This window comes from Poromitra crassiceps, assembly GCF_964638095.1.
Source record: "Poromitra crassiceps genome assembly, chromosome: 17".
NCBI lineage: Eukaryota > Metazoa > Chordata > Actinopteri > Beryciformes > Melamphaidae > Poromitra > Poromitra crassiceps.
The window spans coordinates 28,766,166-28,833,485 of record NC_139635.1 but is presented as its reverse complement, the minus strand read 5'-3'; the positions used below and the strand labels follow the sequence as shown (position 1 = coordinate 28,833,485).

Sequence of the window (67,320 nt, the reverse complement as noted above, 5' to 3'; positions counted from 1 at the left end):
CCGCGTGCCAGAACCGGCCCCTCACGATGGTTCTGCCGGGCCAAGGAGGTCAAAGACAAACCACACAATTTGACTTGTGACGGCAGAAAAATCAAACGAGTTGACCTAAATTGGTTGTTTGGAGTTATTTTCGACTTAATAAATGCTGAAGAATAAGTGCACAGTATGTTTTCTAGAATTTAATCTAGTGATAAAATTTTAGGTTGTGGTAAGACAACATTTTTTGGGCCCCCGGCGACAATCTGGGTTTCTCATGTGGCCCCCCCAGGAAAAATAATTCCCCACCACCCCTGTGTTAGATGGAGCAGAGCCCATGAATTATTACGTCTCACTCCCTACGTCAGACAGTTCAGTACACACTGGGTACTGAACTGTCTGGTATACGGATCCAGTCTTCAGAACGTAGCTAAACATAACACGGTAGCATTAATACTTAAGTGCTCGTCTGCAGCTGCGTTCTTCGAGGTGTAACAAATGAAAAAGACACACTGTGAACTTTGCACTAATATTGACCTTCCATTAAGTGAGACTTACAGCCTCTGTCCTGCTGCAGCGTTAAGACCAGTCTGCAACACGCTGGTTTGAACAACCCCGGTTACAACAACAAGGTGGCGAGCGCTATAGTGCGGGAAAGAGCCAGATTCTGCTCTAAGTGGACCTGCTCAACATCAGCGGGAACTAACCATAAACCACTGTTAACATTATGGTTATTTATATCATGTCAACATTACAGTGTATTAGCCTACAATATACTTATTTGCAGTGTGATAATCAAGGGGATTAGCTACAAATCTGTCTGTCATTCCACATGAATAGTGCTCTTGTGTGAGAGGCTATTTGTGTTGTTTCAGCCAATCCAGTCTAAGTCCTGACTTATGACATTGTTATACCAAATTGGAGGAGTAATGCGGACAGAGAGTGATTGAAATGGGCAAATGTCTGTTGACCTCTTCCCAGGCCATAAAGATTTAGTTTGACATCCAAAACAGGAAAACCTATAGGAGAAAAACTATATACTAAAATGTATGATACAAAAATCATCCAATTTATTGATTATTCAGTGGAGAAAACAATATTGCAGCAAACAGTTCATAATGTGTTACTATCATGAGATGTTGGTCAAGGCCTCATTTGAGTGACACGTGTGTGTGTGTGTGTGTGTGCGTGTGTGTGTGTGTGTGTGTGCGTGCGTGTGTGTGTATGTGCGTGTGTGTGTGTGTGTGTGTGTGTGTGCGTGTGTGTGTGTGTGTGTGTGTGTGTGTTTACATTGTGGTCATGCAGCTCAGCCTGGAGGCAGAGGAGGGCTCCCGAGCCCTCAGTTTATACTGTGTGTTTCCTGTGTGGCTGTTTGAGAAGAGACACTGCAGTCACAGACCAGACCAATCAAACACAAACACCCAACAATGGAGAACAGGGTGAGGAGGATTTCTGCTGCCGTGTGTCCATGTCAGCGCGTCCAGACTGGACACGTCATCATGTCAAATCGTTCAACTCTCTACTCTTTCCTCAGACTTTGCTTAATACGTACATGAAGCGTGATTTATAGTCATTGTTGTAGAATGGAATTTAATCAGCATTCTTCTCCCGCATAAGCAACACCTCTATTGCCGAGAGTGTGAAGGTGGGCAGCTTTGAGAGAAAAAACATTTGAGATCAAAATAATACATGAAGCCTGGAGTCAGGATGTGTCTTATGAAAAATGTATTTAATAAATACATTTTATAAATAAATGTATACCTATATCTTTGCACAAGAGCAACTCATGATAGAAAAACAGAAATATAGAAATTCATAGTAGCAGGGTTCATGAGGACAGTAAAGATTTAACAGTTGTTCAAACATCTTATACGAGGGATCAGCCGAGCAGCATTTTAGTAAACAAACCACGTTACTGGGTGGAAACGGCATTGGGACCCTATGGAGCGTGAGCTTGAGTGTCTGACTCTAGCCGGCTGACCATGTTTACATTTTAAAAACTGCGACAGTTCACACAACTTTAACCACGACATGCATAATATTATACATCAAACTCTTGAGCTAATTCTGCTCTCACTCAGAATGTCAAAACATAGGCGATGTGATGTATAGTTTTTGAGATATTAACGTTTGTTTGGCACAACTCATACTAGTGAACTGCCGCGGGGTTCGACATTTCTGGGTGGTTGTGACATCACGCCGATTCGTCCTATAGCTGCACAGCATGTTTTGACTAGGAGGAGAGGACATGTGACCCTGTGGGGAAGAGAGGAAGGGAGCCGAGGACACATCTGTGTGAGGATATAGCCTGTCACTGCCCTGCTCAGGGCCAGGACAACAGATAGACTGTTTGTCTGTGTGATGTGTTAGCATTTATGAACTATGTGTATCTGTCTGTCTGTCTGTCTGTCTAGATCAGAATTCATTTATGTGTATGCAATTATATCTAGTAATAACTAATACCAATAACCATGTGTATCTTCTTTATGGCTATTGATTATGAAATAAGGCCAATGGAACTAAAATTGTCTATATCAGTCATTAAAGGAGAAGTTCGCCCCAAAATGAAAATGCAGACACTATCTACTCCCCCCCATGACGATGGAAAGACGGTGAAGTTTTTTCTTTTCTTTTCTTTTTTTTAATCCACAAAACATTCGTGGAGTTTCACAGCAAAACATTGTTGGGAAAAAAAAGCCTCCATACTGCTCACCCAGCATAATCCAAGTCTCCAGAAGCCCCGAGATGCCAAGTTGATTTGAGAAGACATGAAAACACATATGGTGTAAACACACACACACACACACACACACACACACACACACACACACACGCACACACACGCACGCGCACACACACACACACACACACACACACACACACACACACACACACACACACACACACACACACACACACACACACACACACACATACACACACACACACACACCACATCTTTTCAAGTCAACTTGGCATCTCGGGACTTCTGGAGGTTTGGATTACGCCAGGTGAGCAGTATGGATTTTTGTTTGTTTGTTTGTTTTACAGTTGAAAGTAGGTCCCCATCCACTTCAATTGTTTAGGAGAATGCTGCAACAGTGTTTTGCTGTGTAACTCCACAAATGTTTTAAAACTTCACCCGTCCATCAGCATGAGGGTGAGTAGATAATGATCTAAAATGAAAATAAAGACATTATCATAATGTCTGCATTTTCATTTTTGGGTGAACTTATATATCTGAAGTGAAAGTGACTTTCATGACAGAGCTCTTTGACTCTCTGGGGTAATTAGGCTAAGTTGTGTGTTGATGTTAACTAATAGGCCCCATGATGCTTGCCTCTCCACCACATGAGGCAGGGACCACGAGGCACATTAGCTGGAGCGGCTGAGTGCCAGGCAAGTCTATCAGGCTTTGATCCAGCGGCTATCAGGCTAACCTCGCTACACCATTAAAGCACTATCTCTCCCTGGAGAGGGCTTGTCTTCCCTATCAAAACAAGGACCTCTCCCTCTGCCTCACACAAGCGGACCCCGGCTCCTGGGTGGTCTCCGAGCTCAGCTGGGTAATAGTGGTGCCGTGCGGTTCCCAGAACTAGTGCAATACAGTGAGAATGCCTCATTTCAAGCAGATCGCAACAGCCTGATAACCTCTAGATGGCAGCGATAAAGGCGAGCTGGTGGAATGATGTCGATGAAATGTCTGCAAGGAAGAAACATGTGAACAAGCTTCCAATGAAATCCTCTGCATTACCAAAGTAATCAAGTCGTAGAATCACACAAGTGTTTTAAGTCTCTTCAAGCCCACGACAGGATTTTTTTTTACTCAAAGAGAATGATGATTGTTTAATCAGTTTTATAATTGTTTTGTTTTACCCAGTACATGTCTGGGTAGTGTAGAGGTAAAAGCACTCACCTACTATACGGCAGAGACCGGGGTTCAATTCCCGGCAGCGGTACTTCTGGCTTGGTCAGATGTTCCTACAGACACAATTGACCGTGTCTGTGGGTGGGAAGCCATGGTGGGGGTATGAGTCCTGGTCGCTGCACTATAGTGCCTCCTCTCGGTCGGTGCGCCTGTTAGGTGGGGAGGGGAATTGGGAGGGGGGATAGCGTGATCCTCCCACGCACTACGTGCTGCCGGTGAAACTCCTCACTGTCAGGTGAAAAGAAGCGGCTGGGGATTGTACATGTATCGGAGGAAGCATCCACAACTCTCCCCAGATCGACAAAGCGGGTGGAGCAATGGCCGGGGGTAGCAGGGGGAATTGGCCAAGTACAATTGGGGAGAAAATGGTTGATAAAAAAGGTTGATGTCACGATGCAAAAGGAAGCGTGTGTGAATCCATTAGAGTTCCATATTTTAGTATTGAGGTGTGTGGAGAGGAGGGGCATCGAGTGGGGTTGGCAGGGAGGTAATGAGGTTTGAGGGGGGCAAAGGGCCAAGAGTAGGGTCTTTCCTGCCCCTGTCCCATGTCCCTGACCCGGACCCTTTTCTGCAAGGCTGGGGGATAGACAAGGGGGTGTGGCCTGTTCTTCTCTACCCCATTTCCTGCCTTCCACACCAGCTAATTGGAAATTTGGGTGGCCCTGTTTATTTACATGGTTGAAATGCGCCGAGGTTGTATTTATATTTTCATGGCGCGTTCTCAGCAGTGCTACATTACATAGTCTTCCCCTGAGATCGCTGTGGGAGAGGGAGCGGGGTGGAGACTATGGTCGAGTGTGTGTGTGTGTGTGTGTGTGTGTGTGTGTGTGTGTGTGTGTGTGTGCGTGCGTGTGTGTGTGTGTAGGTGTGCAAGGGGGAAGGGCTTGTATGAGAGTAATTTATTTATTTAATTATTTATGTTTTCCCCCCCTTTTTTACGAATCTGTATAATGATCTTAAGGTGAAACGTTTTAATTCTCTGTTTCCTCTGTTGTTTCCATTGGCTTTGTGTGCAGGCTAAATAGTGAGGAATAGGATACTGGCAAAAACAAAACTCAAATGGCATATGATATTATTACGCTGAAAAAATAAGCTTCATGCTAAATTGAGCTGTCTACATTTTGAATATCGGATTTCCCAAAAGAATGAGAATACATTGATTACACAATATTCCAAGTCCCTGTCAGGCACAAAATGTAATGAACATCTAATTGATATTAAGCAAAGATGAACGAAAATGAAAATGTGGTTCACTGTCAAATGATGCCAATATAGGCGCATATTAAAGGGTAAGTAACTTGTCCTTTAATAGGGTGTAAATTGTCATGTTTGGGTGAACTTACCTTAAGTTCACCGTAGCGGCTAAAAACAGGGTGTAAATGATGTCTTTTCAACTCAACTTAACATCTCAGGGCTTGTGGAGACTTGGATTAAGCAGCTGAGCAGTATGGAGGCTTTTTTCCTTCTTTCTTTTATTTATTTATTTATTTATTTATTTATTTATTTATTTATTCATTCATTTATTTACATTTGAAAGTTGGTCACCATCCACTTCAATTGTTTAGGAGAATTCTGCAACAAACAGTGTTTTGCTGTGAAACTCCACAAATGTTTTGTGGACTACAAAACTTCAACCGTCCTTCCATCGGCATGGGGGTGAGGAGATCATGAGTGGGTTTTGATTTTTGGGGGAACTTATCCTTGAATTAATTGTGTTAATTTATATTACAGTCCTGTTATGAAAAGCTATGAAGGTCTTGATAAGGCCATAGCTTCAGAAAAGACATAATGGCTTAAGGCCTCAGCCTAAAGGTCCCTTAGGTTCCATAAGTATACATGGCTAAAGTGATCCTTAGATGAGCCATGTCAGCCTGGTGACAGTGTGTGTTTGTCTTGCAGAGCGGAGCTGCTGAGTGGCGGAAGGCAGGGCTTTCTAGTCGAGCCATGGCTACAGCTAGAGCCTGCCCCTGACTCTGGATAAAGTAAACACATGAGCGCCCGCGCACGCGCACACACACGCACACACACACACACATATACACACAGGGCTCTCCCCTGCCTGTCAGGGGACCACACAGCCAGACCACACAGAGTCACTCTCACGCAACATGGCCTACGAGCTGTCACTCTGACCTCCATACAGCATAGTACTGTGATACTTTGTGTGGCAATAGCCTACTATCATATCACACGAATGCCAAGTATCATATTTTATTATATAAATTGTCAGGTGCATGTCTGTCTGCTTGACAATCCCAGTTTGCTGCAATAACAAATGATTGAAGTGAGATGAATAGACTGGGAACTTTATGTTATTTGGGGCCATAATTGGCAGTTGAAAGAAGGCAATAAATCACAATATATCACAATATTTTTTAAATTGCAACAATATTGTATCATGACTTAAAGAAACACAGAGTTTCAACCTGTATCATTACAAAATCAGTAGTGTATCAGAAAACCGTAAACAATTTTCCAGTCATTAATTTAGTTTGACAGTTATTGAGAGTTGATTTGAGTCAAGTTGTGGAGCAGTGATGTCATTCATGCACAAATGACATCACTGATTTTGTAATGATTCAAACAAAGCATGGTTGAAAATCGGTGGAGTCTTCCTTTAAGTATCGTGATAATATTGTATCGTATAAGACTCTGGTGATTCCCACCCCGTTCCTCCATCTCTCAGCATGGTCCTGCATGCCCATGTGTGTATGTGTCTACATTATGGTTATTTTTGTGAGGGAGATTCATATTCTCACTCTCTCCAGCTCCACACAGACAGTGACCAACTAATGATACATCGCTCTCTGCTGGTGGTTTATTGTACTGCATCAATGCACAGTGGCTTTTTCCTAGTTGGCTGATAATATAGAACTCTTGTCTCTTTAGATAGAAGTTTAGGTGAAAATGCAGCATGTCCTACTTGTCACCCAACCCTGACGATGTTTTAGCCAAACATCCTCCAGCTCCAAACACCCCCATAAGTTCCATCCAGCCAAACTAAACAGTCAGGCAGTCCAGGCCTTGCACCACTGCCAGGTAGCCCACCACCATATTGCTCTGCTTATCAAATCCATCTGTTTACACTCATGTCCCAAATCATCCGCGTGTTTTCCATTAGTTTGCTGTTCCCTTATCATCCCACAACTGTTATTACTTTCCTGCCATCGCAATGTATTGGTTCAAGTACATGGTGATGTGAAGACTCTCAAATATAAACACAGATGTCTACAAAACAATTCAAGCTGATTAATTGTGTCGATAAAGTTTTTATTTGCCGGTGATGGGGAGCAATTCTCATGCCTCTTGATTATCTCAGAATTATTATTAGTGGGTAGGCTAATGGAGAATAAGTGTAAGTGTATGAGGACTTACACCAACAGCCAGTTGTATTGCCAAATGTGCAACAATTACCCAAACACCTAGAGTTGATTTTACGTCGTTATCTGAACTTTCTTTTTTTGTGGTTGCTCCCATCAGCCACTGCTTCGTGACAGCACAGCATCAGCGACGGGCTAGCGAGTGATGATTGGTGGATTAGCTTGAGGGGTCAAAGGTTGTGAAAAGGAAAATGAGGTCAACGCCCTCCGAACCCTCGGGTCAACCAGCGGGATCAGCCGGACTGGAACGGGGTTGAACAGGACTGTCAGCAAATCCTGGGCAGGGGTCTCACCTCTCGCTGACCCTAAACACACTGGGGTCATTGACTCTGAGTCCATAGTGTAGAATTACCACAGATATCAACTCAGGTTTTCACAAATAAAAGGCATTCAGGAATTTATTAGATTTGCAAACTGATTAACACTTATATTCTGTATTTGATTCTGATGGTATTTCTTTCTTCTACCATTTCTACAGTATATTGCTTTTTTATACTTTTTCTTATTGGTTTATTGGTTTTTAACAAAGTACACAAGCAGCCCCTATTAAATTAATACATGCAAATATACTTGGCCAATAAAACTATTCTGATTCACAAAGGACAGGAACTATATTTTTGTCGTACAGATTTACAATGGAGCTATAGCAAGATATGTTTTGATGCCTCTGCCCCTTCCCCCCCTTCAAATAATCTGTACAGACAGTTTGACAGCCTTCACCCAGCAGGGGGACCAGAGTTGTTTCCCTGCCAGTTGCCCGCCCACCCCCTCACTCACTTTATGCTCCAGCACCATATGGCAGCAGCTGGTTACAAAGTATCCCATGCCTGCAATTTACCAAGTGTATCAATGCTGCTGTGACTGACCACCCATGTATGAAACTGATACTTTGACCACATACGGCACATATAGGTAACGATTATTATTATTGTTGTTGTTGTTGTTGTTACTGTTGTTACTGTTATCAATATTTTAATTATTAATTGTATTAACATTATTGTTGATGTTATTAGCCTATACACACATACGATCTGAAAGAGCTTGTTTTATTTTTAAATTGCTCTAACATTCAACCTTAAATTTCTTCATAGGTTTGAAGGACCAGCAGATGTCAGCAAAACATCATTGAGGTTTAGGCACTAGCCCGTTTTTTGTTTTTGTTTTTGTGCCTCATATGTAATTTAAAAAAATATATATCAGTGTTCTTAAGACTTCTGATTATGGTGCTCAGATTCGTGATGATAGATTAATATCAGAAAATCTCAGTTTAACCAGGAAACAAAGTGACAAGACGGTGTCAAGTTTAATGAACATTAATAACACTGTAAGAGAGAAAAGAGAAAAATCGTGAATGTGTGAAGGGCAGTAAGGGGCAAAATACCAGCAACAGGAAATGCAACTGCAAGATGATTCTGTTGTGATGTATTAAGACACATTTTGATTATTTTCTGTGGAATTGTAGAGAGATTTTAATGTATTGTATCTCAGTAGAATAATATAACATTTTAATGAGGGATCAGATTGTGTTGTTTCTATTAGCTCAACAGACTAATTCAAGATGGAAACCTCAGAAACACTTTCCCTTGACACTCTTAATAGTGATAGTTTCATTTCTCTGTAAAGTCGGTGTTTTGGTTAAGTTTGAGGCAGCATTTGACTGAACTGTCCGCTACACGGCCTTGCCTGCTGGGCTGCGGATGATTTGACTCGAGGTAACGGCTCACATGGGCGGAAAAACTCAAGCCTGACTACAAATAATGTGGCTTCCTGCAGAGGGGGAAACACCATGGTGAATGGTTTTTAGTCCTTTTTCTTTGCAAATATGACTCTCTTTCAAATCTGACTCACAAAGAGTTGTAATAGATCAAACAGCACAGCCTATAGGATATTAACTGCTGATTGTAACTCATTCATTTGTATGTATTTCAATCATATTTCAATGTTGTCCTTGTCATATTATTGAGATATTTTATACAAAAACTATGATTGATTGCATGATTGATTGAGCTCTTTTCTTCACGTTCACTTACAAGTTACTTTGTGTCCCTCTGTAGCACGCTACGAATGGAGCCGTTTTACTGTCATGATAAAATGGGATTTGAAGTGGTTGTGAGTCACTGACATAACCGGGTTATCAGATGTGGTACAGTAGGTGGGGGAGTCACATGTTTTATCCTGATTCCATAAATGTCAAGTCCCTATAACAGTAATAGTGCAACCGTGTGACAGTCACACACACGCACGCACGCACGCACACACACACACACATACAGTACATACATACAGAGAGTCCAGAAGTCGATACTCATTGACACCGAGCATACACACCATTGACACCTGGCGTTAACATGCATTTTCTGCAATCTGACTGCAATCAGATTGCAGAAATGGTTGTCCTCTCAATCCGCATACAGTTGCTGTATCCAGATTGAGAGGACACATTGCATTTACACTTGTGTTCAATGTGTACACAATGCATCCCTGACCACCTCCGGAGGTGGTTTGGCCGATCAGATTGCAATCCTTCTTCAATGCGTTTTGGGCGTGTTTACACCTGTACTTTCAAGTGATAAAACACAATCTGATTGCAATCTGATCACAGAAAAGAAAACACATGTTAACGCCAGGTGTAAATGGCCTCTATGATGATTATAGGGGGGGATCCTGGGTTCGATTTTGGTCAAGACCATTGAAGCCATTGTGAAAGTAATGTGGTTTAGGTGTGAAGGAAGTAAATGCAGAGATCGAAACTCTGGACCACAGAAGAAAAACAAAACAGAGCCTCCATCCCTTCTCCCAGAACACTGTCATCATAGCATAACAGTCGAGACCTAAGAATAAGAATAATCGTATTGTAGTAGCATTGTAATATTGTATACAATTTCCTGTGGTGTTTACAGCAATAGAAAATGTCCTCCACCCTGATATTTTGTTGGGGTCTTGCGACAGGTTTGGTGTGGACGTTACATGCCGTGCGTGAGCCTCTCTCAGGCTTGGGAACCATGAGAGCTCCTCCCTGACTGGAGACCACATAGGTAGTTTTCCTTCCCATTTGTAAGGCCACTGGTTTCAGCTCAAGCGGAACAGGTTGGTTTCCCTGCATGTTACGGGATGAGTATGACTTTTCAATTCCACTTACTGTCCTCCAGGCAGTCACCCTGTGCAGACAGTAAACACTTACTGTCCTCCAGGCAGTAACCCTGTGCAGACAGTAATGTTTACTGTCCAGGCAGTCACCCTGTGCAGACAGTAAATACTTACTGTCCAGGCAGTCACCCTGTGCAAACAGTAAACACTTACTGTCCAGGGAGTCACCCTTTGCAGACAGTAAATACTTACTGACCAGGCAGCCTGTGCAAACAGTAAACACTTACTGTCCAGGCAGTCACCCTGTGCAGAGAGTAAATACTTACTGACCAGGCAGTCACCCTGTGCAGACAGTAAATACTTACTGTCCAGGCAGTCACCATGTGCAACCAGTAAACACTTACTGTCCAGGCAGTCACCCTGTGCAACCAGTAAACACTTACTGTCCAGGCAGTCACCCTGTGCAAACAGTAAACACTTACTGTCCAGGCAGTCACCCTGTGCAAACAGTAAACACTTACTGTCCAGGCAGTCACCCTGTGCAACCAGTAAACACTTACTGTCCAGGCAGTCACCCTGTGCAAACAGTAAACACTTACTGTCCAGGCAGTCACCCTGTGTATACAGTAAATACTTACTGACCAGGCAGTCACCCTGTGCAAACAGTAAATACTTACTGACCAGGCAGTCACCCTGTGTATACAGTAAATACTTACTGTCCAGGCAGTCACCCTGTGCAAACAGTAAACACTTACTGTTCAGGCAGTCACCCTGTGCAGACAGTAAATACTTACTGTCCAGGCAGTCACCCTGTGCAAACAGTAAACACTTACTGTCCAGGCAGTCACCCTGTGTATACAGTAAATACTTACTGACCAGGCAGTCACCCTGTGCAAACAGTAAATACTTACTGACCAGGCAGTCACCCTGTGCAGACAGTAAATACTTACTGTCCAGGGAGTCACCCTGTGCAGACAGTAAATACTTACTGTCCAGGCAGTCACCATGTGCAACCAGTAAACACTTACTGTCCAGGCAGTCACCCTGTGCAACCAGTAAACACTTACTGTCCAGGCAGTCACCCTGTGCAAACAGTAAACACTTACTGTCCAGGCAGTCACCCTGTGTATACAGTAAATACTTACTGACCAGGCAGTCACCCTGTGCAAACAGTAAATACTTACTGACCAGGCAGTCACCCTGTGTATACAGTAAATACTTACTGTCCAGGCAGTCACCCTGTGCAACCAATAAACACTTACTGACCAGGCAGTCACCCTGTGTATACAGTAAATACTTACTGACCAGGCAGTCACCCTGTGCAAACATTTTTTATCCCATTTTTATCCCCCTTTAGTGCTAATTTAATTTATTTATCCTGGTTGCTACTCCACCCTCTGCCGATCTGGGGAGAGCCGAGACTGGCTCCATGCTTCCTCCGAGACATGGGCAGTTAGCCAGCCGCTTCTTTTCACCTGACAGGGGAAGCTTCACCGGTAGGACATAGTGTAACGGCGTTGTGTAGGTGGTACTTGCAGCAACCCATGTTAAGGGCTTGTCCAGGGGTGGATTCGAACTGCCGACCCTCGGCTTGGGAGTCCAGCATGTTAACCGCAACACCAAGAGAGCTAGCTCCCTTGGCGGAGCTGGTTAACATGCCTTTATACCTGGGGAGTGAGTTTAACCAATCCACTCGCTACCACTCGGGACTCACGAGGAATCCGCGCTGATTCAACTCGGTTACACTCACCCCCTTAAACTCACTCCACACCCACTGGACATCCGGGTCACGGCACCAATGTAACGGCGTTGTGTAGGTGGTACTTGCAGCAACCCATGTTAAGGGCTTGTCCAGGGGTGGATTCGAACTGCCGACCCTCGGCTTGGGAGTCCAGCATGTTAACCGCAACACCAAGAGAGCTAGCTCCCTTGGCGGAGCTGGTTAACATGCCTTTATACCTGGGGAGTGAGTTTAACCAATCCACTCGCTACCACTCGGGACTCACGAGGAATCCGCGCTGATTCAACTCGGTTACACTAGCACGTGGGAGGTTCACGCTATTCCAACCAGTTCCCCTCCCTCCGAACAGGCGCCCTTAACGACCAGAGGAGGAACCACATTAGCAACCAGGATATTGCATGTTTTGGTGAAGGGGGTTCCTATATGAAGGAAACCCCCGGGAGGCACGGGGAGAAATGCAAACTCCACACAGAAAGGCCCTTTTGACGACCCCACCCGGGCGGTGGGCACTCGAGGACATGTGGACGGGCACGCATTCACTCACAGCGTCCCAGGTGGGAATCGAACCCAGCTAGGACCTTCGAGCTGTGAGGCGACAGCGCTTACCACTGCACCACCGTACCCCCCCCCCCCCAAAAAAAAACAAACAAAAAAACAGTAAACACTTACTGTCCAGGGAGTCACCCTGTGCAGACAGTAAATACTTACTGTCCAGGCAGTCACCCTTTGCAAACAGTAAACACTTACTGTCCAGGCAGTCACCCTGTGCAGATAGCAGACAGGGCCCATTGTGGCTTGTGTGAAAAAAGGCCTCAAGCCCCAAAGCTGCCCTGAGGTTCTGCATTGTAGGCAATCCTTTTGTATGTACGTTTAGTTTAGCTCATACGTCTATGATGTTTAGTGTGTGTGTGTGTGTGTGTGTGTGTGTGTGTGTGAGAGAGAGAGAGAGAGAGAGAGAGAGAGAGAGAGAGAGAGAATGTGCAGGTTACTGAAAGACCCTCAGTTATGTAAACCACTCCACATACTCCATGAAACAGGTTTAATCTAATCACCATGTAAACAAACCACACTGCAGTTATAATTTTGGTCTTTAAGTCAACATGTGTTGCCATCAAAATAGTTGATTTATTATTTTGCCAATACGAGCTAATGTTTCATTTTGTTTTCATGTTTGATATAATATAAAGGAATCTTGAGGGATTTTGTTGTAATTATGTTGAGGTCAAAGCCGGCCCGAGTTAGGAATATATTTTCATAGATGCGGCCGGCAATACAGTAGCTACATAGGCTACAGCAGCTAACGGCCTGCAATGCATTAGCTACATACTGTAGGCTACAGCAGCAATACATTAGCTACATAGGCTACAGCAGCTAACTGCCTGCAATACAGTAGCTACATAGGCTACAGCAGCTTATGGCCTGCAATACAGTAGCTACATAGGCTACAGCAGCTAAGGGGGAAACAATTGGTGACAACAGCTTCCTCCATTGCGCCACCAGACCAGCGATAACATCGATTTCTCTCACATTCCAGCTGTGAATTACAATGGTCTTTACGGGTACTGAAACCCAGAATCAAAGTAGTGGACTAGTAGGTGTTGAAATAGTCGACTGTTCTCTGGATAGCCAAAGCTTACATGATCATTTGGCACATTTTGAGATTTTGAACCACAAATGGAATTGCTTCACGTTTGGAGTTTCATCTTAAGTGGAAGAGTTCAATGTTTGTCTCTAGTGTCACATTTTCAGTGTCTATATATTGTTTTCATTGCTAAGTGTGTGTGCAAATGATATACGGTCGGACGCTATTTATATTCCTTCACCATATCTGATCCCTTTGGCGTATCCGTGTTTCTCTAAGGGGCCATTCTTCCTGTGCACCTGTGCTAGTACTTCCTGTCCCTGTCACCCTCTGCTCCCCTCACACCCCCACCCCTCCCCCCACACTACCCCCAAACCGCATCCTCCACACACTGTCACAATACGACAGGCAGATAGAAACATATATCACTATACGCCACAGTCGCAGAGACACAAAGACTCAGACACATGGCTGAGTGTGTGAGTGTAAAGAGCAGGGTCTTCCCCTGGCTCCCCCCTCAGCACGACGGCAGATCCAGCCCACACAGCCAGCTCACGCCTTGTGGATTCTCACCTGTGGGCTTTGAGTGATTTCCCATCGGCAGCCACAGATGTTACAGGAACAAGAAAAAACACGTAGACGAGGTAAAGATGGCCGAACCTCCAAAGAAGTAAAGCAGTTCGATCTCATCATATCAACCTTAGTAAAAAAAAAAATTAAAAATCCAAACAATTGTGCATTTTGTGATAAAAGCATATCATTTGGTACACTTATAGCCAAAGGCATTCCAAAAATAAGTTATTTTATTTATTTATTTTGCTATTATTATTTTTTCCTGATATGGATGATCTTGGAGTCAAATCATAAAAAATAAAAAAATACGACAAGGAATTCAAATTTGGAACTTTAGAATTGCTCAGAAGCTTCCTTCTATCTCACAATTCCAGAGGTTAGGTTTGGGCAATTATGGCAATCCCTTATTTTGGGTCTTGAACTCTGAGGTCCCCAGATGATCCCCCGATATCCAATTGTTTTTGGAATGCCTCCGGCTATAAGTGTACCAAATGATATGCTTTTATTGCAAAATGCACAATTGTTATGCTTAACTGCCCCACTATTTTATATGCATGAAGCAATAATCACATTATAAATAAAAGGCATCTCACTATATCTCACTATATCTATAAACACAGACACACCTCTATTGATTAGAAACTGGATATAAAGCCCAGATCTTTTCATTCTTTATTTGGAAAACATAATTTGGAGAACATTGTCTACAAAAAATATATGCAATACTATACATACAAAATACAGTGGGACTGTTATTGGCTTCTGATTTAAAAGAGCAATGGAAGAAAAGTAGAGAGAATAATGTTTTGAAGTCCAGCAAATGACTGACATAGATTCTGTTTTGCGGTGACGACCTGATAAAAAACCCAATAGTCTACAATGTAGACTATTGGATTTTAATGTAGACTCTACATTAAAATCCATGTCGTGTGTGTGTGTGTATGTGTGTCACTCCTAAATGTGCTGTAGGGGTCTCTGGGCATGATAGTTGACTGTTGCAGTGGTTTCCTGTTCCTGGATGTGATCATAACCCCGCAGGTAGTGGCCACTGTTCTGCTGGTAATAATACACCAGCTTCCTGGCAAACACTGGCTCCACCTGAAAGGAAAGGATCCCTATGTATGAATGTCGACTCACATTCTGAGGTCTCTCATCCTATCTTATTAACCCTATAATAAAATTGGCTAGGCGGGCAGTGTGTGTCTGTCTTTCAGTCAATCACAATTCGCGTCACAAATGTGACATTGGGCTGGGCCCTAAACCTTCCAAATAAAAGCCCAGAACCTTCCAAATAAAAGCTCCAAACCTTCAAAATAAAAGCCCCAAACCTTCAAAATAAAAGCCCGTCCCTCAAGCATGTCATGTAGCCTTCTGGCTTGCTAGCTTGTGATAGCATAGCATCCTATTTAACATTGGTTAATGAGAGCTTTGTGAGTCTTATGGCAGTGAGCTGATTTGAGCTGTTTTTCCCACCATTATCACAGGTTATAGGCATCCATTGGTACCAACCATGGCATGGCGTGCTAGTTTGTCGAGAAGGGGCTAGAGATAATGTTCCTTTCGGGTTCTATGGGTACTCAAGAGTCTTCCCTTAACATATAAGGTAGCACATCACTGAGTTTCGATGGCCCTTACGAATCCGATCTGGAGTGGGGTGGGTTGGGGGCAGGGTGCATTTGCCGATACCCCAAAAAAGCTCCCTCTTTTTCACAGCCTAATGTTGGTAGGTGTGCATTCAGTTACTAGGTAATTTGAGGAAGTTTAGGTGTACCTGTGCTGTGATCATCTTCCTTTGGCGCTGTGGGTCGGGATACTCATCTCCGAAACACAGCACCACCTGGTGGGTGGGTACGCGTCGGCCAAGATGGACAAAATCCTGAAGCTCTGCAGAGAGAAAGAGAGCAAGGAAAGAGAGGGGATGCCGTGAGACAATCACGTTAGCCACAACAACAGTACTAAAATCCCCTAACTTAGCTCATACTTGTGATATTCTTCCTAATCGTGCTTAGAGGAGCATCTATGATATGGTAAATTTGTCTGGAAATTACTGGTGAAGATGATGGAAATTACTGTGTGAAAATGGCACAGACAAACAGCAGTGTGGACTAGCTTGTCAGACTTCACTGTGTGGTGGACCACAGGAGGTGGGTGGGGACTCCACACACACTGGCCCCCTGCTGAGAAAGTGACAGCTTTCTTATCCATGGTTTATATGTGAGGTCACCTCAACACTGAGAGGGACTTGCCCAGCTAAAGCACCTGCGCCCTCCCCTTCATCAACATCAGCATCATCACCACATCAGCAAACATGGTGTATTCATGATGGCTTTGTACTGTAATCATTGAAGATCATTTAGACATCATGAAAGACAGTAAAAGACCTAGATCCCGATTCAAAGTGAAGGTTATCTGCACCACAGTCACAGGATGCAAAATCATGGGGTTGTTGCATGGTTGGACTGAAGAGGCAGTCAATGAGAATGTTCTAAAGGCTTGTGCTTAAAGGGACACTCCGCTGATTTTCAACCAGCTTTGTATCATGACAAAATCAGTCGTATATCTGAAAACTGTAAACAGTTATTGAGAGTGTCGATTTGAGTTATGTTGCGGACCGATGATGTAATTTGTCCATGAATGATATCACTGTTTCTTAGACAAATATAACCAGTGAAGTTGATGCCTTTGTATGAAAGTCTTCATCAAGGCAAAAGGTGGCTACTTTAAAGAATCTGAAATACTAGTGCAGTGCCCATTTGCCCCACTGCTGCACAGAGCGCTGTTCGCCCCGCCCACTGCTGCACAGAGCGCTGTTTGCCCCGCCCACTGCTGCACAGAGCGCTGTTTGCCCCGCCCACTGCTGCACAGAGCCCTGTTCGCCCTGCCCACTGCTGCACATGCAGACCGCTGTTCGCCCTGCCCACTGCTGCACAGAGCGCTGTTTGCCCCACCCACTGCTGCACAGAGCCCTGTTCGCCCTGCCCACTGCTGCACAGAGCGCTGTTCGCCCCGCCCACTGCTGCACAGAGCGCTGTTCGCCCCGCCCACTGCTGCACAGAGCGCTGTTCGCCCCGCCCACTGCTGCACATGCAGAGCACTGTTCGCCCCGCCCACTGCTGCACAGAGCGCTGTTTGCCCCGCCCACTGCTGCACATGCAGAGCGCTGTTTGCCCCGCCCACTGCTGCACATGCAGAGCGCTGTTTGCCCCGCCCACTGCTGCACAGAGCCCTGTTCGCCCCGCCCACTGCTGCACATGCAGAGCGCTGTTTGCCCCGCCCACTGCTGCACATGCAGAGCGCTGTTTGCCCCGCCCACTGCTGCACATGCAGAGCGCTGTTTGCCCCGCCCACTGCTGCACATGCAGAGCGCTGTTTGCGTCTTTATTCAACATTTATTAATATTGAACGTGTCCAAATTGCATCAAATCCGACACTGCCCTCCCCAGCAACACACCCGCCAAGTGAGAAGTAAATCGGTTCTCGAGGTACAGTAGGCAAAGGACACACACACCCTCACACACACTCTCTCTCTCTCTCTCTCACACACACACACCCCCCACACACACACACACACACACACACACACACAGACAGACACACTAAAGATTTATTGCTATATCGCGCCTTTGTTTGCGTCACAGATTATTGTGTCTACGGTCAATCCCAAAGAAATCTGTAGAACATTATTTTGCAAGAGAGAAATTGCTGGTGATAATAAATCTATAAAAGAGAGTTACAAGGAACACAATCTACATCCGGAACGTATTAATTGGATTTATTTCTTTATAACACAGCACTAAAACAAGTGTTGTAAATATGAAACATTTCAGTAGCCAATCTAAGACAGCATAAAGCATGACAGCTATAAATATGAATAGAATATTAGCCACTGAGAGAGAGAATTGATCTCATTGTCTCTGATAAGCTTTAGTACATCACATTTGTTTATCTATACAAGGTCAACAGTCACATTGCAGTAATAGTAGGATGCTTCTTCTTCATCACAGGTCAAACTTTGTATAATTCTGTCGCCTATTTGTAGCGATTTGTTAGATTGGCAGTTCTAAATTTCAAATACATTCTTGAAATGTGTGGAAAAATCTAGATTCCTGTGTAGTATTTTTGCGGTCACCATCTTCCTGAACTTGTCTTTGTTGACAAGGGGTCACCTCCGCGTGATTTCTATTCGCACATAGGATAAGCAATAACCACGCCCTGTGGCGCCGGGATTGGCCAGGAGCAAGTCTTTTGTCTTCTTCTTTTGACAGCTGGAATCTCCCACACCACAAACACTGGAGGGCAATCACGCGTCACCTCCGGTCTCTTTGGAAATCGGAGACATCTTTTACTACTGCCATGCCATATCCCCGGATAAGGTTACATCATACGGGCCCGTAAAGGGGATATTCAATGTCTTCAAGCGGGGACTCTTAACAAACATGTGAGGTTTGGGGCAGATTCGACCATGTACAGTCGAGTTACAACCACTTTTGGTGTTGCCAGTAGGTGGCGCTATGACTATATCTCAACATTGGCATGTAGATGTCTCAGGCCAGAACTCTCATCCAACATGTGAAGTTTGGTGCAAATTTGACCATGTAGCCTACAGCTGAGTTACAAACCCCTTCCTGTGTTGCCATTAGGTGGCACTATGACTATGCGCGTGTCCAAATTGCACCAAATTCGGCACTCCACTTCCTCTGATTCCCAGCAACACACTCGCCAAGTGTGAGCGCGATTGGCCAAGCGGTTGTTGAGATAAACCACTTCTTGTGTTGTCAGTAGGTGGCGCTAGGACTATCGAATTGAACGAAATTCGGCACTGCACTCCATCAGGTTCCCAGCAGCACACTCGCCATGAGTCGCCAAGTTTGAAGTCAATCGGACCAATGGTTTTCTCCATATGCGAAGGGAACATACATAGAGATAGACATACAGATGGCCATGGAATTATTAGGTAGATCAGATAGTTTTGATTTGTTTAACACTTTTTTTGATCGCTGGTATTTCACTGTCTTGACTATTCGCAAAAAACGTGTGTGTCCAAATGTTTGACTGGTAGTGTACTGTTGTCCTAATGTTGCACTCACATCACTCTGAACACTATGGCAGCATATCAGTGCCCTGTCCTGTGTCATTTTCTTCACAGCTGTGGTATATTCATATACTTTTTTTACTACTACCACAATTTCAAAGTAGTAGAGACCACCTTGTAATAGTTACATCACACTTTCTTCTTAAATATTACATTTCATTATGACGTTTATACCTGATAACCCTAGTTTATGTGATATTCAAGTTGTTCTGAAAACTTCCATTATATTACTTGTCCTTTGAGACAATTACTTATTACTTACTTATTTTGATATTGCCAGTTGCTATTTGATTATTGTGTATACTGGTCGAACAAGTGCACTGTATGTTTAACTCTTCTATGTATCACATGATGTGTCAGGTGACCCCTGCGAGGGTACTTAAGGGGTGTGTGTGTCCCTACACTTCATTCATGTCTGAGGAAGGGCTTTGCCCCGAAACGTCACTTTTTTTGCCGCCAGTGTGCGGACTCTATTTTTATTACTTACTTGCACTTCGGTCCTGCACCTGGTTTTAACCCCTCACTGGATGTGCCTGCCTTTTTGTACCTTTTAGCATATCAGTGCTCACCTATGAGGAACTGCTGAGTGTCAAACAGTTTGATGGTCTGCTCCTTCTCCAGCTTGTTGGGTTTATCCAAGTACGGCGCCAGAGGGCCTTCCCAGTACACTCGTCCCTGGCACAGGCGCTTAGCGTACAGGCCGTCGTGGGCCATCCACAGCAGCACCCCCCTCTCCAGTATGTTGGGCAGCATGTCGGCGCCCTGCCTCTGGGACTCTGGGTAGGGTAAGGGGAAGAGGATGGTTTCCACCCCGCTGTACGGCCTGTCCTCCGGACCGGGGGAGGAGGAGGAGGAGGAGGAGGAGGAAGGTGAGGAGGAGGGAGAGGAGGTGATCCGACAACCTTCTGGACTGCTGGTGGTGACCTCCTTCACCAAAGACTCTCTGTAGAACAGGGACACGCGCAGGCTGAAGTCTGGAAGAAAGACAAGAGCCTTCAGCAGTAATATCATAGAGGGTGATTTCATCAAAATTATCAATAGATCATATATTTATCTTTGTAGCAATCTAAGCATGCAAATTTCCAGAGGTGATTATCCTCAATTACAAGTAGTCTATTTGAGTAGTTTTTTTTAAATTTGTACTTTTTAAGTATTCTTATAATGCTGTACTTTTAATGTACTCTTACTTGAGTAACTTTAATATAGATATGCTACTCAAGTGCTTTTAAATGTACACTGAGTAAATGAGTAAATTTAGATTTTTGTTTTGCACACCGCACTATGAAAACAGCACAGTAGCATTGGGACTGCTTGCTAACAGGTCGTCAGAATCACTCGCATTTAGGGCGCCCAAACTGGCGCCTAAAGCAAGGCACCCATAAGCTCTATATGTGAACATGTGCTTATCTGGCAAAAGGACTCATTACTAAAGGCTTGCAGCCAATTAAATTAGGCATAGTTTGGTTGCTTAGAAATTGACATATGTCCGTTTGCAAGATGTGCGTCTATATTTCTCATTCTCTCCCCACCTCCTCCCTCCCCCTGCTCTCTTCTCCCCCACACCCCTCCCCCTTCCCCTCTCCTGCTCTCTCCTCTTGCTCCTTCCCCACCTCCTATACCCTCCAACATCTCCCATTCCCTCCCCACCCCATCACTCTCTCACATTCCCCCTGCTCTTCCCCCTTCTCCTGCTCTCTCCTCTGCTCTCTCTTCATTTCTATATTTTCTATATTATCAATTGTTCAAATGTTATCTTTATTCTGTATATTCTTGTTACTGTGTGTTAGCTAGAATCAGCTAGACATACTTTCTGTGAAGCCCTCTGAGACATGCTTGTGAATTAGGGCTATATAAATAAACTTGACTTGACTTGGTTCGCCCTCAAGACTGGTCAATTGAACTAGACAAGTGTAGTAGACGATCAAATTGTAATGATCCCCATCCCCCATCCCCATTAGTTCAGAAATCTCAGTTTCATTTGACACTGCTGATAGACATACTGTAGCTAAATGGACGTATCTGATTGTGATATTGCTGCTAGCAGCTCTAGCTAGCTCGTCTGGCAAAGCAGAGAATCACTAAACTGAGCATCCCTGGCCACATGTGAATTCAGTATGAAAGACAAGACAGACAATGACAGCGACAGCTTAGCTAACTCTGGTAACATGTGCTGGATGTGTGGAATGTATTAGGGTAAATAATTAAAATATATACATATTTTTTTAAGTAACGCAAATGTACTTTTACTTGAGTACTTTTAAATAGGCTACTTTTTTACTCTTACTTGATTAATTTCCTGGACTAGTACTTTTGCTTGTACTTGAGTTAATTTTCACCCAAGTAACAATACTTGTACTTGAGTAGGATTTGTCAGTACTCTTTCCACCTCTGATTTCTCATTATTCAGTTCTCTTATCTTTTCAAGCACCTTTTAAAACTCCCCTGATCATGTGATGGATCAACCAAAAAAAAAAAACACTATTTCCTACCATGGCCTTCTGCTCTGAGTTTGAGAAGAGGGAAGTAAGTCATGCAAACATTTGAAACCAAGAGTGTAACATTATGTCTGTGTTTGATGATTCTTTACCAGATATGGCGCTGTTGTGGTCCACTGTAAACACTGCTGGTTGGGACTCTGAGGGGTAGGTACAGAAGGGCCTGGTGACCTGGAAACCTGCATGCGTAGAATCAATCAAATCAAATCAATCAAAGGACTATTGATCATAATGACATCAGTATTACCATTTGTTTATTTGGTTGTCACTTATTAGTTTAATTAACTAGACAATGAGCCACTAATCATAGCTGATTAGGCACAGGACTGCAATAACTCACAATGGCTTATATCATCTTACTAAGCGGCCGAGCTGCGTCTACAAGCCCGCAAAGCGAGCGAGACCTCGAGGGAAAACCAACGAGGCACGGTAGAAATTAGCGCTGCTGAGGAGGACGAGGACAATGACGAGGAGAAGGAGGAGCACGAGGAGGAGGAGACGGAGGAGGAGGAGGAGCACGAGGAGGAGGAGGAGGAGCACGAGGGGGAGGAGGAGCACGACGAGGAGCACGACGAGGAAGGAATGAGCACTGCCAGTTTCAGCGGGCGAGGCAGCAAGGGACGCTAGAAGGGAGCGCGCTCTATATGAATAATTGCCATCTCATGTCTCTTTGTACCTCAGGGGGAGCCAAAGTCTTAATTGATAATTGATGCTTAGTCATCACTAAAGGACCTCTGCAGGATGAGTGTGTGTGTGTGTGTGTGTGTGTGTGTGTGTGTGTGTGTGTGTGTGTGTGTGTGTGTGTGTGTGTGTGTGTGTGTGTGTGTGTGTGTGTGTGTGTGTGTGTGTGTGTGTGTGTGTGTGTGTGTGTGTGTGTGCAAATTCTGAGAAAGCTGTTGAACACATGGCCATCAGTCTGGTGTGGCTTAGTTGAGTTCAGATTATAATCTAAAACAAACTGACATCAGTGGAGTCGGCAATGTTTCCTCTATAAACTGTGTGTGTCTGTGCAAGGCTAGTTTGATGATCTACATCTAAGAATTCATCCCATTGACTAAATAATAATAATAATAACAACAACAACAACAACAACAACAACAACAACAACAACAACAACAACAACAACAACAACAACAACCACCACAACAACAAGAACAACAACAATAATAATAATAATAATAATAATAATAATAATATAATAATAATAATAATAATAATATCTTGTCAGTCAGCAGATGTCGTTTTGGTGTCACAGTGATATCAGATGCAGGAACTTTGCTGTTCCTTAGGATGTAGTGAATTGAGGCCACAGTCATATCTGGTCCAACACACCCTGGCCTGTACGGGGTATTCATACTGTACACTGAAGTCTAGCTCAGCTTGTTTTGTTTTTTTGTAAATCAGAAGATTAAATGAATGCTTTCATTCTACAGTTAAGGAATAATGTGTAACTGCTGGATTATCATATTACTTTCAAGTTATTTGTTTGTAAATTACACAGTAACAGATGGTGTGTAAAATTACTAAATAGTTTGAATGGAATTAACAAGTAATATGGTAAGCATAAGTAAGGCATTTAATAATGCTTATTTGATCTTTTAATTACTTAATTAAATATTGTTCATACCAGTCCAGCACACAATCAGCTTTTCCATAGATGCTGTATAAACATCCAATTAATATAATATAACATTTAATATTCCTGCAATGATTAACTTCTTATATTTCATTTGAGTCTACTTCCACTTCCACTCGATGCTTCCCTATTGCCTTGTCAGTTAGTGTTGAATCTGAAGTGAAGCGGCAGGTTTTCTCTGGGTTTCATACACACAGCGAGAGGGGGAACGCCATTCCTCCTCTGGTTCCCCCTCTTGCAATGCAGTGGAGAGCAGAGCAGTGGAGAGCAGAGCAGTGGAGAGCAGAGCAGTGGAGAGGGGGCAGCATGAAAGCAGCAGAGAATAGAGGATGTATTTGGAAGCTGAATAAGCAGTGTCAATGTCAATGTGTCATCAAGTCTGACATGAATAAAATCAAGGGGAAATAAACAGTAGATCTAGGCAATCTTATTTAAGTAACTTCTGTAAGGGATTTTTAGTAGCTCTAATGGTAACGAGTAAAATCAATAATAAAAAAGTGTCAAGCATTGAGCTCTTTGATTTTAACAGAAGGAATACCCTATGCCTCCCTGCGGGGGGTGGGGGGTGGACTGGACCGTATCCTGGGGCAGGTACATTGTATATTATAGACTTCCCACAGTGAAACCTGAGCATTTCCACCACTGGTTATTTCTACTCTATTATAAAGATCTAATGATCAAAGTATAGTATCTCCAAAATGCCAACTTTTCACAAACTCAGAAAATAGTTTTAGCTTGACCACCATGCATTTTTTAGTTAATTGGTTATAAAAAGGTTTCATAAGCCCCAAGGGTTGTAGCACTTGCTCAACCTAGAGGATAGAGGAGCATGTGAGCCTGCAATTGGAGTTAAAACCTGACAATCATCAAAAAATACAAAAAAGATATATTTTCACCCGACAGTGACCATGCATAATAGCAAACCTGAGCAGCTCTTAATATGGTGCCCATTATGTGTAAGGCTGCCCTACCATTGTCAGTGTGTGGCCCAGGCCAGGGCCGGCTGAGCAGAGAGGGGTAGTGCCCGTACTGCAGCTCTGCATGGTGAAGCCTACCGTTGTCAGTGTGTGGCCCAGGCCAGGGCCGGCCGAGCGGGGAGGGGTAGTGCCCGTACTGCAGCTCTGCATGGTGAAGCCTACCGTTGTCAGTGTGTGGCCCAGGCCAGGGCCGGCCGAGCGGGGAGGGGTAGTGCCCGTACTGCAGCTCTGCATGGTGAAGCCTACCGTTGTCAGTGTGTGGCCCAGGCCAGGGCCGGCTGAGCAGAGAGGGGTAGTGCCCGTACTGCAGCTCTGCATGGTGAAGCCTACCGTTGTCAGTGTGTGGCCCAGGCCAGGGCCGGCCGAGCGGGGAGGGGTAGTGCCCGTACTGCAGCTCTGCATGGTGAAGCCTACCGTTGTCAGTGTGTGGCCCAGGCCAGGGCCGGCTGAGCAGAGAGGGGTAGTGCCCGTACTGCAGCTCTGCATGGTGAAGCCTACCGTTGTCAGTGTGTGGCCCAGGCCAGGGCCGGCCGAGCGGGGAGGGGTAGTGCCCGTACTGCAGCTCTGCGTGGTGATGGAGAGGAGGAAGTAATGGCTGTTCTGCTGCCGTGTAGTCCCTCCAGTCCCTCCTCTCCTGAGACACCAGATAGCTGGGTGCCTGGCAAACAGGCAAAGGGACGGTCATTTTTGAGGAAATGGATCATAATAATTGTTAACTGTTGTAACAGTGCTGCAGTATTTATTTATTTTTTAAGTTATACAGTCTGTTTTTTAAAATGTTAAATAGCCAATCTTCTGACCTGGTTGTGTAGAGATGTATATTGAGGAATGTAGCCAAGAGCATTCACATGTGATGATGTCTCCTCTGTAGTACTCATCTTGACTCCTGTAATGTACAATACAGAGTCAAATGTGCTATTAATGATAAGACCAGATAAAAGACAGGCCCAGCAATACATTTTTCTAGCTCATTTCAATTGTCAGATTACTCACACCAATTACTATGTTTTGATGTGGAAAGAAAGTTTCAACAATAAAACTCCTCATCCCCAAAAGGTGAATGAATGGAGCAAACAGCTACCACATAATCCAGGATTATATTTGAGTTCTATTGTACAGATTAGTAGAAACTGAAGGTGTGTGAGGAGGAACACTATTCTGTGAACCTTCTGTTTTGTAGCATCTTAGAAAGTAACTTGGACAGACTGTTCAAAGTGTGCCACTGTGTCAAAGTTAGGTGTGCAGCTTGTAAGTGCTATTTTCATCCGCGTGACGGGGTGAACTGCTATTTTCATCCTTGTGACGGGGTGAATTGCAATTATGTTAATGATGCTCGAGGCAATAAGTGTCAATCTACACGCCGCTGCAGCTTTCTAGAATGATCAGAGAACCCCAATTTAAAGTGCTGTTTTTGGTGTGAGACACATGTTTTACACCGTGGTAGAGTCTTGGCTCTGCAAGGCTGGAGGTGGTCTGGTTGTGTTGTGTGCACCCTGCACTTGGTAACCGAAGCCGTCTAAAAAAAGCTCTCAGGCCTTCTTGGTATATGCATTGGCTTCCTTTGCGCTTCCTGCCTCGTCAGACTCAAGTGCACAGTTGCCTATGCATGTGTAGGTATTGCCGATAGTTTAGAAACCACGTGAGTGCACGGTTCAATTGCGAAATGCAGCAGCTGGTCTGTATAAAGCATTGCTAAGATGTAGCCTAGCTTTAGATTTCACTAAGATCCTACTACAATCAACCCATCAATTCTTAAATATTTTTCCATCTAACAACCCATGTTGTTTCCATCTTCTAATACAGTGGTTCTCAAACTTTTCAGGTCAAAAAACTGACACAAATTAGCCCACAGACCCCCATTTGATAAGCTTTTGTCCCAGGACCCTCATAAGACTTTTGCTTTTAGATGTTTTATTACAGAAAGTGTATGAAACCCATGATGACCAAAATAGTCATACATTATATCACTGTGTTACTTATACATGGAATTATATTGAAAATAAATGATCAGTCAAGGAGCCCTCCCTGGACCCCACTTTGAGAACCACTTACAGTATCTAAGGAGTAGCTGATGTGAAAACAGTCCTCTCAGAGTTGTTCGCTTTCTCAACTCCAGTTTTTGACTAAATTTGCAACTTTTTTTTGAAATGCACGTACCTTTTTTCGCTGACTCTGGAATGATTCTGTAGACTTTGTAGGGCTCTGAGATGTCCAGTTGGCTTTTCTCCACCACCTCATCAAAGTCATTGCTTTTATTCAGAGCACATCGCAGTCTGGTTTTCCATGTAGGGGGATCTGGCTTGTCCACACCTTCCTTGAATTTCCCCTTGAAAAGTGCCCATGCCTGAAACATCATTGAATATATAGATCAATTTAATTCCTCATTATTAACTTCAATGTAATCATTTATAAAGATTATGATTTTGAAGAATAGGACTAAGGTGAGCATTTCTATCCGTCACCTTTGATCAACAAGTCTTGTCAACTCATAACATTAGAAATGAAAACAAAGCATAACAACTTATTTTGCTTGTCAACTTCATTCCTTTTTTTTATTAGTCTACAATATTCAAAATGATATGTAGGCATAGAGGACCAGCCGATGCAACAAGAGTCCAGTGCTTCAGGACAGACAGTGGCAGTCTGACAGATGGGAGAGATGGGAGGTTCTGACCTTGAAGAGTGCAGCATCCTCATCTCTGTTGTAGTCCTGTTTGCCCGCATGTTTCCACGGAATCCTAAAAATGGATTTCTCCTCATTTTCCCAGACCAGTCCGGCGTACCCGCTGCTGTTAATCTGATCGATCAGCCACTGGCGAAGTTTGCCGTTGCCGCAACTGGCTGACAAGTTGCTGCTGTCCAGCTCCAAGTTCATCTCTGCCAAAAGAAGAAGGGGGGGGGGGGGGGGATGCATGCCGCAGAAGGGCGGGCACGACAGTCACAAGGTTATGCGAGTTACATGTTGAGATTAAACATTATTTCCTGATTGGCATGACTGGGTCTACTGTAACTGATATTAAAAGTCATAAATTAAAAGTGACACTGAAAGGAGCTTTTTTGGCATGATGCTGAAAATGTCATGCAAACATGCATATAGGCTTTTAAAGTGCAGCTAGCTGCCTTACCTTTGATCATGTGAGGTCCTCCGATGAAATCTGCCTTGAAACCTTCGATGTCCTATTCTTAAATGTTGTCACATCTTGATTTGTTAGAGATGGGAGGAGCTTGTGAGGAACCCAGCCCATTGAAGTTCAACAGACGCAGCTCATTTCTGTGAAACTCGGCGGTCTGCCCACACAGCGTGCGGTGGGGAATCCCTCTAGTGACACCCGCCACTGTACAGACAGCCGCTTTGGAATGGAACACTTACCTGTGCTACACGCGTCATATTCCTCAAGAACATTTCTCAAGAACAAGTTCTACACCTATATTTTGCCATGACCTGGCCATGTTTACTGCTATAGTCTTGGTTCTGAGATGTTCTGTTTGAAACACTTGCCTTGGTCTGGCTGATGGCTGCTATGGCATGCGGGGAACCATTTCAGAGAGGGAGATTATGATTTCATTCAAACTACATTTTACTTTGATTGTATGACTGCCCTCCAGTGGCTATTGATGCACACACCCAACTTTCTACAGTGTTCAGTAGCCCATCTAAGCCAGGTACATTTTATGGAAATGTTGGAGACCTATATGAAGAAATCAATCAGAAAGATAAATTATAGGCTAAAGAGCATAAGACGATGATAAAAGGATATGATCTTTCTGTTCTTGATGCTGTCATGCAAGACCTCCCTTGCACACCAGAAACACAGGAAGAGAAGCAGGAAACAGAGGTACAGTAAACAGCAGAGAATGTCTTTCATCACCTTGAATCCGACAGCCCACCTACGACTGACAACTTCATCACCCTGACTCTAACCCACCTACTACTGACAGCTTCATCACCCTGAATCTAACCCACCTACTACTGACAACTACATCACCCTGAATCTGACAACCCACCTACTACTGACAGCTTCATCACCCTGAATCTGACAACCCACCTACTACTGACAACTTCATCACCCTGAATCTGACAACCCACCTACTACTGACAACTTCATCACCCTGAATCTGACAACCCACCTACTACTGACAGCTTCATCACCCTGAATCTGACAACCCACCTAGTACTGACTTCATCACCCTGAATCTGACAACTCACCTATACTGACAACTTCATCACCCTGAATCTGACAACCCACCTACTACTGACTTCATCACCCTGAATCTGACAACTCACCTATACTGACAACTTCATCACCCTGAATCTGACAACCCACCTACTACTGACTTCATCACCCTGAATCTGACAACTCACCTATACTGACAACTTCATCACCCTGAATCTGATAACCCACCTACTACTGACGACTTCATCACCCTGAATCTGACAACCCACCTGTAACTGACAACTTCATCACCCTGAATCTGACAACCCACCTGTAACTGACAACTTCATCACCCTGAATCTGACAACCCACCTACTACTGACTTCATCACCCTGAATCTGACAGCCCACCTACGACTGACAACTTCATCACCCTGAATCTGACAGCCCACCTACGACTGACAACTTCATCACCCTGAATCGGACAGCCCACCTACTACTGACAACTTCATCACCCTGAATCTGACAACCCACCTACGACTGACAACTTCATCACGCTGAATCTGACAACCCACCTACGACTGACAACTTCATCACCCTGAATCTGACAACCCACCTATGACTGACAACTTCATCACCCTGAATCTGACAACCCATCACCCTGAATCGGACAGCCCACCTACTACTGACAACTTCATCACCCTGAATCTGACAACCCACCTACGACTGACGAACTTCATCACGCTGAATCTGACAGCCCACCTACGACTGACAACTTCATCACCCTGAATCTGACAACCCACCTACGACTGACAATTTCATCACCCTGAATCTGACAACCCACCTATACGACTGACAACTTCATCACCCTGAATCTGACAACCCACCTACTACTGACAACTTCATCACCCTGAATTTGACAACCCACCTACTACTGACAACTTCATCACCCTGAATCTGACAGCCCACCTACGACTGACAACTTCATCAAACACTTCACTTTACTCTTTTTATTATTATTTCACAAACTGCAGTGATAGAGTATAAAAACAACAACACTGTATATGACATTCATAAATTAGAGAAAACAGTACCAGAAATGAATCAATCGCTATAAAGTAGGGCTGGATGATGTCATTCAATGTCATGTGTTTATCATCTTTCAGTGGAATTATATTGTGATGATATGAATATATTTTAATATGGGTAGTGCAGCGGTAGATTGCCTGTCTACCAACATGAGGGTCGTAGGTTCGAGCCCCTGTGTTACCTCCGGCTTGGTTGGGCGTCCATACAGGCACAATTGGCCGTGTCTGCATGTGGGAAGCCGGAGGGGTATGTGTCCCGGTCGCTGCACTAGCGCCTCCTCTGGTCGCTCAGTCCGGTTCAGGGGGGGAGGGGAACTGGGGGAATAGGGTATTCTTCCCATGCGCTACATCCTGCCAGTGAAATGCCTCGCTGTCAGGTGAAAAGAAGTGGCTGGCGACTGCACATGTATTGGAGGAAGCATGCGCTACTCTACTTACAACTCTCCCCAGATCAGCAGAAGGGGTGGAGCAACGACCGGGACAGGGTGGCATGGGAAATTGTACAATTGGGAGGAAACGGGGGTATTTTAAGTTTAGTTTGACATCACACCTATTACCACTCAGTTCAATGAGATTAAAATGTATTACTATTTAATGTGATTTTGCATTATGAACCATATTGTGATATATATATATATTGATAAAAATCCTTATGATTATCATAATATTGATTTCCACCATATCGTCCAGCCCTACTATAAAGACTCATGTACATATCACTTGTCTCCAGTGTTCATGTCCGTGATCATTACACTCGTTCCAGCAGAGACGAACGTCACGACAGCAATCTGCTCCGGAGCAGAGCAGGCGGAGACCTCCCAATACGACCGGAACTGCATCGTCCGTCCGGCAGCACAAACCTCCAGGCCGAGCTGTGCGGGGACCTCAGGTACCTCCAGGTGGGGTCAACGCCTGTTTCTCCACCACCTCACCGCCGGCTTTAGCGGCCCTGGCCAGCAAGATGCGGATATCAGCCTCGTCATTGAAGGGGTTGTCTTTGTACTCCTTCCGCAGCCACTCTCTGAACTACAGGAAAAGGAAAAGCAGCTTGTCTTTTGATGCCAGTGTGAAGAATTTGAAGAAGAAGAAAAAGGGGGGGGGGGGGGGGGGGGGTAAATATATATATAAATTTATATATATATATATAAATTATATATATAAAATATATAAATATATAAAATATATAAATTATATATATAAATTTATATATATATATAAATGTATATACATTTGCGGGAGGATATCCAAAGTCTAATGCAGTGGCGTCTTTGGCTCCCTTCCTCCACCCCATCGTCTCTGTGCTCAGCTCTCAGTACTGACCTGATCAGCCTGGGTAGCCTCGAACTCCTGGAGCTGCCGCTGGAAGCCCAGGTTGGGGCCAGCGCAGGGCCGGGCCACCTTCACCGCAGCCAGCACCTCCTGCCAGCCCAGTCCCGTCACTGTCATGATGTAAGCCACCACCAGGGTGACACTACGGGACACACCGGCCAGACTACAGAGAGAGCGGGATGGACAGAGAGCGTGATACAGGAATGGCATTGTAGAAAGGAACGACGAGATGAGAACTGGGAATTGAAGCAAACATGAGTTGTGAGCTTTACTTCCTCGATTTGATGTCCCTCTATTTACTATAGAGCCAAAGTCACACCCACTTCCTGCTTCAGCGCACGAACCCGCGGCAGAAAAAATATGAATGGTGGTGAACAGCAAGAGACAATCATTTTTTGATCCCCCTTTGAATTGTGTTGTCAAGTACACATATGTTTGTCAATTTAAAAGATAGCTTTGCAAGTCAAGAAAGTCGCAGTTTGTTTTGTATGAAACCGCTCATTGATTCAACTACAGTACATCTCTCGTCTCGTACAAAATACTTCATCTGAAAGGTATGGCGTCACTTACGCGACTGGTTGTCTGTAGTCTTTCTAATTTCTAAGTTATAGTGCAGTTTTAAACTGTAAACTGCAACTTTCTTGACTTGCAAGATTATCTTTTAAATTGAAAACATGTGTACTTCATGGCACAATTCAAACGGGATCACAAAGAAATTGTCTCTCGCCGTTCTCCACCACTCACATTTTTTCCGACGCTGGTTCGTATAGGGGCATACCGGAAGGGACGTGACGTTGGCTCTCTATTGAAACAGATGATGTCGGGCAGGATATAACGCAGTGAGGTATCATTCAAAAGTGTAAACCAAATCCTTTTATTGGATGGATTTTTTTATTTAGTGCAGCACGAGGTCACCATTAATGATACCACTCCATTTTCCAGGATTCCCAGTAATGGCAGTTCCTTTCATGGAGACTTTGAAAGGTTAGACCACATGATCAGCGTCATTTTGCCCCAAGCTTTGCCTAGGCCCTAGATCATTCCTCCAAATAATGTGACGTGCGCGGAGATACACGATACAGTCTAGTCAATAAGATCTAACCTGCCAGGACTGGAGACCTTGCAGAAATAATTCACTGATTAGTAATAAACATCAGTTATCAAGGTGACACTATGGGACGCGCCTGCCAGACGACAGAAAGATACAGTAGGGATGGACAGAGAGTGTCACACAGAATTTAAAAAACTAAACTTTATAATAATTGAACTTTACAAGAAGATTCCTGAGGAGACCCTCTGCCTCATCAGATACGGCCGACCCCAGTAAGTGTACGGTCAGCTTCGCACTACACACAAAGACCATGATGTTTTGGGAGGTTCAACAATAGTCTGCTAATACCCCGTTCAAGACAACTCGGACCGCCGGAAAAAATGGGTTCCGACCTGTAAAAAGTGAATTGAATGGTCGTTCAGGCCAGAATTACAGCTCGGAAATTCGGGTATCATTCAGAGCTCCGGTTTCTCCGAGTTGACGTCACAGCCACATCACAATGGCAACTTGCATCGTTAATCATAATCACAAAATGATTATAAAGACGTTTGTTGATGTTTTACCACACAATTTGAGGTCTTAATGATGTAATGTTAACGTTTCATATGTGTTTGTGTCATCTGTGTTTCGCTCTGTGTGAAATTCAACATTCAGCATGTTCGGTTAGCATTGTTCACTAGTAGGTAGCTACCATGCTAACATGGGTTGCTATAGCAACAGTTTGGGTTTCCCCCCCGAGCGGGAGGTGCAGCGTGAACGCAAATCTGTCCGGGCCGGAGGTTCCGTGTTGAAACTTACAGCGGTCCGAGTTGTCTTGAATACGGTATTAGTATCTAATCTCCTCTGTGTAGCAGCGTTACAAATGGCTTCACTTGTGTGCCCTCGGCTGAGCAGCTGGACATCAACTGTAGCCTATTTTCTTCAACATTTCTCTGGGTGTATAGAGAGAGCCAAAGTGAACGCCACTTCCTTCTTCAGCATGGTACCAGAGATTTTCATCCAGTTCCATTTATTTTCCCATAGACATTTCGTAAAATGCTTATAAAAAATAGTTTTACTTGATCAAACCAAACAGTGCAGGTATATTTAGAAACAGGAGAGACCACAGAACATTTCACTCAGACCAAAACATTAAAAAAATTGCGGATTCAAAGAAAATATTTTTTCAATGTTGTTTTTTTTACGGTTTGGTACGAGTGAAATCTTCTGTGTTCTCTGCTATTTCTAAATATAGCTGAACCGTTTGGTTTGAACAAGTAAAACTATTTGTAATAACCATTTTACGAAATGTCTATGGGAAAATAAATGGCGGATGCAAATCTTTGGTACCATGCTGAAGCAGGAAGTGACGTTCACTTTGGCTCCCTATAGTAAAAGGGATGGAGGAAATTTGTTGAGATCAGTTAGCATTTCTGCTCAGGTATCAATAGCCTGTGGGAGTGGACCTCAATTCTAGCAATGGGGTAGAGATCAGGCAGGATGAGGATTGGGGGAAGTCGAGAATGTAGGGAAACAGTGGATGGATAAATCCAGAAGGAGGCGGTAACGCAACATAAAACACCACAGAAGAAGAAGAGATCAGGCAGTCTTGTCTCTTACCAGTGAACGAGGCAGCCTTCTCCTTTCAGCCGGGACTCGTGCATGAACATGATGCTTTGTTTAAAGTGCTGAGTCCTGCAGAGCATATTGAAGACTTGTTATCATAGTGCTGAGTCCTGCAGAGCATATTGAAGACTTGTTATCATAGTGCTGAGTCCTGCAGAGCATATTGAAGACTTGTTATCATAGTGCTGAGTCCTGCAGAGCATATTGAAGGCTTGTTATCATAGTGCTGAGTCCTGCAGAGCATATTGAAGACTTGTTATCATAGTGCTGAGTCCTGCAGAGCATATTGAAGACTTGTTATCATAGTGCTGAGTCCTGCAGAGCATATTGAAGACTTGTTATCATAGTGCTGAGTCCTGCAGAGCATATTGAAGACTTGTTATCATAGTGCTGAGTCCTGCAGAGCATATTGAAGGCTTGTTATCATAGTGCTGAGTCCTGCAGAGCATATTGAAGACTTGTTATCATAGGTCTTGGCCAGAATGCACCATCGTGAGACGGCAGTGAGTGCTACTAAATACACTGTGACTGTGTGCAGATATTCTGCCATGTGTCATCAGTCATCACTGACACCCACTTCTCATGTGACTCTCAAGTGGAGCATTAGGTTAGGGGTGTGTGTGTGTGCATGCGTGCGTGCATGCGCAACTGCGCACACACACGTGCACGTGCAGACGGATGTGTGTATTTAATTTATACTTGACTCGTCAAACGCATCCACAGCTTATCCTGGCAGGACCAGAATGAGGGTGTGTTTATCTCAGGTTTCACATTTCACATGCAGGTTCAAGAGGCATGGGGCAACCGGGGTGATGAGGGTGACAGTGGCATCTCTGTGTACGTGTGTGTGTGGGGGGTGGAGGGGGGAGTCTGTAAAAATAGAGGCACAGCACCAACCATCATGCTAAAACTGCAGAGCTGCGAGACTTCCTTCCTGCTCAGAGGCGAGACCGCCTGCAATATGAATTTGGCCACAAAAGACTTTTGTGTTCTCTGCGTGTATAGCGGTGTGTGACTGTGTGTTTGTGCTCGCGCTCGCAGGCGTGTGCAGCAGGAGATCCCAGAGTTGGCACTTGGCACATGTAAAATGCATTGCCTCTGTGAGTAGGGATGCTAAAGGGAGAGTTGATTTTTCTCCCCTCATCTCCCCTGTAAAAGAAAACATGGATTTGCATTGTGTACGTGTTTGTGCATGTATACAAGTTTCATATCTAAAACCAAACATGGGTCAAGAGCTGAATGCCACAGTCTACTGTTATCTATCCAGTAATTGGGTTCACACAGTAAAACAGTGAGCCTGTGAGAGCATCATTTTCACATTAGCAAGAAGAAAATGAGCCTCAGACGCCCACACAGCGCAGCCTCAAACCATCTGGTACTCTCTCTGTTCAGCCTTTCATTGTTCTGCTCTGTGCTGCAGATCTGGGCACTTACAGGTTTTGTGTGGGCAGGTCAGCTGCTGAAATGCACAGATAGGTCATCTCCTATGGGACAAAGTCAAGTAGTTACCTGTTGGCAATGGCAGGCAGGCATTGATGATACCTATCACACACAACCACTGTTACGCATAACATAGGCAGCTACTGTAAATGAAAACAATTGCATATCCCCACACATATAGTTTTACAATGTTGTCAAAAGGCATGCATGTGTTTGCCAATGGTGAAGATACATGTATAGAGTAGACCATGGTATGTGGAGCAGCAATGGAAATTATGAGCTGATTTGTGATCAGATTTGTTTGTGTCACATTTTTGGCAGCACGTGTGTTACTGATGACATCACTGATGACGTCATTTGTCCTCAGGGTTGTGAGTCGCCTTCAGACAGCGCCAGATTTAGGCCAGCAGCCAGCAGGCAAAAACATTCGCAGTCCACAGTGACCATAGCAAGAGCAACGGCCTACTGTACTCCCAAACCCACACGAGAACACAATCCCACACACTGTGCATACCAACTGTTGTTGATAGACATTTTTCATGGTATATTAGAAAAACACAGGAATAGGACCTCTCTCTGTTTCTTGTGTCCTCATTCAGGAACTGTTTGCTCAAGAAGTGGCTTGTTTCAGTTGTTTAGCAAACAGGCAGCTAGCTCTCCCTGAATTACCAGACAGACTGGTCCAAGGACTTTATCAGAGCGGATGTGTGCTGCACTACTACACTTACAGCGTCTGACACAATCGGATGCTACTATACTCTGTTAGAACAGTTCTTCTTTGCATGTGATAGAGTCATTTAAAAAAAGTTGTACACTGCATCTAGGCAGGGCCGCTGGAAGTCATTTTAAGCAGGGGGTGCTGGAAGGAAGGGACTCTCTGTGGGGCCCGCAAGGGCCCCGCCGAAAAAAATTTGGACGTTTTTTTTTTACATTTTTTTGCCATATTTAGAGGAATATCTCATTTTAAATTAACATTAGGATACTGTTGTGATGTAATTATTCAGTATTTTCTCCTTTTCTCACTCATTCAGAGCAAAGAGGGAGATATATAGCATGATGACAATGCTCTATATCTCCCTATTTGCTCTGAATACACCAGTTAACATGACACAGACTTAACATGATAGAAATATTATCAGCAAACTTAATGACTAGACTAATTATTCTGATCTGAATGGCATATATCAATAAACATTGACTCCTCTCTTTGCTGTATAGTGGGAGGTGCATTTTTGAGTAGGCTATTAAAATAGCATGTCAAGTTCACATTTCTTTATTGCCAGATTAAACAATTCGTATTGGTTGTTGGTTGGTTCAACACAACATGTGCGCGCATGCGCGCTTCTTCTTCTTCTCTAGCCTACAAGCATGTAACTTCCTTGATTGTTATTGTTGATAATTCTATTTAAATAGGCTAAATTTTCATTTCCCGAAACATTCTTAAACAAGAAAGGAACATAGTGCACTGCAAAATATTTTTAATTACATTTGTAAAAAAAAAAAAAAAAAAAAATGGGAAAAAATCTAGGGGGTGCTGCAGCACCTGCAGCACCCCTACTTCCCGCGGCGCTGCATCTAGGGCAAAGATGTCGGGTATGACACGAGGACACAGACAGCTTCTTACCTGGAGAATAGGAGCCGCGCTGTCGTGAATGGACAGGATGTGTGTGATGTTGTTTCTTGCCAACTGCTCTCGATCTCGTGCATCTGACATCCAAAAAGCACAACGAGCGTGAATACTTGCATCCATAAGGACCCAGAAGAACCAAATCGAATTGATGAAGAAAGAAACATATAGACCCACCTTTGAAATTCCCCAAGTATAAGTCAGGCAGGACCTATTGGTGCACACAGAGACACGACTGAGAGGAAATAATGCAACACACATGGACCCAGAGACATGGACAAAGCATCCTTGCTGAAATAGCGGAGTGGTATATTTAGCAGGGCAGCGCATACAACAGCTGAGAGAGCTCAGACAACTGACTCAAGCTGTCACGCTGAAAATATAGAGCGATAAGAAGACATCACAATGGTTCCATTCTGATAGCTAGGGCTCATGTGCCTTCACTTAGTGTGTGTGTGTGTGTGTGTGTGTGTGTGTGTGTGTGTGTGTGTGTGTGTGTGTGTGTGTGTGTGTGTGTGTGTGTCCACTTAAAGCTGAGCATCTTTTTTTAACTAGGTTTTGTGGCCGCCATAGTTTAAAGATGCTTTAGCTATATTATGACTACTATATGCTGCTAATAGATAGCAATAATTTGGTAAGTTGAGGTTAACTATTCACGACTTGAACCACTTTTAATTTTCATAGTTTTGGCCATAGCCTATACTGAAACATGTAGCTAACGCTACTTTTTATTTTGATGAACAATACAAAGGTGATGTTAGCCTGACTAGGTATCCTTTGCTAAACCCGCTAGTTTACACCCAAAACACCGAGGACCACCCGCGTATGTGGACTTGACTTTTGAAGACCCTAAAAAGCGCGTACATAAAGTGATGAAAACCGTACCTTATTGATACCATTACCCATGCTGACCGCTGTCGCCGAAGGCTATGAAATACAGTGAAGTCCCACGTTGTTAAAAATGATTATCCAGCGGCTTGACGGCTTTCCAACCTGCTGTCGCCAGGCGCAGCTCCGCGTCCGACCGCAGCTGAGCTCTGCCAAAGCTCCCAGTGTTGCATGTTGGGAATTGTAGTTCGCCCATGTAAGGACTCGCGCTTTCAGAGATCTCAAAGCAGCGCGCACACAGGTGTCCTGCACCTCTCAAGCGCAGAGAACACGGATTCGTTCTATTGTAGCTCTTATTCATTAGGAATAGGTGAGGTTAAATGTCAATCAACTGCGTTGTTTATTAAATATGGGGAAATGCTTTTATTTCGGGGGAAACTAGACTAGCCTACACCATGGGAATTGTCTATATATAGAGAGAGTGCATGTACATACAGTACATGTATATACAGTGTTGGGGGTAACTCATTACAAAAGTAACATATTACATATATTACTTTTAGCAGTAACTCAGTAATATAACTTATTACTTATAGGATTTCAGTAATATTATACCAGTTACTTTGTCAAGTAACTCAAGTTACACATTTATTTATTTTTTTAAATCAAAGCACATATTTAAAAAAGATACAATCATTGCCTAATTAAACTGTGTGTTTTTATGCAAATAACCACTATAGATGACAATACCAAAGGAAAATAATAACATTTAGAATTTTGGATTGTTTACAGTGACTTCAAAGCGGTTGAAATTTTTCGGGATGGTTCCAGGGTGGCGATGTCATTCTGTTGCTGCTGTTGTTTTGGTAAAAGTAATGCAAAAATAGTGTAATAAGTAATGAGTTACTCTAGACAGACAGTAATATTGTAAAGTAAGTTATTACTTTTAATATGTAGTATATTACATTTTGAAAGTAACTTGCCCAATACTGCATATGTGTACTGTATGTATATATATATAAATATATATATATATGTGTGTGTGTGTGTGTGTGTGTGTGTGTGTATATATATACACACACACATTATATATATACTGTATATATATATATATATATATATATATATATATATATATATATACACACACACATATACATACATACATACATACATATAACACATAACAGCCTATAACAACACAGTTGTTGTTTTTTTAGCTATATGAGCTCAATGAATTACTGTCAGCATGGAGAGTTTAAAGAAATAACCTAAAGATTACTAGAACAAGCGAACTGGCAAAACAATATGACAGGTAACGTTAATGATGATATTGCTTTGTTGTGGCTTTTTAGTCTGTGGGAAGATTTGTCTAAGTGTGGGCGTTCACCGATAGGCTGCCCAAAATGTAGGTCTAAGCCTACATGTCAGTATCACCCACACTGTTGGAGGCTACAATTCAGGTGGTTTCCCGTTCTAGTTTCACAGAAAGACTTGTTTTTATCAATGGATATATACCGTTAGGCCTATTTGTTAATTTATTCAGTTATTTTAGCTGTACTGCTCTTCCAGTGAAACTGCTGCTGTACAGGCCTACACACAGAGATGGGAAAAGCACACACAGAAGTACAGTTATTTGTGTAAAACAAGAAGTAGAAGTACTGATTCAACTTGTTTACTCAAGTAAAAGTAAAAACGTTACAGGCTCTGAAATGTAATAAAGTATCAAAGTGAAAAAGTATTTTTACCGGCTGTTTCTGTGCAAGCCCTAAAAAATGCCAACTCATGGGTTTGTCATAGTTGAGTTCTGCTTAATAGTTCTATTCGGGAAGATACCCAAAAATCTTTAGTAGTGATGAAAAAGCAAGACACTGTACCTCCAACTTCATAAACATTTAATCATTAATTTACATGAAATTGAACAAGACTTTCAGTGAGAGACTGACATTTTTTTAAATGCTGCAAACAAACAAGAGTGAGGAGTTTGAACAAAACCCCTTAAGCTGAAAAAGAACCAAATAATCTTATGTTCCCAATGTGTCTGCACCCCCCCCCCCCCCCCTCCGGTAATTGACAAGCAATACTGTGAGATGAAAATATGTCATAACCTTGGGACTAAGACATACGATAGAAATATCCATACCCAAAATGTGATGAACCACAAATGAACAGGAGCAGACAATACATTCATATATTATGTACTGTATCTAGTGCAACACGAGGACACATCAGCACCTTTTCCCAGCTCCCTGCCTGTTATCTTACATCATCATGGACTGCATGGACTGCAGAGATTTGCGTACTGTAGCCATCTCTTGCTGTTGCTGTGAATTGCAAGTGTGAAAGGAAATTGAAAATCTTACATCTTCAAACTGGATAAAGCAGTATTACAATGACGCTACAGCAGTACTAAATTACACTAAAATCCAAATATTGATTTTATAAATTGCTATAAGGGCCTAAGCTCTCTCTTAATGGCAAACATCTACTTACTGTCTCCATGAGCAACTTCTTCTGAAACACTGCCATCTCCTGGCGCAAGTCACTCTGCACAGTTTCTTGCTGACCAACATGAGTCTTCTCCACAGTTTCAAGGCTCTACAGACACATATACGGTAATATTTTGGTGTGATAAAATCACAAAAATCCAGTAGACTGGATTGAAATAGTGAGATGTTTCAGGTACCTGGATGTACTGCTCTAAGAGCTGCTTCGGTCTTTATAGTAATATAGTAATAGTAAGATGTTTCAGGTACCTGGATGTACTGCTCTTTGAGCTGATTCAGTCTTTATAGTAATATAGTAATAGTAAGATATTTCAGGTACCTGGATGTACTGCTCTAAGAGCTGCTTCAGACTTTATAGTAATATAGTAATAGTAAGATATTTCAGGTACCTGGATGTACTGCTCTAAGAGCTGATTCAGTCTTTATAGTAATATAGTAATAGTAAGATGTTTCAGGTACCTGGACGTACTGCTCTAAGAGCTGCTTCAGTCTTTATAGTAATATAGTAATAAGTAAGATGTTTCAGGTACCTGGATGTACTGCTCTTTGAGCTGCTTCAGTCTTTATAGTAATATAGTACGGTAATAGTAAGATGTTTCAGGTACCTGGATGTACTGCTCTAAGAGCTGCTTCAGTCTTTATAGTAATATAGTAATAGTAAGATGTTTCAGGTACCTGGATGTACTGCTCTAAGAGCTGCTTCAGTCTTTATAGTAATATAGTAATAAGTAAGATGTTTCAGGTACCTGGATGTACTGCTCTAAGAGCTGCTTCAGACTTTATAGTAATATAGTAATAAGTAAGATGTTAACAGTTTCAGGTACCTGGATGTACTGCTCTTTGAGCTTCTTCAGACTTTATAGTAATATAGTAATAAGTAAGATGTTTCAGGTACCTGGATGCACTGCTCTAAGAGCTGCTTCAGTCTTTATAGTAATATAGTAATAGTAAGATGTTTCAGGTACCTGGATGTACTGCTCTAAGAGCTGCTTCAGTCTTTATAGTAATATAGTAATAAGTAAGATGTTTCAGGTACCTGGATGCACTGCTCTAAGAGCTGCTTCAGACTTTATAGTAATATAGTAATAAGTAAGATGTTAACAGTTTCAGGTACCTGGATGTACTGCTCTTTGAGCTGCTTCAGACTTTATAGTAATATAGTAATAAGTAAGATGTTTCAGGTACCTGGATGCACTGCTCTAAGAGCTGCTTCAGTCTTTATAGTAATATAGTAATAAGTAAGATGTTTCAGGTACCTGGATGTACTGCTCTTTGAGCTGCTTCAGACTTTATAGTAATATAGTAATAAGTAAGATGTTTCAGGTACCTGGATGTACTGCTCTTTGAGCTGCTTCAGACTTCCACTCCTCTGGCTCAGTGAGGCCCGCATCTGCTGAAGCGTCTTCTGCTGCTGCAGGAATGTGCTCTGGAAAAGATGGGCATATACTGATACTGCTGATAAATGGAAAACGGAGAATTTTCTTCCTATACTGTAATATGGTCGATGGAGGAAAGGTGTTAATTACAGTACTATTACAGCTTTGTCGGATACTCAATTCTGATTGACCATATTGTTTTGTCTTAGTTTTTAGATTGTGCTTTTCTTCATGTTTCTTTTTCTTTTCTTTTCTTTCATTTTCTTTTATTCTTATTTTTTTGTGTTCTGTTTTTGCATTTTGTTTTATTCTTGGTCTCTCATGTAATGTGTATTGTTGCCTTGGACCCCAGGAAGACTAGCGGTTATCTAGGCGTCAGCTAATGGGGATCCTTTTAAATAAACAAATAAAAACAAACCAGCTGGCAGTGGTCTTCAACCAGTGGTCCCCTAAGGGGTCCGCAGAGGTACTGCAGGTACCTCATTTTAATATAGGTGACTGAAGAATAACTTGTTTCAGACGTCCTCATGCTTGAAGGTAGCATCGCACGTGACAGGTCGCACTGGTGCTGCTTCCATTGAATAGACAGATTTTTTTCTGACCAAGCTTGATCAAGTTGAATCCCAAAGCATTTGGCAATAAATGATGGCTGTTTTCTCTAACGCTACTTACTTTAAATGATAATCCTAACGTTTTGTTAGCTGTCTTTACGCTTTTAATTTGAAGGCAGAAAAGGAAAATGGTGTGTGAAGTGATAGAATTGACAGACCAGTGCAGTAGAGCTCGACAGTCACCTGACTTTCTGTGACGTTTCCTGCCCCGGGAAGTGAGTTCCACATTTATTTTCTCCATAGACAGAAATAGTGGATGTGATAGATACAATGATTACATTCCCTCAAATAAGTCGTGAAACGAGTGTATTTATTGTGACAAGCAACTTTTTAGTTTTAATGAGGAAATGCGCAAGCTGCAACAATCAGTCATGTTCTGAACCGGACCTTGCACCCATAATTATTTTACAGCGGGGCATTCAAAAATAAGGTGGATGCAGGCCCGCCGCACCCCATTACGCAGAGTACGCAGACTGCGTAGGGCATCATGTGACTGAGGGCACCAAAAAAAAAAAAAAAAAAGCCCTCAGTCAGGCCACTCACTGAACAGCAGGCCAGGCGCCGCCTACTGGTTTACTAGTGTTTTTATTACTTTATTCAGGGTTAAAGTGGGTGCATCTCATTGTAAAATTGGACTCGGCCCAAATTGGGCTTCAAACGGCCCAAATCTGTCTTCAACCGGCCCAAATCTGGCTTCAACTGGCCCAAATCTGGCTTCAAACGACCCAAATCGGGCTTCAAACGGCCCAAATCTGGCTTCAAACGGCCCAAATCTGGCTTCAAACGGTCCAAATTGGGCTTCAAACAGCCCAAATTTTTCGCCGCCGCCCTTCGGACCCCGGCACGCACGTCGGCCCGTATCGGCCTGGCCTGCTTGGTATCTAATGCCCGGCCTGAATTATGGTCCCAGTCCGCCCCTGCTTGCATGTACAGTTTAACAATCGCTTGTTTGCTGACATGTACAGTAATTCTAACAATTGTTTGTTTGCCACATGTAATGTAATGTGAGATACACTAGTATCGTTCATAATTAATGAATTTGCAGTCTTTCGTTTGACAGTTATTGAAAGTTTTGCGGGGGGGGGGGGCACCACAAAACAATTACGCTTAGGGCACCCAAATGGCCAGCAGCGGCCCTGGGTGGATGTAACGAGTTTTAAGGCTGGAACAAAGCCAACCTGTGACCTACTGAATTGTGAGTGACCATAAAACATTTCAGTTGGAGCAAAAACAAAAAATAAGATGGGGGGGGGGCGGGATCTGAAATTCGATCCCTCTCCCATATAGCCAAAAACAGTGTAAATTCTTAAACCTTTCCCAAACACACTGTTAATTCCAAACCTCCAGGCCCGGAAAACAGTTTTTCCATAACTTTTCCAGGAATTTGATGACTGTGGGAACCCTGTATATTAAATCAGAAGCTTGTAGTAAAATCATTTCAAATCAGCATTTCCTGAGAAATGCCTTTAAAATAGCTGTGTAATATGCAGTTGTAGTAAGGCAGCTAGCTGTTCAGTGAGCCTACACTTTGCATAGGGGGTTTCGATTCGATTCACATTGTCTGTATATTTTGTAATAATGACCGGCTTGCTGTAGGCTACATTATCCCTTACATTGTGCAGAATCTGAAATAAAAGATCCAGTGTATCCAGTCTGTGTGACAGCATTACCATTAGTTTCTCCTCTTGATCCTTGTACTTTGTCATATCCATGTCCCATTGCTTCAATACTGCATCGAACTGACAGGAGTAGTCATCTGCCACTTTACTTCTGCAGTTGATAGAGTAATAGAAAAAAGATGTGTACAGTAGTTCTAGTAATACTTGCAGGAGTGGGGGGGGGGGAACACAAACGTGCAGTTTTGTTAATGCAGAGTTAGTATGCCTGCCTGTCGGTCAGCTGAGTTTTCCACAGATGTTCTATTTTCTGTTGGCTGATCTTCACTGAGGATTTAGTGAATTTCTCCAGACGCTTCTGTTTAGTGAGGAAGGCTTTATTCATGTCAGCTAAAGCCAGAGAGACAAAACACATAAAAATGACATCAACATAACCATGCGTCTATGGGTCATTTGAATGTGCAATATTGAAAACATAGGAACTTCACCTCCAAATCTGCCAAACATTGTCATCATATCCCCTCTGTCAATAAAGACAAAAAAAACATGCATGTCAGGCAAAATATAATGGGGTTTTTTGAGGATCTGGCTCAAAGATGAGCTAACCTCATTGCAGCTAGAGTTTTTTTTTATTATTTTTTATTTTTTACCCTGTCTCAGTAAGAAGAACATCCTCATCATCATCTGGCAGAGGGCGTTTCCTTGCCTTCACTGGCTTGCCTTCCACTGATTTTGAAAGCAAGATTTAAATTAGATGACAAGAAAGCTGTTTTCATTGAAGCTAGTCATGTCCTGCAAACAAACAAACAAACCAGCTCACACTAACTTACCTTGGTAAGGTAAGGTATCATCAGAATCTTCTTTGAAAGTCTCACAAAAGTCCTCCACAGGTTTGTGAGACACCTTGCCTCTCCCTTTAGCTTTTTCACCTTGTCCCCTGTGAGCTGCCATGTCCTGGAAACATCCAAGTTGATTTCTGCATGGCTTATCTAAAGATATAATCGACCAGCCTAGCCTCTCTACCTGCACAGGCATTAGCATTCATGTTAAAGACACTTGCTACAGTGAAAGCGTAAGCCAATATTAGCGTAGCTAGTTAGCTAACATGCTATAGCAACAGGAATGTTTTCTCTGGAAAATGGATCGAACTGCATCTAACAGTTGAGTGTCTTGTAGCTTTGTAGCTAGTCTATACTGTACCCATATTTTAGGAATATTGTTTGTAGGCCTAAACTAAAGTGATGAAACTTACGACTTCTATTGTAGTGGCGCTGGTCTGGATGGAAGCTTCTAGGCGGCGTCAGTGTGGTAAGAGAAGACTGCGCGAGACTGACCCGGAGTACGTCTTATATATGGCGCCAAAATGTCCTCCCGTCGCCAAAGAGTTTAAACGACAAAGAAGCGAAAACTTAATGCTAAATTGTTTAGCATCTCCGCCATTTTGGCCTGAAGGAGACCACCTCTGATTGGCTGTCATGGTTCTGTGCTGTTGTCCCATTGGCGCAAGCCAAAGAACATAACACTAAACACAATGAATTTGTTCATACACTTTCTAAAACATCGCAGTAGGCTAGGTTCCTACTGTAAATACGGGTCCGTGGTCTTCTATTGTGTAGGGGTCCATGAACAAATGTGAGAACCTGACTGCCCCAAGGTGAGCAGCCCTGTAGTTTGTTTCCAAATGGTAAACAGTCTCACAGACGATGCTGGGGACTGTGTGTTGAACCTCCCAGTAACCATACAGTGTGACACAGACAGCCTCTATGCAACTGTCCAAACTACTTTATTGATATAGCCTCCACAGGATTGAAAGAACATAGCGTAGCCTACAAGACATTCACATGGCAAGTCCCATCAACAACAGTTCTCAGTCACTGCAGTCTGCAGGAAACACCTCAAAACGCTATATTGCATTGGAATGCTGACATTCCATATAAAAGATCACAAATGCAATACAAATGTCTGGAGCAGTCACATAAAATTAGATGCTTTTTTGAATATTATAATGGTAAATGGTAAATGAAATATTATATATGAAATATTATAGCCTAATGTTTTCCAATGGAAGGCTGAACTCTTGGTTGATATTCTCAACATTGACAGCTATAGCCTACATGCTATTCGTGTCTGTCAAATTGTAATGTTAATGTAAAGCATTTATTCAATTAAACACAACAATCAGCCATTAATGACTAACCAATTCAGACTATTGGGCACTTTTTCTCCCCCAGACTCCTGACAAGCCTACTAAGGCTACATTTTCTAGACATTTTAAAATAGGCTACCCGAGGTCCATTTCAATGCTGTATTTTGAAACAAGTTGAAAAAGCATATTGACAGAAAAATATTTGAACAGATTTATATTTGGGGAAAAGGCCTACTCCCAGTCTTGGTATATTTCTGAATATAACATGCTCTAATACGGTCTTCAGACATGTATTTAAACATTGATCTGAGGCACATTACAAGAAGAAGAAGAAGAAGAAGAAGAAGAAGAAGAAGAAGAAGAAGAAGAAGAAGAAGAAGAAGAAGAAGAAGAAGAAGAAGAAGAAGAAGAAGAAGAAGAAGAAGAAGAAGAAGAAGCTTCAACTGTGTTCAATCTATTATATAGTCCATCCGCTAGTTCTGATCGGCAATCGACTTGTAGGGACTTGTAGTTTTCTGGTCCGCTAGTTCTAATCGGCAATCGACTTGTTGGGACTTGTAGATTTCTGTTTTCACTTTCCGACGCGTGATTTCGAATCGCACATAGGTTACGCAAAAACCACGCCCTGTGCCCGCCTACGCAGCAGTCAAGCGCCGGGATTGACCAAGAGCAAGTCTTTTGTCTAGTGTCCTCTAGTAAGAGAGTGGCGTCAGCGGAGGACCAAAATGCGAGACTCATTAGCTAATGAACAGGCAGGAATGGGTCTCGCGCTACTTTTGCATGCTAAAATAAAGCCGATAATGTACAATTTGATTCATTTCAAGGGATGAAAAAACCCTTTCAGAGTACAACACTGTCTATTTTGCTGCAACTCGACAGTGCTGCTTTTTTTACTCAAGAGTTCCACTTTCTACTTCCTGGAAAAAAAACTGGTCCATTGCAGTGAATGGAGATGTCGGAACTCTTCTATTATAATGCTCTGCTTTTGTCTTCTTTTGACAGCTGGAATCTCCCACACCGCAACCAGCCCAGCCATTTCATGAATCAACTGAATTGCTCTTGATAGCGGACATTGAAATTAATTATTAGTGTAATGAAAACATAACAAACAAGCTTTTAACACATTTCCCACACACCACAAAAACTGTGCCCAGCCCAGCGATTTTATTAACCAAATGGTAACACTTTACAATAACGTACACAAATACTATAGTAGTTACTAGTAAACTAACCATTAACTAATAGCCAGTTAATGAGTAGCTAATGAAAAATTTGGCATTAGTCAATCACTAGTTAATCATAGTTAATGAGTAGGTAGTCATTAGTTAATGATTAGTATCTAATTTCCTGAGTAGAGTAGTTAATCATTACCTAATGATTACTAAATGTCAGCTGTGTGTTTATTTGATAAGGATATCTTTCACTTTATATTAGGGTGCGAAAAGAGTAACTAATGGACAGGTAATGGTTCAGTATTCATAAACTACTGAGTATGATGCACCACTTTACAATAGGGTAGGGTGAATGGAGGTATTATGGGACATAGCGTATTATGGGACACTTAAGCTATAGAGGCTATATTTTCTTGCCTGATGAGTGAAAATAAAAACTTTTTTTTCTGAGCCCTACCTGTGAAACTACACAATCAAAATCGCATGCCCTCATTGGTGTGACATCACATATGTGGGCGGGGCAAGCTTCAAACAGGAGGTTGACCCTGCAGGGCATGAGGTGAGGAAAATGACATAAGCTTTAGCTAGTTTTCATCATAAGGTCATAAAATTCTCATAGCTAATATATTGCACAAACTTTTGATGGAACATGAATATGATGCATGTTTGCAACCAAAAACAAAACAAAAACAAAACAAAACAAAGTTTTATTTTTGGAATTAGGTTGTTTTCATTTTGTCCCATAATACGAAACACGGTTTCGTATTATGGGACAGTATGTTTTCATATTATGGGACAGTGCTAAAAGGCTTTGCTAATGAACAAAATTATCAACCTTGCAATAGAGAACCATTGTTTATTCTCTAGAATAGATTAGTGGTTACCAACAAATAGGCAGGCAAAAAAAAGCTGACCACTTCAATTGGTTAATATTAATAGACTCTGAATCATCCTAGCCCTAACCCCAACCCTAAACATAATCATCCCAGCCTGACCTTCAACTTAATCATCCTAACCTTAACCCCAACCCTCAACTTAATCATCCTAACCCTAACCCCAACCCTCAATTTAATCATCCTAACCCCAACCCTCAACTTCATCATCCTAACCCCAACCCTCAACTTCATCATCCTAACCCCAAACCTCAACTTAATCACCCCAGCCCCAACCCTCAACTTAAGCATCCTAACCCTAACCCCAACCACCAACATACTCATCCTAACCCTAACCCTCAACTTAATCATCCTAACCATAACCCCACCACTCAATTTAATCATCCTAAACCTAACCCCAACCATCAACATACTCATCCGAACCCTAACCCTCAACTTAATCATCCTAACCCAAACCCCACCCCTCAACTTAATCATTCTAACCCCAACCCTCAACTTAACCATCATAACCCAATGCCTCAACTTAATCATCCTAACCCTAACCCCACCCCCCAACTTAATCATCCTAACCCTAACCCCACCACCCAACTTAATCATCCTAACCCTAACCCTCAACTTAACCATCCTAACCATAACCCCACCCCTCAACTTAATCATTCTAACCCTAACCCTCAACTTAATCATCCTAACCCTAACCCCACCCCTCAACTTAATCATCCTAAACCTAACCTACTGTTAACTCAACAACTAAGGGGGTTGTTGTGACAGTGAGGGCAGGCCGATTGTTGTTTGAATTGTTTACAGAGTTTTAAACATTAAATAAAACAGTTTAAATGAACATGGAGTGTTAATTTATAAAGATGAATAGGAAAAGTAAGATGTGCATGTCAGATTATATCAAAGTATGAATTAAATTGTGTAGTAAATGCTTACACTAGCCTAAATTCATCATAAGGCATCTGTCCCATAATACGAAACATTTTGTCCCATAATACGAAACGTTACAGAAAAAAGGGATTTTGGGTCAGTTCACACAAAAGAGGATGCCACGCCTCCTTGGAATATAATGTAACCTTCATTCCACCTCAGAAGGTTAGGTAACATCTTGACTATTACAGAAATGTATCATGTGTTGGGCTATTTTTTTTAATTGATGGCAAAAAAGCTTCCACAAGGCGAAAAGTCAAAAAGTGTCCCATAATACCTCCATTCACCCTACACAAAAAGATTAACTAATGATTAACTAATACATTCACGCACTGACATTTTGGAATCATTAAATAATGATTAACTACTCTATTCACGAGCTGACATTTAGTAATCATTAGGTAATGATTAACTACTCTACTCAGGAAATTAGATACTAATCATTAACTAATGACTACCTACTCATTAACTATGATTAACTAGTGATTGACTAATGCCAAATTTTTCATTAGCTACTCATTAACTGGCTATTAGTTAATGGTTAGTTTACTAGTAACTACTATAGTATTTGTGTACGTTATTGTAAAGTGTTACCAACCAAATTGCTCTTGATAGCGGACATTGAAAATAAATTACTGTAATAACGCCAATGAAAACGTTAGCCTACAGCTTTTAACACACAATCAATTTTTAAACATGTATTTCAAAACATCATTGTAAAATTCAGGGGCTGGTTGCACAAAGCACCTTAAATTAAGATTTTCCTTAGAGTCCAAGTTAAGGTGTTCATAAAATAAAATCGGTTGCAAAAAACACCCTTAAATCTTCTCCTTAAGGTTAAACATCTTAAGGAAAACATAAGCACAAGATTTAAGGGTGTTTTGTGCAGCCAATTCTATTTGATGGACACCTTAACTCGGACCCTAAAGCAAAATCTTAACTTAAGGTGCTTTGTGCAACCGGCCCCAGGCCTTTAGCCAAAGCTTCAATAACAGAGCTCAGCTGACAGTTTAACCTGCAAATGAAAAATATAAAAAATATAAAATTAAAAATACAATAGGCTACAGCACATAGGCCTAGCCCCCCCCCCCCCCCCCCCCAGGCCAGCCGTTTGTTCCAGGCCAGTGAAGTCCCAACAATCTACAAAAACATGCAATAATATAAAATCATAGATAAAAAGTTGAATCATACACAATAAATAAAACCAAAAGTAAAGGGTTAGCCTTCCCAATGGCCAAGGGCAGTATCTGTTATTCTGGCTGAGGCGGGTGGTCAGAAAGTCAAATAACATTCAAATACATTGTATGCTTTGCTTTGGTGCGATGTAGGATTTTGTCTTTCAATATCCTCGCTGCAGCCTCGCTTGGTGTTGTTGCTTCTCATGTGTCCCTGTAGTAACGGAGCCCAACCTGAGCCCAACATGAGCATGAGCGCCTGGCCAATCCCGGCGCTTGACTGCTGCGTAGGCGGGCACAGGGCGTGGTTTTTGCGTAACCTATGTGCGATTCGAAATCACGCCTTTCCGACGGCGTCGGCGAGGAAATTCCCGGAACTACCGAAGTGCCCGTGCCTCTGCTGTGGAGATGACATGATTGTTTATCGCACTATTTGGTAACATTTGTACTCCAATTGTGTTGATACTGATAGCAGAGTAGCCTTTATACAATGTTGCGTTTCGTATTGGGCGTGTCGACGTTTAAGAAGCGAGTTTACTTTTACTTTTTGTTGCTGGAAGTGGAAGTTATGGGACAACAATTTGATAGTCTGACTGTCGAACTAACGTTAGCTAGGAATGTTTGGCATTGTCACTGAATCACACGCAGTCACAGATTGTCATCCACGTTACTTTTAGGTTTATGGAGGTTCTGTATTCGGCAGCATACTGGTTTTGTGTTATGGCTTTGTTGAAAGTGTTGTCTTGTCTCGTCCAGACCAGGGCTTCAGGGCAGGATGGCTACCGCGCCGCAGTCATGTATTATGAGGTCCACCGACCTGATCAAAAGGACTACTCTGGACTACGGAGGGTTCGGTGAAGTGTTCCTGTGCTACCATAAAACCCTGGGCCAGGTGGTGCTGAAGAGGGTCTACACAGGCCCTCTCCGCAACGAGTGAGTCTGTCTGCTCAGTGTGCAGCAACCTGGGTTTTCCCCTTTTCATATGGGTGGCACGACACGAGACATGCTTACACTACTTGAAACATTACTAACGCTAGATGACAACCTGACATTTTTGAGCTATATATAAATATAAATATAAATATATATATATATATATATATATATATATATATATATATATATATATATATATATACACTGTAGCCTATATATGTATGTATGTATGTATGTATGTATGTATTGTATTGTATTGTATTGTATTGTATGATTTTAGTCATGAATATTTAACACATTCATTTCATATACCTATATAGCCATGACTTTTGAGGAGAGAAAGAAATCACCTCAAAGATAACTAAATGAGGCCCAAATTGGATTCCTTTTAATGCTCATCAAGCTCTGAGTTTGACTGCATATGGACAGTGGGACATTAAGAATGTCCACTTTGAAAAGTTACTTTTTGAAGGTTTTGGCAAAATATGACGTGTATGTTTGCATTTGAATGACAATGTGTGAATCACATCAAACACACAATCAAAGGTTGGGCTGCTCACTTTGAAAAAGCGTGTACGGCTTAGTCAGTAAGCAACACTTCCTTGTTAGAGACGCAGTAGAGATAAAATGCGGATGTTGGTTGTGCAGAATCATTTCCCACTGATGTCTATTTGAGCACTGATTGAGCTCCTCTCTTACCATGCAGCCATGTTAACAGCCTTTCCAGAAAGCATGCATTTTCATCTTATTTCATCTTTTACCTGCTGTCTAAATATGCAAATAGAGCTGATGGAGTTGAAAGTCAAGAGTTTATTGTCTCCCATAAGTGCCCTGTCCCTTAATGCCACTATAGATGCTTTTAATTTGACAACATAAAGATTCTAAAATGCCCCTTAGCTTACTTCCTGTTGCAATGTTTGCTAATACAATAGCTGACAGGAAATAAGCTAGGGTTCAAACTGTTCCCATAGCAACCCAATTCTGTGAAAACCGTCTATAGGCTCTAACATCATGCAGGATTTTAATGTACAGTATTATGCTATTCACCTTATGTTACAACACAGGGGTCAGCCAGTTACTTCCTATTGTGTTTACACTTCCTGTGACAGTACAGTACTAGTGAGCAGGTAAAACAGACGGTGTTTTGAACAGGAAGTCATAACACAACTGGGTTAAGTGGGCGGGGCTGCATAAGGTGAATAGGGATGTATGTTAATGATTAATTGATTAAAGAAATGGTAATCTGAAATGTATACAAATTTGCATCCCTAATAATATGCTACCTCATCTGACCTTTCCCAGGGGCAATAAGAAGTCACTGCTGAAGGAGGGGAGCCTAATGACCAGACTGAACCATGAGCGGGTGGTCAAGTTGCTGGGCGTCATCACAGAGGAAGGAGACTGCTCTCTAGTCATGGAGCTCATCCCCAGGGGAAACCTGCTGGTCATGCTAGAGGAGGTGAGCACTGGTCAGGCTAATCTAGCTCCAACTTGTAGAAAATTAATTTAACGGTTGTCGATGTCGGAATTACAGGCCAGAAATTCGAAAATATCGTGTTTGTCTGAGTTGATGTCGTCAAAAGTTTTTCTTGACCTAATTTGAGCTGTAATTACCGTAAATTCCGGACTATAAGCCGCACCGGTGTATAAGCCGCACCTGCAAAGTTGACTATTTTTTTCTTATATAAGCCGCACCGGACTATAAGCCGCGGGTGTTTTAATGTTTTTTTTTTTTTTTTGTGTGTTTTAATGTTTAATTACCATATGTAAGGGTTCATGCACAGAGGGGATTGTCGGGAAAGAGATGGCTGTTTGAGGAAGCTCCCATTTATTAACATTTCAACAAAACAACATAACACAACACCACCTGTGTTGTTTTTTACAGTGCACACAGTGTCATACAGTGAGTGCGTTTACATGCACACCAATAAACTGTTTATTAGCGGATTTCTGAGTTACCTGATTATTCAAGTGGTCATGTAAACAGCATAAACTGATAAGCTTTATCCGTTTATGGTCATAAACGGGTTATGAATAAACCGATAAACACACCTAGGTTTCTGGGCAATAATCGGTCTTCTCTCTGCATGTATACAGCATAACCAGCTTTCTTTCGGGTTTATAGATCTGCGCATGTACACGTTGCGGGAGAGAGAGGCAGCTGGAGACGCGCGCTGCTCACTCACTCACTCACTGGCCCCTTTCTGCTTCTTCTCCCCGGCCATGGCGCACCACGGCTTGATGAGATGAAGTTGAGCAGCACGGAGCTCCTGCAACAGGCGTTTCCCGACCTGCTGCCTCCCCCTTGCTGCACTGCTATGTTGTAATGTGGATACTGGAATTGACGAATATTTGTCTCGAATTGCGAATAGAACGACGCATTAATAAAACGCATTGGACTCAGTGTGCAAGCCGTGATCTGTGTGTGACGGGTTTTTTCAGATGACGGATTAAAAAGATTTATACGAACAAAACGTAGCCTACTCAGCTGTTCAAAACACAAGTTATCCGCCACTAAAGACCTTAATTCTTTCAGTTTTCTGACAGCTATTTAAATTCAGTTGGGTCAAGATCTGTATCGTTCATGTTATTTGACGTGCCTCAGTCGCCTGCCTGTCTCTGTGCTCTATGCTTGGTAAAGTTGGAAATATATGACAGATTCACACTTCCAAAGCGACGCCTCCCGACAACGAGATACAAACTAATTTTCACCTAAACCATCCTCCGAGCCGGACAAGAAGTAATGAAAATGTGATTTTGCATTTTGCAACTTCTTTTGTTGTTTTATTGCGGAATTACCGCTGCCTTCTGGAGAGAAATCCGACTAACTGACTGAATCATGTAAACCCGGATTTTTCCTATTGTCGGATTATTAAAGTGCATGTAAACGCAGAAATCAGATTATTGCCATAAACTGATTATTCTCAGTTATCCGTTTATTGTCTGCATGTAAACGCACTCAGTGTCATACAGTGTGGTGAAAAGAGGGCAAGAGAGGAAATTAAAACTTATTATAGTTATATAGGATTTATAGTTAGAAAGAGTGCTAAAAAAGAGAGATTTTTTTTTTTTTTTTTTTTTTTGGGGAAAAAATCCATAGATAAGCCGCACCGTTATATAAGCCGCAGGGGCCAAAAAAGGCCAAAAAACGGGAAAAAAGGTGCCGCTTATAGTCCGGAATTTACGGTATACAATATGTGTTTATATTGTTTATATTTTGCTCTGATTATAGCAATATGTTGAATTCAAGGTTCAAGCTATTTCACCAATGAAATGAGCTAGCTGTATATGTTTTTTAACTCTTAAAAACAGCGTGGACACAATGATGTCAGAAAGCTCAAGTTGAAACTTCTGAGTTCCGAGTTGTCTTGTGCGGCATGATATCCTCTGTCATTTCTGTAATATCTGCTGCAGTAGTTCCACTGAAAGCTGGTTGCCATTATTTTTCATCCATATTTTACGGATAAATAATAACTGGAATAGGTGTTCTTTTCTATATAAACCAAAGGACTGAAGTGCCAAATTGTCCCCGTTTTTAGGTTGATGTGCCACTATCCATCAAGGGCAGAATCATTGCAGAGATTTTGGAGGGGATGGTGTACCTTACTGAGAACCATGTCATACACAAGGACCTGAAGCCAGAAAACATTTTAGTGGATAAGGATTTTCACATCAAGGTATGCTGCACCTTTAAATCCTTGACTCACATGTGACCCTCACATACAGCCAATCCAAATGTCCACCCTCCCGGCTGTGGACTGTTCAGTCGTACGTGTCGGGACGTGTTCAATGTCGTCACGTCAAGTCTGCAAGGAGAGAGACTGCGAGGCTATAAATAAGCCGATGATAGACAGGCTACCATCACTTAAAGGGGCACGTCACTGGAAAAACAAAGCAGATTTATTTTGCACATGTTCTAACACAGGCCTATATCTGAAAACTGTAAAGATTTTTGCAGACATTTAGTAGTACAGTTATTGAGAGTTGAGTTAATACAACCTAATGATTCAGTGCCTTCTGATGACATCACTGGCATCAACTTAACTCTCAGTAACTGTCAAACTAAATGAATGTCTGCAAAACTATTAAAGGTGCTGACAGGGTTCTGCGCAGCCTCGACTTGCAGCCTTGCCGCCGACTAGACTGTGCATACTCGAACGTAACTCGGCGCGTTGGCTGCGGTACACGTCCAAAACACTAGGTGGCTTGTGGTACACTTATGTCCATTAAATATGTTATCGTGTGTCGTTTACCAAGAACTTGCAATCATGTCGGTGGGGGGACATTTTATTGTCCCTCCATTTCAAAACTCATTCCGGTGAGCCTGCAGAAGGCTTTGCTAGATGAGGGACAAGCACTGTTAAATGATTTCCTCATTCCTCACAACAACTACGTCAGCGGATATGTGCGTGGCCCAAGGCAACGGCCAATCACAGCTCTCGTGCTGGTCATGTCACGTCCGCGTTGACGCCGCCGAGTCACATTTTCGAGGAGCTGCACGCCCCCTCCGCCGAGCTGCGCCGATAGGACGGCCAACTGCGGCAACCCCTCGGCACAGTCGGCGCTGGCGATTTCGCGTAACCATAAAACCAGTTTAAGTCTTCGGATATGTGTAAAAAAAAAAAAAATCTGCATTGTTTTTCAGTGAAGTGGACCCTTCAAGGTCTTCAATAATAAAATGCATTTTTTGCTTACCTCTATAGCCTGTACTTCTACAAACTTCTGTGTCATGAATGATGCGGTCGAATATTATTTCAGGCCTGCATGATTCAAGTAACGTTTTAATAAAGTCATTGTTTTACACAGTCATAAGTTATTTTTGTTTGTTTGTTTTTTTGTTCGGCATGTGGAAAAACGACAACGTCACATCCGTATTGCAATGAATTGTGGGTAATTAAATCAGTGAAGTGTGAAGTGTGCTGCCCAAGCACACTCTCTGGAAGTCTGCTTTAGGCCTGTTGTGGACTGGATGAATTGTGGATTTGGAACGCTCAGCACTCTCAGACTTCCCGGGATCACGCCCGCGAGTCCTCAAGGAGAATTGGATTGGGCCATAGTTGTTGTCTCTTTTACAGTATGATGTAGGCAAACACATGCATTTGTCCCCATGGTTACCAGATTGCAGACCTTGGCCTGGCCACCTGTCAGACATGGAGCAAACTCACCAAGGAGGAGTCTCGCAGGATGAGCCGGATGGGCCACACCGTCGGTGCCAGAGGGGCTGGCACACTGAGCTACATGGCTCCAGAGCACCTGGAGAGCATCCACACACCCTCCACAGAGAAGTCTGACGTCTACAGCTTTGGGATTGTGGTTTGGGTCATCATCACATGCAAAGTGCCTTACGAGAGTGAGTCGGGATGTCAAAACATGCTCGGCTCCTAATCAGTGCCTGGTTATTAGTAATAACCGGGTAATAACCAGGCACTGATTTTAGCCGTGTAGAGGATGAATCAGAATCAGAATAACTTCATTGATCCCTGAGGGGAAATTGAGTCATGCTACAGTTGCTCACACTCATGGGAAAATAGAAACATCGAAACATTATATATATATATAACTAACTTCTATCAAGATGGCAGAAAGTTAGGTAAATCTCAGGCATATGAGCGGAGTAATTGTCTTTTCTGTGTTCAGATGCCAGGAGTGACGACCACATTAGTCAGTGCGTCCGTAACGGTGACCGACCTGCAGATCATCTCATCCCAGAAGACACACCTGTAGAGATCACTCAACTGATGAAGAGATGCTGGCTGCATGATCCAGAGCAACGGCCAACATTTAAAGGTGTGTGTGTGTGTGTGTGTGTGTGTGTGTCTTTTGTCTTTATTTAAGATCCCCATTAGCTACAGCAGAGCTGCAGCTATTCTTCCTGCTGTGTGTTAATAATAAATCACAGGCTGAGTGAGATTGATCAGATTGTCTGACCTCGTCGAAATATGTCATTCTTGAATTCCAATAAGAACAGCTGTTATCACCGACATCTAATATTATATATATATATAGATATATATATCTATATATATATATCACACATACTATCTATTTATTTATTTTGCAGAGGCCTACGACTCCTTCCTGCCTTTCTACATGGAAAGGTTTGAACCATCTGTAGAGAAAGACTCGCATGGTCTGAGGGCAAGTATATTTGCTTTTTTATGCGCAATGAAAAACACGCAACACTAGTTAGTTTTTGAAGTGAAAATGGATGGGGGAGGAACTCTGATGATTATTGTAATAAATCATCAAACATAATTTGATTTCTCATCTGATTGCTATGCAGAACTCATATGAAGGTCCAGAAGTCCTTGTTGAGAAGATCAAGTCATTATCAGTGACTCCGGAAAGTTTTTCAGAAGGTGGGTGCTGTAGGCATTCTTGGTGGCTTAATGTACCACCCTTCCCTGCTGTGTTACACTTGTTAACATGACACATTTGAGGATCCTGATCAATTTTCATTATATATCAAATCAGTGCTCTCTATCAGTGAGAAAAACTCCTATCGCTCCCATCTTCACCTTCACCCTGCAGATTCCCCAGCCCCTTTGGTGAGCTCAGAGAGAAATGTGTCTGAGGCTGTCCCAATTGAAGCCAGTATTGAGGACCTGCATTTCAGCCCATGTGAGCTCTGTGTGGAGCCTACGGAGCCTTCCATCCAGACGGATGCAAGGGCAGTCAGTGGCCCCTCAGCCTTGCAACACAAACTGGATCAGGAACTGATGTACCACAAAAACGGTAGCTACAACTTTACGGAGCAGCCTGCCAACCACCACAGCTACCCGAATGTCTTCCCCTCACAGCGCTCCAGCTCTTCAGATCCCACAGCGAGGCAGCCAGCAGAGGACCGGCCGTCTCTGGGCTCCTCTGTCCAGTCGTGGACCAAAGCTGAGGCGGTGCAGCCGAGCAGTCAGGAGGATGCTTACTATCGGCCCACTGCTGGTCTGTACGAGTCCATGGCATCTTCAGGATCCACACGTACTGCGTGCCACATGCCCATGTCTGCCAGCTCACCGTCTCTGGCACAGCCTCCCCAGCAGCAGCCATACCCCCACTATGAGCGCCAGCAGTCCTGGCCAGCGTACTCGGTGTCCGATACGGCCCCACATGACCTCGACGGTGGCCATCGCTTGAGCTCCAACAAGATGGCATCGGGACACGATCCAGGTACTTACTGTATAAAGTCCCGCTTGGTTAAGCGTTTCCCATGCACGTTACAAATCTGGATGTCTAAAATGTCCACAGCTGCTTCCCGCCACTTTTTGGTTTACCTGCGGTCCGAATGTCTGTGTGTTTGTTCTAGGAAGTCTTTACATTCACAATGCCAGCGGGATCCAGATTGGCCACAACAACACACTGAGTATTAGGAGTCCCGACTCCTTGTATAGCTTATCACCTATACTGTGCAACGGCTCAACTAACTCTCGCCTCAAAGAGGCCATTCAGAAATATGGTAAGCCATGGCAATATTTCTTCCATGTTACAGATATATTATGCCTGTGTTTTTGCTGTTGCTCATCTGTCAACGTGATCGGTCCTTGGTAAAGAATGTGCTGTAGTTGTGGACATACAGTAACATATTTAAAGGCAGTTTTGGGGCCTTGTATGAGCAGTGCTCCCAGGAGCTGACGACAAAAGGAGACACAGCATCAGAAACATATTCAGATATTTCATGGTATTAAAGAAAGAGTTGGCCAAATAGTTGTTTCATCTATTGGAGACATATTTATCCCCACTGTCACATTTAGAGGACCACGCGGTGACTGACGAGCACCTGGATCTGCTGGGGGACAACATCGGCGTCAACTGGAAGCGCTGCGCGCGCCGCCTGGGTCTGACCGACGTGGAGATAGAAACCATTGAGCACGACTGCAGCCGCGACGGCCTGCCGGAGATGGTCCACCAGATGCTGGAGCACTGGAGGATGAGGGAGGGCAGTGCGGGCTGCACCATGGGCAATCTGTGCCGAGCTCTGGACCGCCTGATCAAGGTAGACCTCGTCCAGCAACTACTGGACATCTGCAGAAACAGCTCCTTCCAGACTTGATGAACCTGGTCTCACACCAGATTTGTCACATTCCCCTTAAATGGCCTACTGACTGTGGCTAGCCCGCTTTTCTGTTCTAAATGGTTTCTTGTAGTATTTTAGATCTAAAATGTCTGCTAGTCCTACAGTATATCACCACTCTTAACAATACTTCATTTGAACATTTCTTTGTACTGAGTGAACACTGAATGTTATTCTGTCCCACAAACGACCACTTGGACTTGATTGCTACTGTGACCGTGTAAAAGCTAAAATTTCAATTTATTTAAAAAAATGTAAAAACATACATTATGTAAAACACATTTTTAGTGGGTACATGATTCACCGGTGGGACATAGCACGTGGGAGGATCACGCTATTCCCACCAGTTCCCTTCCCTCCGAACAGGCGCCCCGACCGACCAGAGGAGGCGCTAGTGCAGCGACCAGGACAAATACCCTCAATCTGGCTTCCCACCCGCAGACACCAGCCAATCGTGCCTGTATGGACGCCCGACCAAGCCGGAGGTAACACGAGGACACGAACCTGCGCCCCTCGCGTTGGTAGGCAGGGAATCTACCGCTACACTACCCGGACGCATGATTTTAACCTTGCGAGGCAGCTGGACTCGCGAGAACGAGATCACACAAGAAATCCATCTTGCCACGCTGCCAGATGCAGTATGCGTTCGACTCCACCAGTTGTGCGGAGTATGGACCAATCAGCGTCCGAGGAAAGAGGAGGCAGTCCTACAGTACGTGGTTGAAGTTAGCCCATGATAGATGGTGAGAGACATGGTTCATCCAATCACCTGCCTCCCCTTTTTTTAACGGGGTTCCGTGATCGAGTTCCACAGCCTCTGTGGCCGCATCAGGTTAATGTGATTTTGTCCAAGTCTTTTATTTATCTTTATATGCACCAAAGATAAACATAAACATTTCAAAATGGTATATTATTTACCTTTCTGGATTTCTAGCTTGTTTCTCAGTAAATTTATTTTTGAAGGAATAATGATCAAAAATTTACTTTTCCGTATTTGCTGTACTGTATGTCCTAATTGATTGGTATAGCAAGCCAACACATCCTGTGATCAGTTAACATACATTTTCTTTCCTCAATATGTGTAGGAAGGAACCCTGATTGTTCTAGTAGAATAATGAGCCATATTCATGGAGAATCACATGTGCATGTAAATATTTATTCCAGCCCACCACATACTCCAATCACAGATCAGGTAAATGCAATGAATCATTCAAGTAGATGAAAACATGTATGGTTAGAAACCATATGAAATGCAGATTGTTCAACCAATGGGAGAAAAACTCAAGCGTCATGTTCTACCAGAACATACATTAATGCTGTTATCCATCTGTCCTTTAGGGGGCAGTAGATATTCTATTCATGAATGTAAACTTGGTCAAACTCTTTTATTCCTATAATGTGCTTTCAACTGTCTAATGAAGAAATCCTGGAGCTGCTGTAGATTATGGATTATGTGCCGCCATGAGTGGGGTTTCTCCAACATGATGGTAAAAGCAACATGTGTACTTAAACTACCAACACTGTTTGTTTGAGTGTTCAATTGGTCCACAATGGAATCTTGTGTCATCCTTGACCAGTTTTAGAGCTTGCGATGCATTGTTTTCTATTTGTTTTTATTCTTTGTCAATAAAAACGAAACTAAATATGTGTGCTTCAGATTATCTCCAGCCTTATGAACTGCTGCAGTATACAGTAACGGATATGAATTAATGTGCTTTTTTGTCAGGTTTCACTGTAGAATTCACCATCATTTTGTGGGTACTGTATGCTGTGAGAGTGGGGTTAGAGCTTAGTGTATTTTTGTTAATTAATTGATGCAATAGGGTAAAACACGTGTAATAATCAACATTGTTTATTGCCCATGGTCAGTAAATAACACTTTGCAGACTAAAACCCCAATTCCTCTGTACATATGAAAGATATGAATATACTCTGAATACACATTCTTTTTTCTTGATCTTATTACATATTAGATTCCCATTTAATGGATTACAGACACAATGATTGTATCTTCGCAGGTCTAAAGACGAGGGATTTTGCACCTGCAAATCAAACAATCAAATCAAAATAGCCACCACTGTTATCAAGATGTTTTGCCTGGTCTGGTGAGTTCATTAATCTCTTTACTAAACGCAAGAAAATAAATCCCTGCATGCCATGGATGATGTATGATAAGATCCAGGGATACACATGTGGACAGGCATTACAGTTTCATAACTGTAATTAACTTCCATTTTCAGATTTACGGACATCTTTAAAAGGGCACAGAGTTTCCCAAAAGGTTAAATCTAATTAACTACCTTTGTCTTGCCAGAACAAAAAGCAATCAACCTTGCATCATTAGACCTCCAACAGGAACACATAATTAATAGAATCTGTAAAACAGGAAGGGGAAGAATTATGTGACTGAATTGAAAGGTTGTCAGAGGTGGATTTGCTCCTGTGTGACAGCGAAAAGTCCCATGACTGCCCTGTATATTTAACACATGCATGAGTTTACACACAATAACAGTCAATTTCAGACAACACTAACCTAATAGTCTTTTCCCCCTGTGAATGTATCTACAGCTGCATGATTTGGGTTGTATCAGAGCAATCTAGTAAAAGAGTGGCGTCAGCGGAGGTCCAAAATGCAGATCCAGGAAGGGGGCTCACACTATGTTTGAATGCATAACATAAAGCTGATTAACATGGAGAGAGGAAAGCTGATAATATACAATTTGATTATTTAAGCGTCTTACCCCTTTCAAAGTACATCACAAACGATCCATTCTGCTGCAACTCGACAGCACTCCTTAATCCAGAACCTTACTTCCCAAAAGTTCCTTTTTGACAAAAGTTCCTTTTGCAATGTAAAAAAAAAACTGGTCCATTGGAGTGAATGGAGATGTCACGACTCTTCTATATACAGTACATGGCTCTGGGCTGGGTTGTATTGCTTTGTGTTGCTGTCTTTTTCTCCCTGTTGTATTTAAATTGAGGTATACAATATGAAACATCTTGTTGGGCAATAAGGTAATGACATAATTATTCCATGCTATTTGAACAGCTATTACAGAATGACTTGGCTAATTGTCAATACAGCTAAACAAACAATTATGGAGCAGTGTCATAAGTGTCATTATTTGGGTCGCAGTGAAATGCTCTACCAAACAATTGATCTACATAGGAAAAGTAGAAAAAAGAAGAACGCTGCTTGGCTTAAAAATGTGTGATCAAAGTGGAGAGGTGCTCATTCAGAGGTGGGGTTCTTGTCCATGAAAAATAGAAAAGTAGCTGGGCAGTGGGCCCTACTACAAAAACCAAAGGCACTCAGTCTCCAAGTTAAAAAGCCTTTATTTAGGAATGGCTTAACCCAACGCGTGTCGGCAGTACATCTGCCTTCATCAGGGGTTTGTTAAGAGTGATCAGGGGCCAATCAGCCGAGAAAATCACTAGGGAACATACAAGACAATTACGCAATCAAGGATGACAGTGAATAAGCACCCATATAACCTGTACTCATAAAAAAAAAAAAAACATAAGCAGTACAATATCAAGCACAAAATATAGACCGTGGCCATGGTCAAAATCAGGACAAAAAAGTTAGTCCATGACAGTGAAGATTAAAAACATGGGGGAGAGAGGGGGGGCGGGGGGGGGGGGGGGGGGGGGTTGGGGACACACAAAACACCAATTTTGGTGTTTGGTGTGTACTGCTTATGTTGTTGTTTTTTGTATGAGTACAGGTTATATGGGTGCTTATTCACTGTCATCCTTGATTGCATAATTGTCTTGTATGCTCTCTAGTAATTGGTCGGCTGATTGGCCCCTGATCACTCTTAACACACCTGTGTACTGTTGATTTTAACCTACCCCTGATGAAGGCAGATGTACTGCTGACACGCGTTGGGTTAAGCCATTCCTAAATAAAGGCTTTTTAACTTGGAGACTGAGTGCCTTTGGTTTTTGTAGTAGGGCCCACTGCCCAGCTACTTTTCTATTTTTCAATTTATCTACATAATTGGTCAAGTACCCATGTAAACTATACCTGTAGTCGTCAAGTGTAAACAGTAGTTGAGCTGGGACACTAAAAGAAGAAGCTTTTTAAATGACTTGCTCTCGCTCGTTATTTAGGAGTATTGCTGTGATAAACAACCAAAAGGGATTGCTGGAAATCCAGAACCAGCGTGAATCTCTCCAAATCAACCACCATGTAAGACAACACTGCTGTGTTCCACTTTGTTCCCAGCCAGTATGGTTCCCTGAGCTCAAACCCAGGTTTTACTAAGTTAAGTTAATTCCAGCAGCAAATGATTTATGCTTATTAAAAAATATTAATAAACACCCAGCAAGGAGCAGAAGAAGGTGGCTGCTGCCCAAAAACTTAGGGAGTTTTTTTAGGGGATACCTAAATGGTATATTCCTGAATATTATTTCTGAAAATACAAAAAAGTAATTGCACAGCTTCGAGAAAACCAACTGCAAAATATATCCAGAGATATATTGTAAACAATATAAAATGAGAGGTGTTTCAGGGCCAAGCCACTTTGGCATGTCCTGGTACCATCTCTAGATTGTTCTGGGGGTTGTCTATCTCTGTAGTCCTTTGTCCACGCATGGTCCATGGAGATCTTTTGTCACGTGCACCGTGTGTCTTTTTCTCATGTGTTTGGGCCTCTGGAATTGAAGTTACGTGATCTTTAGATGCGTTGCCACTGTCTGTGGGGTTAGTGAGGCGGCACACTCGAGGATAGTGTCTGAAGCATTCAAAAGTATCCTTGCAGTTCTCACAGCCGCTCTGGCCCTTTAAGGCTACCATACGAGGCTGGGCAGAGGAGTTGGTTGAGCAGGGTTGGTTGGTCTGTCTGCGGATGGTGCGAAGGCTGACTCTGATCATGGGCTTGGGGCGATGGTTTCCCGGGCCCTGGGACTGGGAGCAGAGGCAGCCCCTCAGGCAGGCGCGGCGCAGAGTGCCCAGGTCCCTGCACATTACCTTGCGGAAGTTGGGCCTCAGCATTAGGTAGATGATGGGGTTGTAGATGGTGGAGGATTTGGCAAACACGGCTGGCATGGCGAATGCCAGAGGTGGGATGTTCTCGACGTGTCCAAACGCGGCCCACATAGATACCACAGCGTAGGGACTCCACGCGGCAAAGAAACCAATGCAGACAGCGACGCTTAGCTGGTGAAGAGTAGAGCACAGAAAAGTAGAGAAAGTAATTGATATAATTTTGAAAAGAGTTAAAATATTGACTATCTGATCAGCCTGTGGTGCATTCCACTGAACTCTGATAGCCGGACAATGACTGGCTACTAAGGCTGACTGAATCTGACCATTTAGATTCTTCACAGCATGAAAGATTTATTGAGCCATTTATTAGCCTCAGTCTGTCAGATGATTACATGGGCAGAAAGACATTTTGGTGAAACGTTCTCGTATGGATCAGAGATATTCTTCTTATGGAGAGGGATATATATGACCATGACCATTTATCAGCAATAGCTGCAGCATTGGTGTGTGGCTTCTCATCCATCATAATGTATTCACCACAACCACAGTCAATGGCTGGTAATGAGAAGCTCCATCACTGGAGCATCTATTGAGGTCACTTCCAGTTTCTTCGAGGAATGGAGGAGAGAGGAAATCTACAGAGGACTCTTGTCTCTAAGGAGGCACTTGGTTATTCACCCTCCACCCCGACCCTAACCCCAGTGTTCTGTGAAATTTGTCTATCCTGACCCATGGGCGCTTCTCCCGTGCATTTGTATCAGAGATGAGTCAACAGATTGGGTGGTGTACCAATAATACGTTTTGAGCAGGGGAAGCTAGCCCTGAGGTAGGCTTCAGGCTTAGCACAGATTGATTGATTGATTGATTGATTGATTTGTTTATTTATTTATTTATTTAGTGAGACTCATTGCCATTATCAAGTGAAGGTTCAACAGGAAGATGTGTCATATGACCACCCGTCCTCATCCTGCCTCACCCACTTACCAGACCTGAATGGATACATCATCACACATAAAAATACAGAGACATATCTCCCACACTCACAACTACAGTAGTGAACAACATCAACTGCAATGGGCCTTTTTCACACCAGTCATTTTGCAGCACTGGAACACCTACATGGATTGGAAGTTGGGAACCCTTATTAATGTTTTGGTTGCACCTGTGCCTTTTAGACACAAACTGCCTGCTGTGAAAAAGGTCCATTTAAGATGTAGCAGATCGTATTCTTAATTCTTAGTCAATTCCATAGGACATAATTTTATTTCTTAGTCAATAATTAACATTCAGTGATGATGGCAAACAGTGTAGAAGCGTTGAATAGCATGTGGGCCTATTTCACGTTCCCTTCCATGTCTTTTCCTATGTAAATCCAATTATGACCGCATGGAGGATAGCCAATATTACACCTGAATGCAGCAGAGAATGATGGATGGAGGCAATCATGTATTTGTTTGTCAGACTTTGCTGCTCACCTTAACAATGATCATCTGGATGCTGCTCATACGTGTCTGTCTGGGTGCATGCTGCCGCATGGTTTGGCGGGACGCCCGCACCGTGAGCAGGATGCCCGCGTAGGACACTACAATCACACAGCATGGTAGGATGTAGCAGCAGACGAATAGCGCCACAGTGTAGGTGCGTGCCGCGGTGTGACGATTGGATAGGCGCCAGTCAATGCAACAGGCAGTGCCGTAAGGCTCGGGTCCGTACTCCCCCCAGTGAGCCAGCGGGGAGCAGGCGAACAGCAGGGCATAGGCCCAAGCACAGCCAATCAGCACACAGCCATGTGCTGAGTTAAACCGGTTTCCTGGAGACACAGATTACATTTGCGTTAACCTACATGACTAAAGTAGGTCAATAAACAAAGAATCTGTTGATTTGAGCGAAACTTGAATTTGTCAGGATATTACAGTAGATGTTGGGAGACGGTACTGTATATAGGCCGCGTTTCAAAAGAAAAGCTGCAACGAGAGAGTAAGTGGTTCATGAATAACTTTACATCAACTATTTTGGTAATACTTTACAATAAGGCTCACTAAATTAAGGGTTACTTCATGTTAATAAGTGTTAACTAATCCTTAATTAACAGTTAACTAATGTGTCTAGTAATAATTTACTAATGGTGTTCATGTTAATTAGGTATTCATAGATTTAATAGTTTAGAGTTAGTTTATCATTGTTATGGTGAGGGTTTAGGGGTTAGAGTTAATACACATTAACTAAGTGTTAGTTCCTGCTTATTAAGCATAACTAACTGTTAATTTAGTGATCCTTATTGTAAAGTGACACCACTGTTTTCTTGAGATCTATGCTACAACATTCTGCATATCCTGCATAGAAACACTTTTGCTCCGTTTCCTGGGAAAGCACCATTTTTAGAGGTCAGATAGAATGCCTCGTTGCACTGCAATAGCCAACATCACAAGCAATACTTATTGACTGCAGCCCCTGGACTCGTCAGCCATCAAAGAAAGTCTAATGCGCACTGCTTCACTGAGGGATTATGGTTTCAGATAAATCAACAATCAGCCACTTTAGGGATGTGTGATGGTTAATCCCGTGTCATTTCAATTTCAACGGGCAGAAATATAACGTCTTTGAAGAGACTTACCATAGAGCGGATAACATACTTTCACAAAACACACCATGCTCAGCAAGGTCAGCGTGGTCAGACTGCAGATGCCAAACAGCATGCCACAGAAAGCATATAGGTAGCACACGGTTTTGCCATACAGCCACCTGCGTAGGAGGGCAAGGGGGGTGTGAGAAAGACAAGAGGAGGACATCGCAATGCAAGGAGAGGGAAAGAAGATCAATGGAAGAGAAGATGATGAAGGGAAAAGAGAGAGAGAGAGTAGAATGAGCATGACACTATATCTGTGAACTCACAATGCAATCATTTAGCTAATATAGTTAAATGAGCCATGGCATTTGAAGGGGAGACACATACAAAAGCAACACCTGCACTAGGGCCATATATGATTTCTGCAATGCAGGAGAAAACGGGCGGAATCATGAATCAAATCAAAATTTTGCAGAATTTTCCATGATTTGGCTGAAATCAATAAAAGCAGGTCTAATGATCAAAATTGAAAGTAGACGTAAATTATTTCATAATTGTAAAATAGGCCTAGAGAAATAATGAAGTTTTTCGAATGGGGTGTTTCGAGAGTGGGGTCGGTCGGTCTTGCGTGGGACCCTTACGTCACCTCACCAATTGGTTGTCATGTCGAAGAGGGTGTCTGAGAGAACCAAGTCATCAAAAGAACAAAAAAATATAGCATAACTTAAAATAAATGGGGGGGGGGGGGG

The 67,320-nt window shown here is 42.8% G+C and overlaps 5 protein-coding genes across 6 annotated transcripts in view; 1 reads left to right on the top strand and 4 right to left on the bottom strand.

Moving 5' to 3' along the window:
• Nucleotides 1-14,914: 14,914 nt before the first annotated feature.
• On the bottom strand, nucleotides 14,915-27,608 carry irf4a (interferon regulatory factor 4a). Its single transcript, XM_083653555.1, has 9 exons — nucleotides 27,593-27,608; nucleotides 27,142-27,344; nucleotides 26,625-26,811; nucleotides 25,268-25,353; nucleotides 24,966-25,125; nucleotides 21,947-22,033; nucleotides 19,929-20,333; nucleotides 16,039-16,151; nucleotides 14,915-15,365 (listed from the first exon to the last, which is right to left on the bottom strand). The coding sequence occupies exons 1-9, from the start codon at nucleotides 27,600-27,602 to the stop codon at nucleotides 15,222-15,224; spliced, it is 1,395 nt and encodes a 464-aa protein (XP_083509681.1). The 5' UTR covers nucleotides 27,603-27,608; the 3' UTR covers nucleotides 14,915-15,221.
• Nucleotides 27,609-29,652: 2,044 nt separating this feature from the next.
• Nucleotides 29,653-37,779, bottom strand: dusp22b (dual specificity phosphatase 22b). 2 transcript variants are annotated; one of them, XM_083653512.1, is made up of 7 exons: nucleotides 37,646-37,779; nucleotides 36,938-36,971; nucleotides 36,758-36,840; nucleotides 35,128-35,177; nucleotides 33,688-33,762; nucleotides 31,029-31,200; nucleotides 29,653-30,729 (listed from the first exon to the last, which is right to left on the bottom strand). In XM_083653512.1, the coding sequence occupies exons 1-7, from the start codon at nucleotides 37,664-37,666 to the stop codon at nucleotides 30,688-30,690; spliced, it is 477 nt and encodes a 158-aa protein (XP_083509638.1). In that variant the 5' UTR covers nucleotides 37,667-37,779; the 3' UTR covers nucleotides 29,653-30,687. The 2 variants fall into 2 exon arrangements, with proteins under 2 accessions (XP_083509638.1, XP_083509637.1); XM_083653511.1 differs by having other exon boundaries at nucleotides 29,658-30,734.
• A 2,070-nt stretch (nucleotides 37,780-39,849) lies between these two features.
• On the bottom strand, nucleotides 39,850-44,649 carry LOC310792324 (synaptonemal complex protein 3-like; the record flags this gene model as incomplete). Its single annotated transcript, XM_083654046.1, has 6 exons — nucleotides 39,850-39,912; nucleotides 40,082-40,186; nucleotides 41,423-41,521; nucleotides 43,753-43,852; nucleotides 43,971-44,088; nucleotides 44,529-44,649. The coding sequence occupies 6 exons, from the start codon at nucleotides 44,647-44,649 to the stop codon at nucleotides 39,850-39,852; spliced, it is 606 nt and encodes a 201-aa protein (XP_083510172.1).
• A 5,724-nt stretch (nucleotides 44,650-50,373) lies between these two features.
• ripk1l (receptor (TNFRSF)-interacting serine-threonine kinase 1, like) lies at nucleotides 50,374-60,648 on the top strand. The gene is made up of 11 exons (XM_083653499.1): nucleotides 50,374-50,447; nucleotides 50,768-50,944; nucleotides 52,250-52,406; nucleotides 54,487-54,624; nucleotides 56,066-56,297; nucleotides 56,585-56,734; nucleotides 57,009-57,085; nucleotides 57,231-57,306; nucleotides 57,479-58,111; nucleotides 58,248-58,397; nucleotides 58,693-60,648. The coding sequence occupies exons 2-11, from the start codon at nucleotides 50,787-50,789 to the stop codon at nucleotides 58,989-58,991; spliced, it is 2,070 nt and encodes a 689-aa protein (XP_083509625.1). The 5' UTR covers nucleotides 50,374-50,447; nucleotides 50,768-50,786; the 3' UTR covers nucleotides 58,992-60,648.
• Nucleotides 60,649-63,525: 2,877 nt separating this feature from the next.
• Nucleotides 63,526-67,320, bottom strand: part of opn7a (opsin 7, group member a) — a gene marked incomplete at both ends in the record, with an annotated part of 8,195 nt that continues 4,400 nt past the window's right edge. Inside the window, 3 exons of the mRNA XM_083653749.1 lie at nucleotides 63,526-64,176; nucleotides 65,481-65,815; nucleotides 66,620-66,747. Coding sequence (XP_083509875.1) covers nucleotides 63,526-64,176; nucleotides 65,481-65,815; nucleotides 66,620-66,747 — 1,114 coding nt within the window. The remainder of the gene's footprint in view (nucleotides 64,177-65,480; nucleotides 65,816-66,619; nucleotides 66,748-67,320) is intronic.

Excerpts from the sequence above, each read along its gene's own strand:
- irf4a (XM_083653555.1), bottom strand. Across the intron at positions 25,354-26,624 it reads TCCAGAGTCAGCGAAAAAAG|GAGTCAAGATGAGTACTACA; the intron begins GTACGTGCATTT and ends TGTACATTACAG. Across the intron at positions 25,126-25,267 it reads ATACATCTCTACACAACCAG|GCACCCAGCTATCTGGTGTC; the intron begins GTCAGAAGATTG and ends CCTGTTTGCCAG.
- dusp22b (XM_083653511.1), bottom strand. The coding sequence starts at position 37,666 with ATGGGTAATGGTATCAATAAG. Across the intron at positions 35,178-36,757 it reads GCGCGGCTCCTATTCTCCAG|GAGATGACCTATCTGTGCAT; the intron begins GTAAGAAGCTGT and ends TTTGTCCCATAG. Across the intron at positions 30,735-31,028 it reads AGGCTACCCAGGCTGATCAG|TTCAGAGAGTGGCTGCGGAA; the intron begins GTCAGTACTGAG and ends CTTTTCCTGTAG.
- ripk1l (XM_083653499.1), top strand. The coding sequence starts at position 50,787 with ATGGCTACCGCGCCGCAGTCATGTATTATGAGGTCCACCGACCTGATC. Across the intron at positions 52,407-54,486 it reads TGCTGGTCATGCTAGAGGAG|GTTGATGTGCCACTATCCAT; the intron begins GTGAGCACTGGT and ends CCCCGTTTTTAG. Across the intron at positions 57,086-57,230 it reads AAGACTCGCATGGTCTGAGG|AACTCATATGAAGGTCCAGA; the intron begins GCAAGTATATTT and ends ATTGCTATGCAG.